Source organism: Tamandua tetradactyla, chromosome 4 (assembly GCF_023851605.1).
Source record: "Tamandua tetradactyla isolate mTamTet1 chromosome 4, mTamTet1.pri, whole genome shotgun sequence".
Lineage (NCBI taxonomy): Eukaryota > Metazoa > Chordata > Mammalia > Pilosa > Myrmecophagidae > Tamandua > Tamandua tetradactyla.
In genome coordinates, this window is record NC_135330.1 from 44,319,334 (window position 1) to 44,391,422 (window position 72,089).

General features: G+C 35.8%; 1 pseudogene; it reads left to right on the forward strand.

Moving 5' to 3' along the window:
• Positions 1 to 7,991: 7,991 nt before the first annotated feature.
• LOC143680227 (spermatogenesis-associated protein 2 pseudogene) lies at positions 7,992 to 40,132 on the forward strand (annotated as a pseudogene).
• Positions 40,133 to 72,089: the final 31,957 nt, after the last annotated feature.

Sequence of the window (72,089 nt, forward strand, 5' to 3'; positions counted from 1 at the left end):
AGTCTATCTTCATCTAATTAGGGATAGTTAGGATAGGAGCTTGACTTGGTAAGAAAGAGTTATATCTAACATTGATGATTTCATAGAAAGGAAACATTTATGTCTAACAATCACCAAACCAACAATATATTCTGCCTTTCCTTGTCTGATAACTGACCTTGATGTTTCCTCTAAGTAAACTGCATAAACTTCAAGAATGGGTATCACAGAAAATATAATAGAGAATTTCAGTCTCCAAAATGAGCTGCACAAATTCCAAAGCATCTGTGGATATCTCATAAAACTGTGAAACACATTAAACTCCTTGGTGAAAAGAGTAACAGTACTGTTACATAAAATTTGTAACTGTTCTACCTATCCGTTTATACTACTACATAAAAAAAGAATACTTCCCAAGACTAAGTGAATTTCATCTCAGAATTCAAGGATAGCTTAACACCATACAACCCATTGTGAATTTGTGTAGAATCAATTTAAAAACCACATCACTATCTCAATAAATGATGAAGAACATTTAAATATGTCCATTGCTGAAAAACCTTTTAAAGCCCATTTATAAAGATGCAAAAGTAAGCATAATATTTAATGGTTAAACATTACATGTGATTTTACAAAGCCAGAGTCTAGATAATTTTCCAGTTAGTCCCCTAATATTATATTATGCAATAAAATATATATACCATAAATTATTCTATAGGAAGATATGTATCGATATACTTGTCTTCTTGAAAACCTACAAGAATTAATTGAGAACTGGTGGCTAGATAAGCTATCAGCATACAAATTCTATTGTTTTCCCATGTAGACAAATAATTAAAACATAAAATAGGTTAAAAGTTTCTATTTAAATTAGGGGTAAAAATAAAAGTATTTCAGAAGAAGCCTATAAGAAATGCTCAAAGGTGAAAAAAAACACTAAAATTTAATGTATGAATTATAAAGAACATTCTTGAATAGGAAAATGAATGTATTAGTCAATTACCAATATAATAATTAATTTTTAAATCTGAGGCCACCACCAGCAGACCCTAGCAAGTTGCGGCTATTGAAGTGTCCTGTCAGGCCCCTACAAACCTCCATCGCTGTGGCCCCCACAACTGGATATTTGGTATCGCTGTGTTATCTACGTATACTCCTTCTCACCTTCACCCCTAGTCCTGATGGGAATTGCTGCAGTTAGGGCCACTAAGTGAGGCATGCAAATGTTCATGAATCTTCCCAATTAGTACATGAAGAATATTACACAGGCCAGATGCATGTTTGCTGGTCTTTGGACATGCAAGCTCCCAGGGTCAGCTGAGTGATATGCAACCCTTTAAGAGGCAATTACTGGCCTGTTATTTGCTGTTGGTGGATACTGAGCACATGATACATGGCCATGAAGTAGTTTTATAACAAGAGACCCTACTCATCAGGGTTCGGAGCAGAGGCCTTGAATTTCCTTGCCGGACATTCCCTCTCTGGTGAAGTGGGAATGGTACACACAGAAATAAGCAAGCCCTGGCTCTACTGGTATACCACAATTCTATGAAGAGGGCTCAGTAAGACCCCTTCACCTTCCAGGGGGCTGTTAGCCCAACTGGTCAATGGGGACAAAGATATTCAGACATCTCTGACCATTCATGGACCTGGTTCACTAAAGGCACTTCCTGGTTAATTTCCACCAGGATGGAATGGGGTACAGCTGCTAAACCAAGTGGGATAAAGGACAGTCATCACAATGAAGACAACTTCATACAATGTAGATTGCTATTCAGCCACCCCAGCAAAGAGCTGTGCTGTATTTTCACTGAATCATAGATTGTGGATTAGGATCTCTGGAAAACACTGGACTGGTAAAAAAAAAAATAATAAAATAAGAACCTCTCTGGAGACAAGATATTTATATAAAATTTGGCTTTTATAAAAAAATAAACAAAAAAAAACTTTTTTGTTATTCTTGTGGATCATCAGAGAAATTCCTATACTGAAAATAGGAACATAACAATATAACTGATGACCAGAATTTACTTGTCAGCTAAACTAGAGACTGATTTGTCCTCTACTGCAGAATGAGCAGATGCGCAACTGGTTGCCTCCTGGATCCACCAGTGGACATGGAAGCTCAAATGTGATCCCAAACTGAGTCCACATACAGAACTTCGGCTTCCATTCGAAGCTGCCCAAACATCATGGAAAAGTGGTCCCACCTGCCAAATGCTGCTCAATGCTAAAAATGCTGCGCGGGGACAGATTGCTGAGCCAATAGGTCAGAATGCTCTTAACAGATTCATCACATTGTGCCTTTTATTTCATCCAGACGGTTTTGCTGTATCCTAACTACAGTTGATACATTCTCCAGGTTTGATTTAGCCATCCCTATGCATTCTACCAACTTGCTCCACGCTATGTAGGCCCTGAAGACATTTGTTTCATGTTCAGGTTTCTTGAGAAGTTTACATCTGATAATCCCCCCAGATTTGCAACCCAAATCACATATCAATGGGCCCATTTTAGGGCATACAGTGGCTTCTCCATTATTCATATCACCCTCAAGTTTCAGGGATGGTTGAGTGTTTCAATGGACAATTAACAGGAAGACTTAAAGGACTGATAAGAGGGAATGAGCAATGAGAGGGAAAGGTAAGTGTTATAGTATGCATATGTTTTTTCTTTTTTCTTTTTATTTCTTTTACTGGAATGATGCAAATGCTCTAAAAAATCATCATGGTGATGAATGTACAACTATGTGATGATATTGTGAGCCATTGATGGTATACCATGTATAGAATATATAGGTGTGAAGATTTTTGTCAATAAAAATATGTATTAAAAGAAGAGGGAATGAGATAACCAAGCCTGGACTCCAGATCTCAAGTTAGCAGCCTCAGGTTTCAGTGCAACAATTCCCCAAACTATTAATCTCATTGTAAATAGTACACACTACTTTTATAATTATTGAAACCTCATTCTCCGTGGGGAACACTCTGAGAATATTCTATCCTCTTTGGCCATATCTCAAAGATTCAAATCAATGGGAGATCAGGATGGCTATAGACCAGCAAGGGGTCAGAGACAGTAATCTCTTTCTCCATTTACTCCCTGGGTACAGAGCATATTTTTTAATTGTGTATCACAACTTAATTACAAGTGGTTTTAGGAGGTACATAAAATAATCATGCTTCTTATAATCTCTGGCATCTTAGAATGATTATGTAACCTTAAATGTCTCTTTGCCATCTTGCATCTTTAAAGTAAAATACACATATATAAGTGATGTGAATTTCTGGCCTACTATGTAGTATAACTTAAGACTTTAAGAGTGATCATTTGAAAAAGTTTTATTTATTTTTTTTAAATTTTTATTGTGGTAGCAAATATATAACCCAAAACTTTACGACTTGTTTTATCTTGGTGATTTGAACCAATTTGATTTGAGTAAACAAACTCTGTGGAGTCAGAATCTAGAATATAGGTTACCAGAGGATGTTGGGAGGGGTAGGAATAGAAAATGTGAAGTAAAGGCTTAAAATGTACAGATTTCCTGTTTGGAAGGATGGACATGTTTTGGCAATGGTGTGGACGGTAGTATAACATTGTGCATGAAATCAACAGCATTGAAATATATATCTGAATATGATTAAAAAGGGAAATGTTAGATTATATATATGGTAACAGAATAAAAATAAATAAATCAATCATGTGTTCTAGTTGCTAGCTGTTGGAATGCAACACACCAGAGACGGATTGGTTTTTAATAAAACGGGATTTATATTGTTAGTTCTTCAGAGGAAAGGCAGCTAACTTTCCACTGAGGTTCTTTCTTATGTGGGAAGGCACAGGATGGTCTCTGCTGGCCTTTTCTCCAGGCCTCTGGGTTCCCACAGTTTTCCCTGGGGTGATTTCTTTCTGCATCTCCAAAGGCCTGGGCTGAGCTGCGAGTGCTGAGATGAGATATACTGAGCTGCTTGGGCTGTGCTACGTTGTGCTCTCTCATTTAAGCACCAGCCAATTAATTCAAATGTCATTCATTGCAGCAGACGCGCCTCCTAGCTGACTGCAGATGTAATTAGCAACAGATGAGGTTCATGTATCATTGCCTCATGTTCACAGCAACAAAACTAGGTGCCTTCACCTGGCCAAGTTGACAACTGAATCTAACAACCACATCATGGAAGAACACTACACAAACAGTGAAACCTAAGTTAAACCATGAACTTTAATAGCACAATAATAAAAATGTGTTATAACCAATTGTTCAAATATTCCACACTAACGCAGGGTATTGGTGATGGGGTTGTATGTGGGAATCCTGTATTTTATGCCTGATTATTCTTTAAAGTCACAAATTTTCTAATCATAGGGGGGGAATAATCACTAACTTTGATAAATCTTGAAATTTCTAGGTCAACATTTTATTTAAGGTGGACCTGCCACTTTACCTTGGGTAACCCAAGGGGTTGGATATTAATATGTTGAATCTGCATTTTTATTGAAACACAAGGGTGTCCAAGAAAAGAATTGGGGTTCACCACTCTGGGGATTGGATCAAGGACAAGATATTTTCTCATGGTACAGGACACGCTACCCACATCACAATCAATGGTGGAAAATACTCCTGAAGAATAAGAGGATGTAAACACCTTTGAACCTGAGAGTCTGCATATGGGGGCCGGGAGGTGGGGGTAGAAAACTAAACTCTCTTCTCCCTCTCCTACAGAGTAACTTGTCTGATTCCTGCCTCATGGGATATATTAGTAAGCCTTTCCTAAGCAGTTGTCAGGACCCTGAATTTGACAAGCTATTGAATATGTCACCAACCACCCAACCCAATATATAAACATCTAGTTGTCATACTGCTTTATATCACAGATGGACAGTTCTCTAAGGAAGGATCTTTCTGATACCTAAGATAACCCAAAGTTATTGATTTGGCACCAATTATTCCTGCAACTTAACCTTACTCCTGCCAGAGATGGTGCAATTGGTTCATCTGAGAAAGGAAACATGGAATCTCCCCTAACGGCTATTTTGACCTCAATAGAGATAATCTTTTTCTTCCTTAAACTTGCTTCTACTTTATACAGGCTTTTCAATTCCACATAAGGCCTCTGCAATAGAGCTGATTTATCCTCATAGTTGTCATTGATTCTTAATCTCTCAGCCACTGGCTGAACCCACTTTGGGTATTACTTATTTTGTAAATACAGGCCTCACCAGGCTTCCTTTCACCAATATAAAATGCACTACTGGGCATTAATAAAAGATTTCTAAGTATTTAAGGTGTTCTGTTGCTGAGAATGTCAGAAGGTTGGAAAAAGGTAGGAAGGGTAGAAACAAAGTAGGACCCCTAAATCAGTTGGAACTCAGGTAGTCTGGGGAGTCATTGGTTGATAACACTAACTCTGCACATGGTGTATTCAGTGGGTGGTTATTCCCTGCAATTCTAGAAGGTTGTGCATAGCCTGTACTTGATGTTCACGGAGGCTGATATTACCACAGCCCCAGAGACAGAACAGATTAGCTTCAATTCCTTGGCCAGAAAAGTGTTAGCTATCTACATAGCTCCCACCTTCCCGCTGGCCAAAGAGAGTTCTGTGTGCTTGCTGACCTCTTGTATTGCACATGGCCCAATGAAACTTGCAATGTAGAACAGGCCGTTATGGCTATAATCAGCAATAAAGTCTCCTCCTGGCTTTCTAAAATAGAACTTGCTGGGCTGTGTCATCTTCTCCTGTCCTGACAATAATTAGTACTCATGGCTGTATTCATTCCTCCAAATAGGCCAGATCATCCTGCTTGATATAACTTTGATTAGGGCCCTGGTTTCCTATGGCTTCATACTAATTAACTAGTTATTGCCAAATATCCCAAAGTGCATTTGAAATAGCCTGTGCTTTTAGCTTTGGGTCTAAGGATTAAAATTGGAGGTGAGGATTCTGTCTCTAGCCAAAATCCTCTGTGGGATCTTACAGGCCTGACCATAGACAACCACAAAGGCTTTATCTGACTGGCCTCCCAGGGGACAGCTGCCCCCCCAACCTTCCACTTGGTGCACAATCAGTACATTACAATCTCTGGAGGGAGATTCAGGAAGGATTCAGGCCCATACTCCTGGGACAGCTATGGCCATATGCATATCTCTATTCCTAGCCCAGTTACCTATGTTTTTCAACTTTATTGGGCATCCTTTGGCTGAAATACTTTCAGGTGTCTCTGAAAAGACTTCCTTTTTAGAGGGGCTTTAATAAAACCCCATTCTCCACTCGGACTCGGCTTTTCTGCTCCTAGTCTTGTTACATTTCCCTTGTGCCTGGCCCCTCCGTCCATAAAATGGCAAGAGCCTTTTGTTCAGTGTCCTTCAACAGTGAGATGATTTCCCTTGCCTACACTGCATATCACCTAGTCAGCCGGGAAAGAATGAATTAGAAGGGAGCCAGCACTTTCCTTTATATCTTCCTATTTATCCTTTTGCAGTAAGTGAAAAAAGACTTAATGGCTTTATTATAACTTTCAGCTTAGATTATTGATCTAATTGACCACCTCAACACCTGGCAGCTCTGACAATGTGCCCAAGGAAATCAATGTGCACAGATTACTAATTGAGAATGTTTTGAATAATACAACATTAGGGAAAATAAACTGTTAATCAATAGGAGAATGTCCAAAGGACATTCAGTAAAATGCTATGCTGCAGTTAAAAAAAAGAGGAAGAATATATGTGCTGACATGAAATGATTAACTAGTCTTGCTGTTGAGTGGATGAACCATACGGCAGTATTCTACATGAAGTCTGTTGCTATTATTTAAAATATAAACAAATCTCTTCTATGCATTCCTTCACATATATGTTTATATATCATTGCATAGAAAATATCTTGGATGAAGGTAGACAAATAACAGTAGAAATCTCTGAGAAGGGGATTGGCATTGAAGTTGGTGCATAAGGCAGTGTTGTAATTACATATTTATATTTGAATTTTACATGTGAAATGTATTTATATTTTATACAAATTAATATACTCTGGTAGGAATTGTATTAGGTTCTATTAAAAATATGACAAATGTCAAATATTGTAAATTTACAAAGCAAATCTGAAGACGGCAGTTAAAAGTAAGTTTAATTTTCAAAAATATTATAATTATCTTCTTCCTGCACACTACTTCATATTTCTATATGCTATACCATGAGATATTGACAAATGAGAAAAATTATCTGAAAAAGTAACTTTGATTTTTTGACTGGCTAGAATGAACTTCCTTTAAACAATTCTGTTATGCAGTTAATGTATATAGAATGTTGGTATTTCATGCTTTTATGGTAATTTCTGAAACTTACACTGTGTAAAGATGCTCTTAAAATATACATGCGTAAAATAGCAAACAATGCCCTAATATCTTAAAGTGAGTGCATTAACCAGATCACTTTTTTTCCAAACCTGAAGAGGTGATTTTGAATATAAGATAACTGAGAGAAGGATAATGTTGAAAATAGAAATTAATTAAAAAGTATAGTCTGTACTGATGCACTTACCAAAGCAAAACAAACAAGCAAACAAACAAACAGAAAAACAAACAAAAACAAAAATTCAACAAATGGTGCTGCACAAAAGGGATACTCACATGGAAAAAGAATAAAATGTGACCCCTGCCATATAGTATTTAAATTTAAATAAAATTTAAAATTTAACTATACCTTTTTTACCAAGAGAAAAAAAAAAGGTATAGTTTGTGGAATGATGCAGACATAATCATTTTAGTTTAAAACTGTGATGTGTCTTCATTCAGGCTCTTATTGGAAAAGGAGATAAAAATGAGTGAGTTAAGCTTTAAAAGGAGAAAGAATATTAAAGTTTTCAATTGCATCCCTTTGATTGCTTTCTGATGGTCAGATTGGAAAAATGTCACATACTCACCTTGACTTTTTTCAGACACAAGGTTATCAAGTTTACCTTGCATATACCCTGAAAACCAAAAACAAATCAAAGTAAGCTTAAGGTTAAGGTACAGCCATGCCTTTAAAGAGTTTTAAGGAGGACCAGGATGAAAACATAGATTGTGAACAGCACTTCAGGTAAGTGGTCTAATTGTGCTGTATTGCCCTAACGAAGTTTGAAAAGAAACAAATTAAAAACGATTTTAAAAATAAGGAATCATATCTGCCACAAATGAAAGAATACCACATTTCTAAGTCTACGTCAGTTGAAATGGTTTCATCAAACAGCTGTGCTTGCTCTTTAGAAAATAAATGATCCCAGATAAAAGCTGTCATAAAAAAGTCTTGACATTAAATATCTATCATTAAAAATGTTCTTGTCTAAACAAACTGCACAATTGAGCACATGTGAAAAGTGAAGATAATTTCCCAGATGCAAAATGACTTTTAGGAATACACTCTTCACTTTTACATTTGGAAACATGAAAAAAAACTTACACTGCTGATACCTTAAATATTTTAAGAAATATTTGATGCAGTTTTCACCTGCATAAAGATATACTTCATCTTTGAAATCATTGTAGATTACATGCAGCTGTGAGAAATAATAAATGTAGCTCCTCCTGTGTACAGTTTTCCAGTGTCTCTCAATAGTGATATCTTGTAAAGCTGTAGTTCAATATCACAATGGACATATGGCCATTGATAGCTCTTTCATAGCCACAACCATTTCTCTTCAGTCTTCATTCCCTCCTTCATCCCTTGCTATGATTAATGTTTTCTTCATTTCTTTGTCACTTCCGGAAATGTTATATAACTGAAACTATATCTTAAATTTCTGTGATTGACTTTCTTCACTCAGCATAATTCTCTGATGATTTATCCAGGTTGCTACTAGCATCAGTAGTTCATTCCTGTTTTTTCTTTCTTTTATTTTTTTTAAAATTGCAGAGTAATAATTCATGATATGGAGGCATCAGAGTATGTTAAAACTTGTTGAAGAACATTGGGTCTGTTTCAACTTTTTAGACTATTTTAAATAAAGGCGCTATAGATGTTGATTTCCAGATTTTTAGGTAAACATGTCTTCATTTGTCTAAGATAAATACCCGTGAATACAAGTGCTGGGTCACGTGTTAGTGGTACCATTAGGTTCTTTAAGACACTCCAAGTTTTTCAGAATGGCTGTGCCATTTTACACTCCCAATATTGAGGTATAATGATATACAAATAATAATAGTGATGACCCAGTTTCTCAATATCTGCACCAGCGTTTACTGTTGCCATATATATACATATACATACATATTTATGTATTAGCCAGTCTTAAATGTATAATGATATCTCATTGTGAATTTAAATTGCATTTCCCTAATAGCTAATGATATTGAAATTCTTTTCATTCATTATTTGACATCTCTGTATTCTTTGGTAAAACGTCTCTGTGATTTTTTGATCATTTTATAATTTCTTCTTTTTGTTTTATGGTTGAGCTTTGAGAGTTCTCCATATATTCTAGATACTAGTGCTTTGTCAAATGTGTGTTTTGCAATTTTATTCCTGAAAGTTTGTGCGTTGTCTTTTCATACTTTTATAAAGTCATTTACAGAAGAACAATTTTAATTTTGATGGGTCCAATTTTTCTTTTTTCCTTTTTAGTGTCAAGCTTAAGAACCTTTCCCTTGCACTATAATTTGAACATTTCACCTACTTACCTGCTTAAAAGTTTATATTATTATGCTTACATTTAAGTCCATAATTCATTTTTATATAATTTTAGTAAAGCTATGAGACACTTTTTTTGTCATAAGCATGTCCATATCCAATTCCTCCAGCACCATTTGTTGAAAGACTATCTTTTCTCAGTTGAACTACTTTTGCACCTTCATCAAGAAATAATTTGGGCATATTTGTATATACCTATTTTTTTCTTTATTCTGTTCTGTTGGTCTATGTTTGTATTCCTCCACCAATGCCGCATGATCTTGGCTATGGTAACTTATAATAAACCTTGCAATTGGATAGACTGATTGTTCCTACTTTATTCTTCTTTTTACAAAATTGTTTTAGCTAGTGTAGCTGTTTTGCCTTTCTATATAAGTTTTAGAATAATTGCATCTATGTAAATGCAAACCTCACTGAGATTTTCATAAAAATTTTGTTAAACCTTTATCTAGGGCCACAGTGGCTCAGCAGGCAGAGTTCTTGTCTGCCATGCTGGAGACCCAGGTTCATTTCCCAGTGCCTGCCAATGCAAAAAATAAAAATAAAAATAAAATTAAAAAAAATACATTAAAAAAAACCTTTATCTAAATTTGTTGAGAATTGACATCTTTACTGTGACACCTTACAATACATGAACACTCCTCTTCATTAATTTTTTTATTACTTTGACCAGCATTTTGTAGATTTCACGATAAAAGATCTGCATGTTTTATTTGTACTTAAATATTTCATATTTAATAGTTTAGGAACTATTATGCCAGGGCTCCGTGTCAAGTTCAGTATTTAAAAAAAACCCACAATAATATAAAGATGGAAAGTGACATGATTTATATCAATTAACACAGCCAAATCATTATATTTTATTTTTTTATCATTATATTTCATATTTAAGTGATTGTAAATGATACGGTATTATTAATTTGGTGTTTATGTGTCCATTTCTAGTATATAGAGGTAAAATTGATTCTTGTATCCTGTGGCCCTGCTGATACCACTTATTAGTTCCAGGAAGTTGTTTGGTAGGTTATTCGGAATTTTCTACATAGAAAATTATGTTATCTGCAAACAGGAACAGTTTTGATCCTTCCTTATGATATATATTACTTGGTTTTCTTATTATAGTGGCTACAATTTCCAGAACCATCTTATAACAGTGAAGAAACTGCAGTGGTTTGAAGATATTGCATACCTCAGAAAAACATGTCCTTAAAGTTGATCCATTCCTGTGATGTGAGCCCATTGTAAGTAAGACCTTTGATAAGGCTACTTCAGTTAAGTGAATCACCTCAATCGAGAATGTTCCTAAACTATTAACTAGAGTACTTTATAAACTGAATACAAAGACAGTTGTGTGTGTTATAGAGGAAGCCATGAAAGCAAGGGGCCCAAATCCACAAAACCCAGAAGAGATGGACAAACTAGCTTATGCCTTGCCATGTGGCAGAGGAGTCAAGGATTGCTGGCAGCCAGTCTTCAGGAAGAAAACATTGCCTTGATGATATCCTGATTTGGACACTTTTTTGGCCTCAGAACTGTAAGCTAATAAATTCTGATTGTTCAAGTCAAACCATTTCACAGTCTTTGATTTAAGCAGCCTAGAAAACTAAATAGGAGTAACTATTTGTCTTTCACTGTTAGGTATGGTATAACATTAATTAGAGGTTAATATATATATATAGTTCTTTCTTATTGAATTACGGACATTCACTTCTATGACTATTTTTCTGAAAGTTTTTCCATGAGGCGTACTGAATTTTATGAAATGATTTTGCTGTGTTAATTCATATGAATCATGTCACTTTCCATCTTTATATTATTGTGTTGTTTTTTTTTAATACTGAACTTGACCTGGAGCCCTGGCATAAGCTGCATTTGGTTATATCATATGATTTATATATACATATATTGCTGAATTCTATTTGAAAATATTTTAATAAAAAGTGTTGCCCTTCATGAGGAATAGTGGTCTATAATTTTATTTTTGCTGCTAGTTTTATGTGGTTTACATATAAGTATAGTGTTGACTTCAGAAAATGAATTAAGCAATGTTCCTTCATCTATCTTAAGGGAGAGATTGTATAGAATTGAGGTAATTTTTCTTTAAACATTTGGTAGCAGTTTTCCCCTGGGCCTTGGAGATTTCATTTTGGAGAATTCTTAATAGTGGATTAAATTTCATTTATAGTTATTGGGTTATTAAAATTATCTATTTCATTTTGGGTGTGACATTTTAGCTTGGGTTTTTCAAGGAATTGAAAAAAATTCTTATATAATTTTAAAATGTGTTTGTAAAGATTAATGTAAAGATTTGTGGGGTATTTCCTTATTTTCATGCTTGCAGGGTCAATAGTGATATCGCCCTTTAAATTCCTGAATTGGTAATTTGGTTTTCTCCCTTTTTTTCTTAATCAGTCTTGCTAGAAACTTTCCAGTTTTATGGCTATTTTTCAGAGCCAACTCATTTTTCGTTGATTGCATCTATTGTTTTTCTATTTTTAATTTCAATTATTACTGTTCTTTTCTTTAGTATTTCCTTTATCTGCTTGCTTTGGATTAGTTTTGCTTTTACTTTTTGTAGCCTGTTTCTAGGCTCTTATCTCATGTATGTATTTAATGCTATAAATGCTTTTCTCTCCACTACTTTCAGATGAGATACACAAATTTTGATATGTTGTTCATTCGTTTATTTTAAATTCACTATCTGCAATATATATAATATATTATACTACATATCATATATACTATTATATATGCACTTTTTATTTATCTTAAGACACTTTGTCAACCATGGATTGTTTGGTTTCTGATGTGAACATCGCTCTCACATGAATTGTTTTTCTCTTGTTAGTGAGTTGCCCATTTCTCTCTGTATTTTTGCTTTCTGTATTTTCTCTGTCTTTAGTTTTCAGAAATGTGATTAGGATACGTCTTGAAGTGGATTTCTTTAAGATTTTCTTGTTTATGAAACCATAACAAAATCCATGAATTTTGTAGGGTCATGTATTTTGCCATACTGGGAATTTTTCAGTGATTATTACTTTGAGAACTTTTTCCAACTCTGCCCTCATATTTTTTCCCCTACTGTTAATCAAATGGTTTTAATGTTGTCTCTTTTGTTTTGGTCTCACAAGTCCCTGAGGCTGTGTTCATGTTTTTCCACTGTTTTAATTGATTATTTTCTCTTTTTATATCTTCAATTTCACTGATTTTTTCCTCTTCCTTCTCCTCCATTCTGCTATTGGCCTCATCCATTGAGATGTTTATTCCAGTTTGTATTTTTCAATTCTAAAATTTCTATGTGGTTCTACTTCAGGACTTATAATGCTTTTCTTTTCTATTTTTTCAAGAAACTTTCTATTTTTTCATTTGTTTCAGGCATGTTTGTGTATGTTTATTGAAACATTTTTACATACAGCTCAAAACCTTTGTCAGATAATTCTGATACCTCTGTCATCTCAGTGATGGCATCTTTTACTTTTCAGTTTTTATTCAGGTTGAAATTCTCCTAGTTCTGGGTATAATGAGTGATTTTCACTTGAAACTGTACATTTTGGGCATTATATTATGAAGATTTTGGTCTTCCCCAAACTTTATATTGTATCTGGGTTTCTCTTATACTGTTCTGGGAAGAAAAGGAGTGTTGGTTACTTCTTTACTGCCTGGTGGTGGAGGTAGAAATCCAAGCTCCCCTGTTGGTCTCTATGGAAATTTAAGGGTGAGTGCCTCACTACTTCTTAGTAAGGTTGGGAGTTTTGAGTCTTCATTGGTCTACCACTTATACCTTCCTGGCTGGGAGAAGTAAAATTGCCTTGTTACTGTTCCCCTTGTGGCCTCCATGATATCATGGCAAAAGAAAAGGATAGCTTTGTATTTACTGAGCAAGAGTGATAAAGTCCTCATTCTCCACTAGGCCACCTTATGAGATAGGAGAATAGATACCTCATTAATGCTGGGTGGGGGTGGAAATCCGAGCTTTCCATTTAGTCTCCACCGACTCCATATATGCATGTGTGTGTGTGTGTGTGTGTGTGTGTGTGTGTTTGTGTATGTGTTAAGGGTATAGGGGTATGAGATTTGTAACTCTCCAATGGGATGATGTTTCAACTGCCTTCTCTGGGTACATAATTATAGAATAAACAAAGTGGAAATCTAGGTTTTACAGTCATCCATTAGTGCTGGCATTTAACCTTTGGCTGGAGTAAAGTGATTATTGCCTAAAAGTTTCTGTTTTGCTAGACCAAATCTTCCTGGTCCTTTGACAAGAGAGAGAAAATATTTTTAAGAATTTTTGCCAGCATCCATTGGTTACTCCATGGTCCAGTCTTATTAGCTCCAAATCTGGAATATACGAGGCAAAGTGAAAACTCAGCGACTCCTCCACTCTGTTCTTTCTTGGGCCCCAAGGTCCTTAATTCATCTTCCTTCTTTATAATTTTCATCCTCTTCCTGTGTATCTTTTACAAATAATTCCAGTATTTTGGTTTTAATTAGTGTAAAGTATGCTATCTTACCAGAATCAGAAGGCATTCATATGCTGTTAAATTAAAGATAATGTTGCAGAGTTACAAGATATTCAAGGTCCATTATTTGAATTGAAACACTCATTCTTATTATTCTTCTTTATTTAACAGAGTGCTAGTTTTAATATTTTTAATCTCCAAATATTCATGGAAGAGTAATTCATTCTACTTCAATGCTATAAAATGTCATGGAAATCACAAAGAAAGCAATGTAGAGAAGAATGTATTCTATGATTTGTTCTTATGTTGTTCAATATGTTAGAGTGCTAACCTAGAAAGTACACTTATGTTATATTTACATTAACAATAAAATTCAACTAGGGCAATTCATTCATTTTCTCAATTGAATATAGAAAACAAATCAATTACATGAAGTAAAAATATATGACAACTTAAACATGAAGCTATAGAATGAATTAACCCATTTTCTAAATCAAATATGAAACTTCTAGAATATTTAATAATTAGTGTTTCACTTACAGATTTGCATTATAATGCTTAAATATAAAATAGCAAGGAAAAATAGAGATGAAAATAGATAGGTTGGATGCTAGAGGTATACTCTGATCTCCGTCTTCAAGACAGAAGCACTCTCTAAACCCTGACAATGATGAAATCTGACAGCTAATCACTATATCTTCTCCCAAATATTGCTCTTGAATGAATAAAGCCACCACACCCAAGTCATGTCTTGCTCTCAGGAGCAGCAAATTCCTAATATATATTCAATATAAGAGTATAAAGAGGTGGTACTCATGCCCAAATTGGGTTATCTTAGATTGTTTTCCTGTGCACCCCATAATTTTGTATTGAATGTCAGACATCATGTGTAGAACAGTAAAGAATCATTTAAACAATATTGAAGTCCATAAAATCACCTTTTTGGGTCAGGCCATTAGCGTAGGTGATTAAAGTAATGTCGTCTGTAAGGAGTTGGGCTGGGTTCTTTTTGTTTTGTTTTGTTTTGCTTACTGTTGTTAACTTTAGTTCACTCAGGCTTAATATTACTTTCCTGGCAGACAGCTTCTTTTTTGTCTTTAGGAGTAGGTGGGAGGGCCAGAATTTTTATCTCAGTGTTTGTGCCACACATTCAACTTTAGCTGTCCATTAAGGCCTGTGCCATAGAACTGATCTCTCTCTGCATTTTCCTATCCTATCAATGGAAGACTACTCTTCTTTGTTACTGATTGTTAGACTCATGTTAGTGCAGCAGGGGAGTTGTCTTTGGTCAGAGTCCAGGTTTAGTGTTATTCAGGATCTGTGTGTCTGGCCTCAGATTTTCTTCTTTAACATTCATACCCCTTCTGCTCAAAGAAACCAAACTCCCTCATATCTGTGGCTGGCCCTGGGTTGGAGTTTTCTGCCCCTCCCTAAAATAAAAAAAAAATCTTTCTTAGTATCAGGATAGAATGGTGGACTCTGTATGTTTTCCTGTTCCCACTCCCCAGATTTATGGCACTTTTTATTTTATCCTTTCTCCAGTGGGAGTTGGTCTTTACTGTGACCTGTGCTTGACAAAGTTTGTTGTCCCTCTCCTAGCTGCTTTGATATGATAAGATAGGCTACAGGAATGCTTGCAGGACTTTGTGACTTTCCTCTACCAATACTCAATGATCCTCTCTGAGCCTGAATCATTGAAGAAGTGGTAATTTTTCATATCCTGCCCTTTCTAGTCTTTCTTGTTAGCCCCAACATCAGGGCAGAAAAAGAGAGCATCAAGTGGGAACTTTCTTTTGAAGCCATTTTCTCCCTTCTGGAAAATGATATCTATCCTATGCCTATTCCAACATTGTCTGTAGGATGTGAATGACATGTTTCTTAGGTTTTATGCGTCCAGAGAGAGGAATTTTGCCCTAGGATGGACGATAACTGATTTTAATTTGACTTTGGGTTTAGATTTGTTACCCAGATTCCTTAGGGCTTTGGGGATTTGGGGGTGGGGTGAATGTATTTTGCATGTGGGAAGAGTATGCCTTCTTGAGGTCCAGAGGTCAGATTGTTGGGGATTGAATAAAGCCCCTCATAAAGATATGATCAAATCTTAATCTGCATTCCAGTGGATGTGAACTCATTTGTAAATAGAACCTTTGAGGCTGTTATTATTAGCTAAGCTCTGACCTCATTTGTGAATACAGTCTTTGAAGAGCTTATTTAGATGAGGCAAATTGAGTCAGCATGGGCCTTAATGCATGTGACTTTAGTTCTTATAAAGCAAATGAAATTAGGATGCAGTCAGAGAAAGCCACAGGAGGAGACCAATGGGATAGATTGCAGAGAATCCGAGAACTGTGGCTAATCAACACCAGTTCTCTCCAAACTCTGCGAGAAAGCATGGCCTGCTGAGACCTTGATTTTGGATTTCTACCCTCTGAAACCATGCAACAAAAAATTCCTTTTGTTTAAAGTCAATGAAATATTGGTATTTGATATAACATACCTGGAAACCTAGGACAGTTTTGTCTTCCCTGTGTCCTAAGCACCCAGCTGTTTCATACTGATATGCTGGACTATGTTTTGCTTTTAACAATCTATTAAAATTTCTGGTCAACTGCTTCTATTGCGGCCTCCTTTTTTGCCTAATCTGCCACAGGTGAGCTGGCTTACGTGTCTTGTTTCTTTTTTGCAGAAGTAGGTCATCTTTCTAATTCAATTTACTTGATTGTTTTGTAAACTCGTCTTTGATGAGCTAAATAAATTATATGAATTTCTAGTTAATACAGTATTTTCTTGTTTGTCTTGGAGCAATTTTATTAAGAACTTTCTATAAACTTTAAAGAAAGGGAAATTTGCAGGTACTGTTTTAAGCAGCTGAAATTCTATTACTAAATAATTGACTTGAGTCGCTTATTAAACTGGAAATAATTATATCAAATGAATTTTCATTGATGCATCATTATTTTATGTCAGATCAATATTAAAACAACATGAGTCTACAATCTATATGCAACAATCATAATGATTTTAATTGGCAGTAGAGGATTGTGTTGCTAAATGTAAACAAAGACAATTTATTGAAATTGGGATTTTTTTTAAATTTAGGGAATGATAGGATATTCTTTAAAGTGGTTTCAAGCATGATTGTCTTGTGATTTAGCTGATTTTTCATTTTCCTAGTTCTCAAAAGGCATTTTTGAAATTTTAATACCTAAGTATGATTTTGGAGAAATACAGCTTTGCAGAGTTTAGAAATTTGAATACTCCTTAAGTCCACAAAGCTGAGAATATATTTGCCTCTGAACTTTTCTGACAAATGTAGGGGCATCAGAGTCTTTCAGAGCATTTTCTGAAAATGAAAATTGACTGATTTAATTTCTCTCAACTCTGATGAATTTAGACTTTCTGATTCTAAATTCAGAAAACATAATAAAGCTATTTTTCAATAACAAATTTTGTGGCAAATACAGAACACACATTTATTTACATATATGTTTATATAAATATTTATTTACATGCATATTTTAAATTATATGTACATAGGTATATGTCTCAAAATGTATAAAATGTACATCGTCTTGTGTATGATTTTCATTAAACAGTTCATACATATATGTACTTATGATTTGTAGACTTTGTGCTTTTATGTATTGTGTGTAATAATTATATACTAGGAAATCCATCACTATTTAAAATAAACATTTCAGAATTTTGCTTTTATTGGGAAATAAAAGTAGAATCCTGGTAGACTCAAAAAATGTAATTGAAATCAGATATAGATTTATATGTCCCCATCCTGGAAATCTACTGCATTTACATATCAAACAATTACTTCTTTATATTTCGCTTTATCTCCATAATAATTTTTAAAATGCTTTTTGCCCCACTCACTTACACTTAACAACATATCACCAAACTTTCTAATGATAATATTTTAAGTTCCATACTCTTCAGTTGGTAGGGAGCAGGGCATCTATCTACTTAGCCTAAAACAAGCACTTGTTTTGCAGCAAGCATTCAATAATTTTTTGTTGAATACATAAATTCATATAACTGCTATGATATATCTTAAACAGTTTAAGGAGCACAATTTTCTAAACTGTCCTAATACCTTTAAATTCATGAAACAACCCAGGAAAGACTTAAAAAGTAATATAATTAAATTATTTCCTTTTGGGGGGGCCAATCTAAGAACTCAAGCAGAGTTAAATAAGAAACCAATTGAAGATTTGTATAAGAAGACCCAAATCCTGATTGTTAATGTAATTTCATTTTTATGCTACTAGGTGTTACACAAAATAAGATGGGCAGAATTTGTTAAATATTCCAATGTGGATCTTACTGCTAGTTTTTCTGAAACAAGTGGTTTAAAATGAGATTTTTAAAATGGAATCACAAGGGAATTTTTAATTCTGGTATCTACCAGACTCACTGTGAGAAATAGAGCATACTATAATACAAAATTTCTCTGTGCACAGCTCTTAAATGTAGTTCCTAATCTGTGTTCTGAGGAACACTTGTTCCGCCATATGTCATTAGGAATTACTTAAAAATAATTCCACTGTTAATATTTGTGCGTGTGAGACACTGTTGGAGAGAACACCATTAAATTCATATATGCATTGTGAACCTACATGATGGGGAGGCCTAAGGTGAAGCCATTTGGACCTAGAATCTTTCTAAGAACTAGTGTTCTCAGAATCAAAATTAGTAAAATTACTATAGAAAGTATCTAAGAGAGTTATAGTAAGAAAACCGGTGAGGTCATGTGAAAGGAATACATGATACCAAAAGCAATAACTAAATAATCCAGAAATGCTTTAAACAGAAAGCAGTCTAAACATTCCAATCATTTGGAATTCTATTTCTCCTCATTTAGGCTCTTACACAATATTGCACAAAGGTCCAGTGGCAAGAGAAGGGAAGAAATACGTCCTGCCCTGCCATCCTCATACTGGAAAACTATGTAATTTATATATGTGTGAAAAAAATTATCTACAGTAAGTAAACTTACTTTCTTGGGTATTGAATGTTTGTTTGCCTTCAGACATTAGATATTAAGGCAAGTTAAATAAAAGGAAAAAGGTCATTTTCTTGAACATGAATGAAAATATATTTCAAGAGTTTGCTAGTCATTGGGATTTGTACAATCAGCCAGCTATTGTGCAGTAATATGGTCTTTTCAATCTAAGTGTTAATTAGCCCAATATATCTCAAGAATGCACTATTTTGTCATCATTGTCTCTTTTCAGTCAGTTTGAATACATCTTATATTGTAATAGTCTAATCATATATATGTGAGCTCAAGAACCTGACCCAAAATATTTCTTTTTCTGTGCTAAAAGTCAACATAATTAGAAATTAATACCTGTGAGTTAAGGAGATTATCATTTCTTAAACTAAAGATTTCACTGGGGGTGGGCAACCGTGGCTCACTGGCAGAGTTCTCATCTGCCATGAGGGAGACCTGGGTTCACTTCCCGGAACCTGCTCATGCCCCCCAAAAAAAGATCTCACCGGGAAAAAGTGATTTATCAGAATTAGATCTTCCAGTCATGTCAGGGAAACATGAGAGACAGCATGCACTTAAAGGAAGCAAGAGTCCAGAAATGGAGTTTTCTGTTTCTGTTATGGGACCAAATGTGGAATAGGGAAAGAGAACTGCATGGAAAAAAAATAAACATGTACATACCACAAATTGATGCTCACTCACTTCAAATATCCATTTAATGGTAAGGCAGGCTAGGGCTGGTGGAGCTACTCAGCTGCATACATATGTTAACCCTCAAGGAAAGTGAAAAATGAATCAGAAACCTGTGTGGGCGCAGCTGCCACCGCAGGACCAGTGGCTGTTGGCCTAGGTGTCTGGGCCACCGCCTTCCTGTTTACAGAAGGCAGGACAGCAGCCTAGGTAGAGAAGGCAGGGCTATCGGCTTTGGCTAAGAGCACTGAAACTTGCTGGAATTTGTCCTGCTGGATTGTGAACTTTTTTTAGACTGGTGAGCCTTTTATTTCTTCCACTCCAAATGGGAATATCAATTTTAAGCCTGTCTCACCATTGCATGTTTTTTTTTTAAATTTATTTTTATTGACAAATTTTCACACACATACAGACCATACATGGTGCACAATAGTTGTGTATTTATGGCCATGATTAATTTTAGAACATTTGCATCACTACAGAAAAAGAAAGGAAGAAAAAAGAAAAAAAACACATAATCCTGTATTCCTTACCCCTCCATCTCATTGACCACTAGTATTTCAATATACCCAATTTATTTTATCTTTTATCCTGCCCAATATTTGCATATTTTTATCCTTATTTTTTCACCCATCTGTTCATACCCTGGAAAAAAGGGGTATCAGATGCGAGGTATTCGCAATCACACAGTCACATTGTAAAAGCTATATCATTATGCAATTTTCTTCAAGAATCAAGGCTACTGGAACACAGCTCAACAGTTTCAGGAACTTCCCTCCAGTCACTCCAATACACTATAAACTAAAAAGGGATATCTATGTAAAGCATATGAATAACCTCCAGGATAATCTCTCTCTGTTTGAAATCTCTCAGGAACTGAAACTTTATTTTGTCTCATTCCTCTCTTCCCACTTTTGGTCAAGAAGACTTTCTCAATCCCATGAGGATGGGTTCTGGAAAATCCCAGGAATTCTGTCCCATGTTGACAGAGAGACTTACACCCCTGCAAGTCACGTCCCATATAGTGAGGAGAGCAGTGAGTTCACCTGTCAAGTTGGCTTAGAGAGAGAGAGTCCACTTCTGAGCAACAAAAAATGGTTTCTGGGGGTGACTCTCATGCATAATTATAAGTAGACTTAGCTTATTCTTTACAGGAATAAGTTTCACAGGGGAGAACCCCAAAATCAAGGGCTTAGGATATTGATTTGGTTGTCTCCATTGCTTGCACAATTATCAGGAATTTTCCAAATGGGGGAACTTAATATTTTCTCCTTTCTCCCCAGTCTCTCAAGGGGGGCTCAGCAAATAATTTTTTATTCATTGCCCAAATTACCTGAGATATATCAGGGTATCACACTAATCTGTACAAACCAACAAGATCTCCTGCCCTATTCAAAACTCCCTGTACTTATGGAGTTCAAATAAACTGACCATATATGTTAAATTACCTAATACACTACCCAAAATATAAATTTTGCACCAAATGAACATCTCTTCCTTTGGTCTAACACAGAAGTTGAAGTTTTAAAATATGGGTGATATCATCCTTTATCCTGTATTCTGATCTATCCCAGTCCTAGTCAGATCAGCTTCATTCATACATCTAGTCAGAATCTGATCCCTTTTTCCATTTTTTAAACATTTCCTGTATGAGATAGTGTTGACTTTCATAGCTTCAGAGGTCTAACTCTGAGTCTCAATTGTCACATAAATAGCCAGAGTTTCTGGAAATGACAAGGGTATATACAAACAGCTCATGATACTAGAATTTAGAAATAGCAGCTACAACTTCTGAATATATATGACTGTTGTGAGAGCTTACAATCTAGGACCCTTTACAAAACAAGGCCTTTACTGATAATCCATGTAAATATCTTGATATGGTTACTTTGGAAGCTGACTTCCTTTCCTCTAAAACTTTGTATTTGTAGGACAGATGTGGCACAGGATGTGGGGTATGGGGTGGGGCACAATAGAATGGTGAGGGGTTGCTGCACAAGCATCGGTATGGGTTGAGGATACTATTCTGGTGCCAGTAAGCATGGGGAGCAGGTTGGGTAGCTGTGGCGGTGCAGTGTGGGGGCTGTAGAGGTGGGGAGCAGCTCAGGCAGGCATTGGAGCACAGAGCATGATGCCGCTTGGGGGACGCGGAGGTAGGGCATAGCGGTAAGTGGATGGGGGGCCTGTATTGATACACGGGAGCTGTTGTGTGGGCAGGATGTGGGTGGGCACATGCAACATGGAGGTCATAGGTATCAGGGTATAGTGCATGGGGCACAGAGGTCAGGGCACAGAGAAAGCAGGCTGACGATGTGTCTCTGTGCAGGGGAAAGGACCAGGGGAGCCAGGGTGCAAATGTGTGAGTGTGTAGATATGGGGCACGGGTTATGGGAGTTGTGGGACATGTGTCAGGGGTGGGTGATATAAGGTGGGTGGTGCCCTGGTATGGGTGCACAAGCGTAAGTAGTCTGGGACAAGGCTGTATGTGTGTGCCTGGCAGGGCCTATGCATCATATATGTGCCATGAGCGTCTGCCAGGTATAGGAACAGGGCAGTTGTACCAGGGGGTAGAGCAATGTTGTGCACATGTGTGGAGCAGGGGGTGGGGTGCAGAGGTCAAGAGGTCAGTGCACATATGCATGTGCAACTGGCAGGAAGGATGTGTACAAGCCTGCACAGGTCTTGAGGGCAGTGCCCTGCTGTGTGTGGCTCTGGGGGACATAGCCCTAGTGTGCACATGCACAGAGTTCAGGGGCACAGGGCAGTGTTGTTCTTGCACATCCACTAACTTGATGTGCCGGTTAGAGAGCCGGGGTATGTGTTAGGGGTGCACGCCAATCTGGAGGCCTGGATGCTGATGTATGGCATGTGCAAAGCTGATGGGGGCTGAGGCCAGGTTGTAGGGCTGAAGGAGCTGATGGCCAGTGTGGCCTAGGGGTGAGAGAGAGCATCTGCAGCCCAGATGTGCAGGCGACCACCTACATGGGGCAGAGAAGGATAAGTGGGAGTCAAGGGCCTGGGCACGAGTGCGTGGGTTTTGAGAGGGATGGGGCAAGACTGTGCGCTTCTGTGTGGGAGGTGGGTCAGGCTGGGGCAGGTGTGTGCATGTGCACAGGAAAGGGTGTGGGGCAGGAATGCACACGGGAGGTGGGGTTCAGGACAGGGGTGCTTGGAGTACATTTGAAGGGCAAGTGATGGGGTTCAGGTGCATGGCATGGGGGAATTTGGGGGTCACAGGGCATGGGTGGACAGGGCATGGGTGGCATGCATGAAGGTAGCTCATTCAAGGAACATGGCTTAGATTGCTTCCTTGTCCCAGTGTCCTTTGTCCTTGTGTTCCTGGGAGCTCCAGGCTTCCATTTCAAAAGGAGCACATTAGGCTTTTTTCACTAGCTGGATGGTTTTTGGTTTTCTGTGCCTCAATTCTTCAGCTTTTGCAACCAGGGCCTCCATATGTGATGTGAAAGACCCTCCCAGATCACTTACACACCAGAATACCTGTCCCAGCCACCTTCCCATCACTTCTCTAGCTGTTGCTTGGAACAGGGGTGAACTCAACCTATCATATTCTGCCATCTCCCCAGAACTCCATTACTGTTTTTTTTAAAAAAAGATGGTATCTTTATTTGTTTTCTGATGGTTAATGTTTTCCTTCTGGGGTGAACACTGATATGGCAATAATAAAATAAATATAGCCACAGTTATGGTGTAAATGAAATTTTTATTAAAAATTAATTAATTGTCAAAATACAAGGGCTGATTGTGAGAAGACGTCAGAGTCGGGAGCTCCGAGACTCAGTCCTCTCACCAGAACAACTATTATACAAGCAGGAACTTTTAGAAACAGCTATTTTTAAAAAAACAGAGGCCAGAAAGAACACGGAAGCATCCACGGAAGACTTGGGGCAGGGCGGGGGCTGATATATTAAGGAAAATAACAGTAAATTACTCTCTCCACATAGAAGCTACCAGCGAATATCCATCAGTCTCATAGCAAGCTGCTGATGTGTCCATACCCTAGACAGCTTGCTGGTGACAGAAAGGGGTCTGCAAATTTCCTCCCTAACAGGAGAAGTGGGTGTGGCTGATCACTACTTACGGCTTTTGATTAGTAACTTCAGATTACTGGAAGCACAGTTCTGAGGGTGGCCATGCTTTCGAGACAAACCAAAGACAGTGGAGGCCATTTTTCCAAATTGCACCAGACAAAGGCTTTGAGGAAACTTAAAGATGCTACACTTCCTCAGGGTTATGGGAAGAATTACATGACGGGCTGCATTTGCTGGATAGGCCAAGAAAACTCAGCTTTGGGGAGCTGTGGATAAAAGTTCTTAGTACTGTTTCTGATCACCTCCCCAGGACATTTTGGAACTGTCTGCAACCCCTGTGTGGATCCATGGCCCTGTTTTGGCTGACAAAGGCTAATTTTGGGAAGTCCTGTCTGGGGTGACACTTCTCCCAGAATTGACCTTCCGTGCAAAAGCAGCTTGAGACAAACAATAAAATAAAAAACAAAGGCTGGAATGAAGCTAAAAATCAGTAACAGGCAGAACATAGGAAAATCCATAAATATATTGAAGTTGAACAACACACTCTCAAACAATCAGTAAATTAAAGAAGAAATTGCTAGGGGAATCGTAAATAACTTGAGGTGAAAGAAAATGAAAACAGAGTTTTTCAAAACTCATGGAATGCAGCAAAGGCAGTCCTGAGGGTGAAATTTACAGCCCTAAATGCTTACATTGAAAAAGAGGAAAGAATGAAAATCAAAGACTTAATTGTCTACCTATCGGAATTAGAAAAATCACTGCAAACAAATCCCAAGCAAGCATGAGGAAATAAATAAAAAATAATTAGAGCAGAAAGTAATAAAAGTAAGGAAAAAAAAGATCATTAACAAAACCAAAAGTTGGGTCTTTTGAAAAGATCAATAAAATTGAAAATCCCATAGCTATATTGACAAAAAAAAAAAAAAAAGAGAGAAGACTCACAATCAGAAAAACGGAGGGGTGGACATTACTCCTGGCCCCACAGAAATAAAAAGGAGCATGAGATGATACTTTCAACAATTTTACGCAAACAAATTAGTCAGCTTAGATGAAATAGAAACACATGAATAACCCATAGTAACTCTAGAAAACATATAAGATCTTAACAGATGACATCACAATTAAACAGAGTGAACCAGTCATCAAAACCTCCCAATAAAGAAAAGCCCATACCAGATGGTTTCACAAATGAATCCTGCCAACCACACCAAGAAGATTAATGAAATCCTGCTCAAACTCTTCCACAAAACTGAAGATAAGAGAACACTACCTAACTCCTTGTATAAGGCTAACATCACCCTTATACCAAAGTAATGTAAAGATACTATAAAATAATAAAATTATAGACTCATTTTTCTTATGAATAGATGCAAAATTCCTCAACAAAATACTAACAAATAAAATCAAATAGTACTAAAATAATTATACACCATGATCAAATGGAACCTATCCTAGGAATGCAGGGGTGCTTTAACAAAATATCAATTTATGTAAAACACTACATTAACAGAACAGAGGAAAAGAGCCACTTGATCATCTCATTAACACAGAAAATGGGTTTGACAAAATCTAGCATCCTTTCTGATTAAAGACACTTTGAAAGATAGGAATAGAAGGAAACTGCTTCAACATGATAAAGGACATATATGAAAAACTCACATCTAACATCATACTCAATGTTGAAAAATTGAAAATTTTCCTCTAAGTTCTGGAACAAGACAAGGATGCCCACTGTCAGCACTATTACTCAATGCAATACTGGGATTTCTACCCAGAGCAGTTAGGCAAGAGAAATAAATAAAAGACATCCAGTTTGGAGACAAAGTTAACCCTTTCATTATTTGAGATTATATGGTCATATATATATATATATATATCTACAACAAAGCTACTAGAGCTAATAAATGAATTCACCAAGTGCTGGAGTACAAGATCAGCACACCAAAATCAGTGATGTTTCTATAAACTAGTAAAGAACAATATGAGTAAGAAGTCAAGGGAAAATTCCATTTAAAATAGCAACTAATGTATAGTAATATACATGTGTAGTAATAAATTTAACCAAGGATGAAAGTACTTGCACATAGAAAAGTACAAAACATTGTTAAAAGAAATCAGAGAAGACCTAAATAAAAGGAAGAACATTCCATGATCATGGACTGGAAAACTAAATATCATTAAGATATCAATTCTACCGAAAATGATTAATAGAATTAATGCAATCTCAATCAAAATTCCAAAAGTCTACTGTGCAGAAATGGAAAAATCCAATTATCGAATTTATATGGAAGTGTAAGGAGCACTGAATAGCCAAAAGTGTCTTGAAAAAGAAGAACAAGTTTGGAGGACTCACTCTTGCTGATTTTAAAGCATTTAACAAATCTACTGTAGTCAAAATGACATGGTACTAAAACAAGGATAGATATATGAATCAACGGAATCAAATTGAGAGTTCAAAAATAGAGACTCATATCTATGGCCAATAGATATTTGACAAGACTGCCAAGTGTTGAGAAAGAAGAGTCTCTTCAACATATGGTGCTGGGAGACTTGGATATCAATATGCAAAATAATGAAAGAGGACCAAAATGTCACACTCTATACAAAAATTAACTCAAAATAGATCAAAGACCTAAATATAAGAACCAGAAATATAACATTCCTAGAAGAAAATGAAGGGATTCATCTTCAGGATCTGGTATTATGCAATGATTTCTTAGATTTTACACTCAAGGCACAAGCAATGAAAGGAGAAAAAAATATGGACTAATGGGTCCTCTTCAAAATTAAACATTTTTGTACCTCAAAGAAATTTGTCATGGAAATGAAACGACAACCTACATAATGGAAGAAAATATTTGGAAGCCAAATATCTAATATGGATGTAATATCCCCAATGTAAAATGCTACAGCCTTTGAGAAAGACAGTTTGGCAGCACCTCAGAAAGCAAAGTACAGAATTATCATATGACCTGGAAATTGCTCTACTAGTTATATATCCAAAAGAATTTAAAGTAGTAACTTGAACAGATATTTTAGCACACTAATATTCATAGTGTCATTATCCAAATTGCCAAAACATGGAAGCAACACAAGTGCTCATCAACCAATGAATGGATAAACAAAATGTGGTATATACATGTAATGGAGCATCATTCAGCCGTAAAAGGAAATGAAGTCCTGTTACAGGTGACAACATAGACATCATGTTGAGTGAAAAAAGCCAGACTCCTTCATGGACAGAAATGAATAGTGTAAGCAATCTCATTGAATCAAAACCTAGAATATAGTTTAACAGGAGATGTGTGGTGATAGGGAATGGGAGGTTAAGAATTAAAATGTACAGCATTCCTAGTAGGAATGACAAAATTTCCATTTGGGTAATGGAAGGCGGTGATAGTAATGCAACATTCTGAATGTAATTACAAACATTGAAAACTATATCTGTATATAATTAAAAAAGGAAAATATATATCTGGATATAATTTAAAAATGAAATGTTATATTTATATATTGTCAAACAATAGAAACTTAAAAATCCATCTAGGGAACTAAATTACACAAACAGTGATCCCTAAGTTAAACCATGGACTATAGTTAGTAGTATGATTATAAAAATGTGTTGTCATCAATTGTGACAAATGTTCCATATCAATACAGGGTGGTAATGATAAGGTGGTATACAGGAATCCTGTATTTTATGCATGATTGTTTTTTAAATCACAGCTTCTCTAATAAAGAAAAAATATATAGACACATATAAAATGCTAAGAATTAAGAATAGGAACAGTTATTTTCACAGTGGGAGACTATTTTTCCCTTTACTAAGGTATTTGTATGTATAGCTGTTTCTTTGAGATTTAAACAAACTTTAGATTTTTCTTGTTACTTGAGGTCCTTTATAATTTGATTAGGTTCACTCTATACTTGTGCATATGCTTTATTATTTATGACCTTGCCCTTGGTTTCAAAAAATAACATTCCTCAACTCTCCTTTAAGTTGCAATGAGAGCAAAGCAATTATTTCGCATTGTCCATTTGGTAACCAGAATCTTTTGGGGGAAAAAACACAACAGCATCTCTGCATTTTAGTTTGATCAGTTGACTCCACAAACAGCACATAAGCTATCTTATATATGTTTTTTCTTAAATCCTGACCTCTTGACACAACATGGAATCTTAGATCTTACCTATTTTTTCACATATATATATATATAAAATATACATATATTATATATTTATAACATATATGTTATTTCCTATCAGGAAATAATATTTATATCATCAAGTTCTTGGTAGCATGATTCTGCTTAAAGGTTTTCTCTGCTTTACAAAAATGAAGGAATTACTTTTTAAAATCAGCCTTGCATTTTTCTCTAAGATTGTGAATGCTTATTGTGTTTGTGCAATTTCTTTTAAAAGTGTCAATCCCACTTTCCTTTGACATATTTCATCTATTTTCATTGCATATAATTTTATGAACTTTCCAGAATGTTTGAAAAATCAATTAGAATACCATATCAGTTTAAAACAAGGTGAAAACTATAACATGCCCTTGTATTACCCTAAAGAAAACATCCTTAACAATGTATTCATCAAACTGAAAAGATACTTTAAAAAATCTCTATGTAATACATGAGGTAAAATAATTGCATAAACTTAGGAGATACAAAAGAAAACTGAGCTATCTGTGCACACTATTAGATTGAATAAATATAGAAAGGTATTTAAGATATAGAAAGAATAAATGCTGAAGTGTACTGTCAATGTTGAGAGCGCAAATCTTCAAAAAGGAAATCGAAACAAAGAGCTGGAAATTATAGCTAAATATATGAACTCAAAGAGCATCAACCTTATGAAGTTATTTAGAAAATTAAGGGCAAATTAGTAATTTTCAAAGTAGTCTGGAGAGAGTAAGGAGTCACTCTTCCATGGTCTTAAATGTTAAACATTTTTTAATAGCTAGAGTGAGCCAGATTGCCATCTGGAAGCATTTCTTCATTCAAAAGGTTATTAAAATGACATATATAGCTACGTTCTGCAGTTATTAAAGAAAATGAGCTTAATTACAAATAAGACTATTTGGAAGGTGTTATTTTATTTTTGGATATAGCATTATGTTTTAGGTACTGTGGTAGTTAGATTCAGGTGTCAACTTGGCTAGGTGAAGGTGCCTAGTTCTATCACTGTGGACATGAGCCAATGGCATGTGAAGCTCATCTGTCGCTGATTACACCTGCAGTCGGCTAGGAGGCATGCCTGCTGCAATGAAAGATGTTACATTTAAGTGGCTGGTGCTTAAATGAGAGAGGTCAATGTAGCAGAGCCCAAGCAGCTCAGCATACCTCATCTCAGCACTCACACGTCAGCCCAGGCCTTTGGAGAAAGGAATCACCCCCAGAAAGTAGTGGAACCCAAATGCCTGGAGAGAAGTCCAGCAGAGATCACCCTGTGCCTTCCCACGTAAGAAATAACCTCAGTTGAAAAGTTAGCTGCCTTTCCTCTGAAGAACTATATGTTAACTAAATAAATCCCCTTTTATTGAAAGCCAATACATCCCTGGTGGGTGACATTCCAGCAGCTAGCAAATTAGAACAGGTACTAAGTGTGAGACTTTTTATTATTATTGTTTTGGTAAACATTATGCAAGCCTACTAGGCAATACGAAATGAAAGGTCAGTGATACAGCATTTTCTAGTAACAAGATTTATTAAGGCAAAATAAAAAAGAGTTCCACCTAATTTTTATTCCACCTAACTTTTCCAATATATATCAGGATTTTTTTTTCACTGAAATTAATTTTTCTCATGTTTTAAATGACAATTGTCTTTTGTCGGAGGAAAATTAGTTGTGATTGATATATTTCACGTTTCCTCATTTATATGAACCCTTTCCAAATTCCTCTTCCTAATTTTTATTTATATCTTTATTATTATACCACTCTTAAAAGGGGCCTCCAAAAATATGTAAACCTCAGGCCACAGGAAACCTGGATGCGATACAGATCTTATTACATGTTTAGTTCCTTTTTCACCTAATAAAGAATAATTATCAAAATTATTTAGTTGTTTACATTTTCTACTAATTATGAAATTTTTCCATAAATTCATATTTATGACATATATGACATAAATTGACATAACTCAGTAGATAAGATGGTGAAAGAAATAAGTCATTAATTGATGGATGACATGCAATAGAGATACCTTTTTAATGAGGGAAAGAATAAGTATAAATGGCCATAATTAGCTCTAGTAATGAAATTAATAAATTTCAAGTCAGCTAAATCACAAGCACTAATACATTTTGCCAAATGTATAAACTTCCAAAATAGAGGGAATTATAATATTTTTCCACACTGAGCAATTTTGATAAATCATGTGTCTTGAATGGAAAAAATATATATCTTTCTGACTTCTGCAAAATTTCAGTGAGTACAGATATTATGGGAAATTGCATCAATTATAGTGTTCATATTTAAATGCTCAACCTGCAGGGAATTTCTAATAGGTTTCATATTTCTAAAGAATAGATTGGCCATTGGCAATAATTGTTACCTGAATTTATAGCCAATATTAAATACTCCCTTATACATGAAAGTAAAATCCTTAAGAAGCAATATTTTAATGAAATTTGCACTGTTCATGAGTCGAAAACAATCAATCCAGTTTTCCAAGTAGAATATAAGAATTCTTTCCAAGAATTGCTTAATGTGACACATTCATATAATTAATGTTTAGAAATGAAATTTCACAGCATACACTTGAGGCTATGCAGGTTTGTTGTCTCTGGATATAATATACCACATTTTCTGCTTGTTACTTCAGATCTTTGATCTTGAAGTGCAGAATACTACCTTCAAGCAGTAAATAGTTGTGCACAGATTGCATAGATAAAAAGTCCCTGTATTTAACCATTTTCTTTTACTTTCTTCTTACTTTTATTTTATGTTCTAAAGCATTGGTTATACTTAATGCTTCTTCTTCCCTCCTGAAGGTCTGCTGGTCCTTTCTTCATGACTTTTCTCTCATCTGGTTCCTTTTTTCCATTGCCACAGCTACTTGCCTAATTCAAGGGCTTGTCAATTGACACTTGGGTAGCACAAACTGGCACTTAACTTGTAGCCCTATCTCAAGTCTCTTGTAGCTAGGATTCATTAGATACATTCATATCCCTTAATGTATCAATTTCCTCTTTTCATCAGAACAAACTAAACAAACTTGCACAGTTCATTATTTCCTCAAGAAGAGACACTTTCAAGCCCTTAAAACTCAGACTTCTGCAATCTGAATTTGACTTGATTTGTCAAAAAATATCCTCCAATGCAGCCGTCATTAAATCATTAACCACTAAGTAGGTCTGACATGTTTTATTAATTTTAAGATTTAAATGTTCAATTATTCATTCACTCAGGATACTCTTCTGATTTTGGAATCCTGGAAGGTTTGGCATATACCCACCTTCTCCCTAATCTCTACATTTATTATCCTAGCACTGAGGGAGTCTTTAAATCTTCTAGAACATTCTTAAAAATAGATATGATTGTCCATTTTATTTCTTAAAATATATGTCTGATTCAAACAATTATAAAATCCTTAACATTAAAATGATGAAATAAATATTCCTTAAAATTAATATTGGTTTATAATCATTTGTAATGTAGGTAAAGTGGCATTTTGGCTTGTGGAGAGGGTAAATGATGAGCCTAAGTTTTCAAGCACCTCTCATTCAGGGTCAGGGGAAACCAGGATTAGTAGCAAATTCATAAATGGGCAACAGTCAGAAGACTTGAATCAGTGCATCTCAATCACATCCTTAGCAAGATCCAAAGATAAAGAAGAAAAACCCAAATCAGTACACAAATTTAAAAGACATACAAAGTAAAATCACAGGCAATATCAAAAGTCAGTAAGAAGATGGAACTTGATGGAACCAGGTCAATTTATGAGTGAAGCTCAGAGGAGACTGGGGCTCTTGTGATATTAAATGTTTTTATTGCTCTCATCTATGTATTTCTCTGAAGGATCAATAAGAATTTAAGGTACAGGATCCTCATGGATACATTTCTCTGGAAGTAAATAACAGATGAAGAATATATAAATGTGAGCTTTACCATAAAAATAGTTATTGGTATATATATATATATACCAATATATATATATATACACACACACTTCATATTTTAGCAAATTAAATTTGAAAAAATGTAATCTATAGAAAATTTCCCTATCAAACATCTGTCCTCTTTTGGCAGGACAAAAAGCTAAAAAAAACTCACTCAAGCCTGTGTTAAAGACAAAATTAATTCCAGATTAAAACATAAAATTCCCTCAATCACCTTGAGAAAGTACAGTAATTTGTGAAGAACCACCTATATGCCAGCTCATGCTCTAGATAATTTCTCATATATCTCATTATGCAATACACACAAAATACCATGTATAGAGAACATTAATTCATTCCTTAAGACTCATTTCACACAAAATTAGTCACACACAATAAAGATATTCCAGTGATTGCTTTAGATAACTTGAGTTACTTTTTGCTATGATAGAGGTCCCTTTCCCCAGAGTTATTTTACACAATTGGTAAAAATTTAAAAATAAAATTAACATTTAAAGTCTCTGAAACTTGTCCTAATGGCATACAGCAAATGAAAAAAACTTATATTCAATAACATATACTAAATTATGGTAAAAATAGTGAGCGGCTGAGGGCCTTGAGTTATGACACTCTCCATATCCAACATGAGATGTACAATGGAACAGGAAAGTATGAACCACATATAGGAAAAGAAATCAGGCAATAGAAACAGTCAATGACAGGACACAGAAATTGGCCACCACAATGTATCTATTATGAATATATTCATGACAAACCACATGTGAAGAAATGGTAATCAACAAAATGTTCAACTGATGAATGGGTAAATAAAATTGGTAAATCCATACAAAGGAAAATTGTTGGCCAATAAACATAAATGAATAAATTAATGTTGTAACATGGATGCTGAATTTTGAAAACATGCTAAGCTAAAGAAGCCAATCACAAAAGACTATATGTTTTATGATTCCTTTCATTTGAAATACCCAGACAAGTCAAATTTATAGAGACAGTAAGTAGTGGTTTCCTAGGCATGTGTTCTAGTTTGCTAGCTGCCAGAATGTGATATGCCAAAAACAGACCAGCTTTTATGAAGGGGAATTTAATAAGTTACAAGTTTACAGTTCTAAGCTGTGAAAATGTCCAAATTAAAGCAAGTCTACAAAAATGTTCAAATTAAGACGCCAAGGAGGGGCTACCTTCACTCAAGAAAAGTCGATAAAGTTTCAGAGTTTCTCTCTCAACTGGAAAGGCACCTGGTGAACATGGTGAACATGGCGGCCTCTGCTAGCTTTCTCTCTGAGCTTCTTGTTTCCTGAAGCTCCTCCAGGAGCATTTTATTTCTTCATCTCCAAAAGTCTCTGGCTGTGTGGTCTCATGGCTCTGCTGCTCTCAGGTATTATCCAAAATACTTCTTCTTTGAAAGAATCCAAATAAACTAATCAAGGCCCACCAGTAATGGATGGAGCTACATCTCTTCTCACCAAAGTTTAATAGCCACAATAGAGTGTGTCACATCCCTGTGGAGATAATCTAATAAAGTTTCCAAGCTGTAGTACTGAATATTGATTAAAGGAAATAGCTGCTTCCACAAGGTAGAACAATGTTAAAACATGACTTTTCTAGGGTACATAATCCTTTCAAACTGGCACAGCGTGGTAGTTTGGTGAGAAATCGGGAGTGACTGCTGGTGGATACAGGATTTCTTTTGAAATGATGAAAATATCATAGTATTGATTGCATAATGGTTTTACAACTTTGTGTACATACTTAAAACCTTTGAATTGCATAATTTAAATATGTGAATTATATGGTATATGTAGGAGCTCAGGGCCTGGGTATTTCCCTAAGATTCTGCTTAACTGAAACATATAGCAGCCTTTGTGACTTTGGACAGTTAGTCAAAGTTTAGTCAGTCTACCCAGGGAGGAGAAAATGTGCAGATGGTGAATGGACACCCTGCATGTTCCTGAGAACCTTGAAATGCTATTGGTACCCACCAAATAAGTCTCTCATTTTACCCATATTTTCATACTCAATAGAATGTCATTGTTTAGACCCCTATAACTAGCCTATTGATTTTTGCCTAGTCATGGATCACTACTTCCACACACCAGACCACAGCCTTTGGAGCTGTTTAATTTCTCCTATACATAAGTTTCCTTAATAAAGCTCATGCCACAGTCTATGCCTGGTTTATCTTTAGTCTTTCAGCTGGGGAAGCCAGACAATTGGTGAGCCAGCCAGGAGATCAAGGAAAATCCTGTTATTGATAGCATGAATTCTGGGAAAGGAGACTGCCAGAGGGAAAGTCCCAGGATCTGAAAGTCCATGTACAGATGGGTATCTGACCTCCTGGATAAGTGGTGACCACCAAGGGTGTATGGGGTTGCCAAATACTGTTAGTATTCTAACCAGGACTGTTAATCATCCTCCAGTAGGCCACAGGACAGTTAGGAATTCATTTCATAGCATGAATTCTGGAAAAAGAGACTCCCTGGGGGGAAATCTCAGGATCTGCAAGTCCATGTACAGATGGGTAGTTGCCCTCCTGAATAAATGGTGACTACCAAGGGAGTATGGGGTTACCCAATACTGTTACTATCCTGACCAGGACTGTTAGTCATCCTGCAGCAAGCCACAAGACAGATAGGGTTTCATATGTAAAAGGAAAGCCATCAGGCAGCCATGGCCATTTCATGGTCCCCATTAAAGACCATGCATTCAGTTATAGAGGAGACCTTGACAGTGAAAGCTGCAGTTTGATATCTAAAAAAGGAAATTGTTAGAAGGAGACATGTGAATAGCCCAAGCAGACTTAAACAATGCATTAAATGAAAGGCTACTCCATGTAGATAGAAGTTTAGAAATATTGGCAAGCTGCTATACTAAGGTGAGAGGGTACAAGCTTTCTAAAGAGCAAGTTAGACATATCCTGATTTCCCCTGATTGGGACCCCAAAATGTGGGACCTCATTGCCTTCTCTTAGGATGATGATGAGCCCCAGTTTGACTGTGATATTGACAATGAGGAAAGTAGGCTTGTTCATCCTCTGGTCCAACAAGAAATTAAGTCAGAATGGATTCAATACCTAGAACCCAGGTGAAGGGAAAAGGTACTGCCACTGCTGCTACCACAGCAGACCCTCCTGCTCAAAAAGTACTAATCACAATGAGGGATTATACTGCCTCTGAATAGTAGGAAATTGAAAATCAGTACAGACAAAAACCTAAATGGTCTTACCAAATTAGCAGCTGTGCCTATGGGACTCTAACAGGGATGGAATATTACTTTCAAGGCCTGAAATAAGCAGACTGACATCTGTGATGGTTAAGTTCTGGTGTCAACTTGGCCAAGTGATTTTGCACAGTTGTCTGGTCAGGGGGAGATGCCATAAGCAAAAGGTCACTATTTCCCATCTCTGCCCATAACACTGATTCTGTTCCCGGTAACAATGAAACAGATGCTCTGGCAAAAATTGGGAGCTTGAAGCCAACATTACATGAACTGATGAATAATTAAATAGGTGAACATGATACTGAGGACCCTAGACTCTATGGAAAATGGTGCAGCAATTCCAGCTGCCCATGATAAGGCAAAAGCTAAAAGATGTGGATGTCTGCCCCTCCTGTTTGCTATGAAGCCCAAAGATGCTCCCTCATCAAAACAGACATATCAGCCATGAACGGGTTCTGGTCACCGGGTAGCAGGTGGACCCCTTACCTTATCTGAGTGTGTGAAATATGTCTTTACAACCATAGACATGGCCACTGGACCATTACTAGTCTTCCAGTGGGAAAGGCTAGCCAAAGAGCTATGATATGTGGCCTAGAAAACTTTGGAGTTTGCATGCATGTGGATAGTGATAGAAGGAACAACTGACCCAAGCCTGGGCTACCAAATATGAACTCTTATGGACATTTTACTTACCTTATAACCCCATAGTGGCAGTGTTAATTGAGAGAATGAATGGGCTTTTAAAAGGACAATTAAAAGATGATAAACAGTCTTTGCAGCAATGGATCTGTTGATTATATTCAGCTCTCACCAGCCTCAACTCAAAACTCTGAGCCACTAAATTAGTGACTATGGGCCCATGCAGGCATTATGGATACAATTAAAAAGACCAGCAATGCTACAACCATATAAAGCACTGTGGGAAATATATTTCTACAGTGGACCTCTGCAGTAACTATGTGCACAGCAGGTCTCAGAGCTGGGTATGCACTGATTTATCGTCATCAATCACCACCCGCCTTCCAGGGACCATTGCCCGGCCAATCGAACAATGTGGGATATGATGCTAATGTGACAAAACATCAGCTAATAACAAGTTTGGAATTACTTCTCTTTACCCCATCACCAAAAATTCTGCCTTCTAAGACTGTAACATAGCCATACATATATTCTTTAGCTCAGGAACAAGTGAATAAGTCCCATCCTTTACTTGGATATTCCGTGTTTGATGGGTTAGGATGGTTTACTGCTGAAACTGTAACTGTAGATAAAGTGGCTCCAGTCCGTACGGAGCATATTAAAGGATATAAAGATATGGGGTGGCTGCTCACTGAACTCTGGAATTTAACCATATGCTTGCAGAACGGCAGCTGCTTCCAGTGGCAAAAATATAACCAGTAAAAATGGGGCCCAACCTTTTCTGAAGGGGTGGCTCTGGACTTGTGGGCAAAACAGTTCACCCAATTTGTCCTATAATTGGATTGAATGATGCACATGGGAACAGCCTTATGTTGCCAGCTACAATTTATGACTATCTACCATACAAACCCAGCAACTGGGAAATGGTGCAAACCAGATATAGAATAAAGCAGACTGCCTTGTGATATTATCCTTTAGCTGTATATCTTTTAGTAACTGAAAAACATGTGGCTGCTTTAGCCAATCACATCACTAATGTGCTTAATGAATCAAAATTAGCTATATAATTACTAAATGAAGAAACTTTACAATGTAGAAAGGTGGTCTTACAGAATAGAATGGCTTTAAATAAACTCACTGCTGCTCAAGGTGGCACTTGTGCTTTAATAAATATATAGTGTTGTGTGTATATATACCTGATAATTCAAAAAATGTCACACACATTTTAAATTATATGCAAAATTTTGAGCCTTTCTCTTATAATCCTCTGTCAAAATGGTTTAATTCTCTGTCCTGGCGATGGTACCACTTATTAATAGGACCACTCTCTTTATGTGCTGGTCTGTTCATAATCTGTTGCCTGTCGGATCACTGCTGTGGACTGTGGATGCAATGTCTGTCCTCTGGTCAATGGAGACAACTACATTGGGGTGGACAGTGGGAACCCAGGGCCCAGGTATTTCCCTAAGATTCTGTGAAGCTCAAACACGCAGTAATCTGTGCGACTTTGGGCAGTTTGTCAAAGTTGAGCCAGCCTCCCTAGGGAGGAGAGAATGTGCACATGGTTGACGGACACCCTGCATATTCCTGGGAACCTTGAAATTTTACTGTCATCTACCAAGAAACCCTCTTTCCTACTCAATGGAATGTCTTTGTTCAGGTCCCTCTAACTGGCCCTTCTGATTTTTACCTCACTGTGCTATTTCCACACTACAGACCACCACCTTCGGGGTTGTTTTCTTTCTCCTATACGCAAGTTTTCTCAATAAAGTTCATGCCTCAGTCTGTGCCTGGCATTTTCTTTGGTCTTTAAGCTGGGAAAACCCCACTGGGCTAAGACAGCATGTGAATTATATCTTAATAATATCTTTTAAATGTAGTCCTATACCCCATTATGGTAAACAAGATGTGAAGGTTCATCTTTTCCCCATTTGTGGCAAAACAAAATAGTTTGTTGCTCCTGAAAGACAGATACAGGAGGAATTGCACCCTCTCCATCACCGAAGCATAGATCTGAACATGATAAATAGTACTGCTCTTAGCTCTCAAGCTACAGGCCTGGGAATAAAGTCAATACCAAGGCAAAAAGTATAGATTTACAAAGCACTAAATACTAAAATATGTTGCTGCATCTTCTCAAGTAATTGGCTTATGTATTATTACATAACCTGTGAGTGCTGGTATGGCTTTTCCCCAACTTAATATAATAAAACACAGCAGTATCCTGGTTCACCATCAAACTTCTTTGCATCCCCATGCAGAGCTAAGCTTAGGGAAATTATATCCATCTATTTGCTTGCATTTTAATGTCCTTTATCCTTTGCATTGGCTGTGTTAATAAAGAAAAGTGAAAGCAACTTAAGATGAACCCAATTTGTTCCCATCCTAATCTTTGAACATGACACAGATTATGTGTTTTGACTTTCCCCGGGTTTGTTGGGAAGAACCAGGGCCTTTGATGCCATCAATTTGTTATAGGATCCTATTCTATCATGAGATTACAAACAACCATGATTTTGTTCTCGGAAATATTATGACTATTCTCTTTAAGAACTGTAACAGAGCAGGCCAGAGCAGTGAGAGCCCAGCCAGGCCTGGCTTCAGCAGGGGAGACAGCTTCCTCCAGTTACCTCAGGCCCAGACAGCCCCTGCACAGTGGCAGGGAGCACCCTGCTGGCCATGCTTGGCCACATGTCATTGCTTTTAGCAATGTCCTGGCCTGTAATCCAGAATCCATGGAGGAGTGATGTAGTCCCCCCCTCTTGAGATTGGATCGGAATGCCCAATTCAATTGATACGAAATGCAAGGATGACTCATTTCACAGTAGACGCAGTTCCATGAAGGCCAGGTACTACCAGTCAGCAGCATCCTGACAGTGATAAATACCTGTGAGTGGTAGCCTTGACCCTGCTCCATCTGGATAAAGTAGACCCATTTTATCAATTCTGGCTGATCTAGTTTTAAGAGTTAGTGGAGAGGCTGCTGGGCTCACTGAGCTCCTTCAGCCTTTGGCCTATGCATTGTGTCTTCAGCTTGGTGGAAATGGTGGGCTCAACCTTTTCCTCTACCAGTGGAAGAAGGAATTCAAAAGCCTCAGGAACTACATGGGCCCTTCTGCATATCATGTCAAGTCAACGGTACTGGAAAAGGTTATATAGGCATCATCATGGATACTCTTAGTTTGGAGATGGCACAAGCTTAGAGAACTAATTAAGACTTTCCAGGTAAACCTGGCCCCCTTCCAGCTCATTCTGGTCAAGGTGGAGTGAGAGCAGATGTGCATATTCACTCTCAAGTGAAGAACAAGGGCTACTCAAAGCTGAATGTTGTAAAGGGGCACAGGAGCAGCACAGAGGATGTGCATGGCTGCTCAGACATCCAGGGACGACTGGCAGGGACAGAGAGCACTTAAGGGCCTCAACTGCCCAGGTGGCCCTCCAGAAGTCAGCCAGCGAGCAGGAGACCAAAGACTACTAGCAGTTTCATGTGACCAAGCCCTCGAGGTCATTGGATGCCTATGACAACTACTGGGAGAGCAGAAGACAGCTACTGGAGAAGAGTCCTTTGGTCCCAAAATTGGGGGATGACCTCAAAGATGAGGTCATCCACCCCCCTCACTTCTGACTATTTCCAGCTCCCCCCATGGCAGTTCAAATGATCTCCCACCTACCTCCCCCAATAATGGCCTCAACATGTTATACAGTACTTACTTCCCCAATCAGGATGAGAGTTCTGGAGACAGAACGCCCTACAGCCAGACGTATGCCTGCTCAAAAACGACGTCCACCCCCTCTTACCACAAGACTCATCCCCAGCCAAAGTCCATGCTACCCAAATGCCAAAACAGCGAGCTGTCATGCAGCTCCTCCCTCTGCCAGAGGTGCAACTGCCTGCTAGACTGTTCCCAGGCCTCTCAGCCTGGATCCTTTCCTGCAAGGCCTCTGCTCAGGACAGACTGGCGCCGGGGGCATCTCTATGGAAGAAATTCTTGACCCAGACTCAGGCCCTTGACCAGCTCTGCACCTCCTCCTGAAATCTAAGCCCTCCATCACTGCTGCCTCCCACTGCGGCTTCTGTAAATCTCCCAGGCATCACCAACACTGGCAAAAGTTTTCTGCGACACCTATCTCAGCACCTATCATTGTGACCCCTGCTGCAAAATAGAGTGAGTTGCACAAGTTCAAACCCAACAACCCGCTGAACTACGAGTCCAGTTCTCCCATCTTGTGTGTAGATACACCTGATCTTGCATTTTCCTGCTACAAGGGCTGCACCACTGACCATTCTGGTTTTGTGGTGAACAAGTAGTAACACATTGATCTTGGAGGCAGAGGCCTGCTCTTAATCATTTAGGTGGCCAGGGGATTGTGAGTCCTGTCGCTCCCCACAGGAGTTCACTTAGTGTCTTTACCACCACATTCCAGTGAATGGTTGCTTTGTCCTTTGACAAGGGAGAGGGAAACACTTCCATTCAGATTCATTTTTGCTAGTCTCTCCGCTCCCTATTCACTTTTTTACTTTTTTTCTTCTTCTTTTTTAAGAGGGTTTCTATCTCTAGAACTCTTGTCAGCCACTATTGAAGCCAACTTGGACTGGGAAGCACCTTTCAGGTCCCTTCCACATGCCCACCTACACTGGCGAGCTTGGAGAGGGTTGGCTTGTGAAATGAGCCCTCCTGCCATGTTCAGGCCTTCCAGGGACTCATCCCAACCCCAAGCGAGCCCACCCAGTTTTCCCTGCTCCCTGGCTTCCCTGTTTCTTTGGGTTTCAAAGGTTGAACCGAGGTCAGTATCGATTGAGTCACCTGTTGCCAACCACAGTTCATTTTGGCCCAAGGTAACTTGTGAATTTTTCTCCAAAACACTGAACTACGGATTTTCCACAGCAGGACTGACTTTGTTTTCCTTTTGGTTGTTTGCACATGCCACTCTTACTCTATAGTAGATGTAGGAAATAGGTTTTTTTTTTGTATGCTCTATGGTAGGGTCACATTGCATTCTTTTTCCATGTGAGTATCCTGTCATTGCAGCACCATTTGTTGAATTTTTTGTTTGTTTCTGTTGGTTACTTTTGTTTGTTTGTTTTTCTGGGAAGTAACATGGGCCGGGAATCAAACCTGTGCCTCCCTCATGGCAGGTGAGAATTCTTCTGCTGAACTACCCTTGCACCCCTCTAAAGAGACATTTTTTGAGACTTATCTTGAAATAAATATGTATCTTGCAAAAGAAACTAAGAAATATGATGTTAGAGCCAGATTCTGAATAAAAGAAAAAAATAATTTGCTAATATGTTTTGGGGGGTAATTTTGCCCCTGAGATTTATTAATATAGTTTCATTATGAAGTAATGATGTGACAAAAATATGAGCATATATTTTATGACAAACCACTCTGTTATTGGCTCCTAGTAGAGTCACACACACTAACCGTGCTGAATGATTTTTATAATTCCCTCTACCTGCTTTTTTGCACCCCTAATTTCCCTCTGAATACATCTTTTCCTTTGAGTATCAAGCTTCTCAAATCTTCTATTATTTGTTTACAATATTTCTAACTAACATATGTAATAAAAATCTCTACTTTGATAAAAATATAAATATTTTAAGATGTAAGTTAGGAAATATTATATATCATTAGTTTATTCCCATTTTATTAATTATATTTGCATACATATAAGAAAGTAAGGATGTGAAAAACATCAGTGGAAAGAATTAAGTACAGCTATGTATTTAATGCAGGAATACTATGACAATTTTTAGTTCTAATGTGAAATATTAAATAAATATATACCACTTGTGCACAGGAACTAAATTTAAATAATCAAGTGAATTACTTTCTTCCCTTTTTCCTAGTGAAATTGTTTGTTCTAAAATATTTTAAGATAACCAAAAAGATTATGAAAAGTCCCATTATTACTTTAAAAACTTAACATGAAAAGGAATAAAGACATCTATAGCTTATATTTGAAGCATTGACATATCTGATGCTTTAATCATATCAATTATACTTTCTCTATTTGTAATTTTACAAGGAAAATATAATTAAAGAATTTTTCTTTTTCAATATACCCAAAATGTTTTGAATATATAGACTAAAACAGTTTTAAAACAAGACTGTTTCAAAGTCTTCAATATAGAGTTAATAATTCATTCAATTTTTAAGCATTTCTTCTATGATTATTTATTTTTATAATACATTTTTTAGACCTAAGATTTAGTCACTATGGGAATTTGGACAAGACATGTCACTGCTTCTCAGTCACCTCATCTGAATAATATTTCAGGCCAACATCACAGTTTATGAGCTTGGGCTCTGGAATCTGACTATTATTACCCATATAGCTCACAAGTGACTTTAGTAACTTCAGTGTGTGTGTGTGTGTGTGTGTGTGTGTGTGTGTGTGTGTGTGCATTCCTCAGTAGTTTGAGCAATTTGCAAACATGTGCATTAAACAATTTGGAAGAGCCAATCTTCTACAGAATAAGTCACGTAAAACCCATTTTTTTGGTATGATTATTTGTTTGTTTATATTAAGTTCCTTGAAATGCTTTTATGACCTCAGGAGGCACTTTTGCTCTTTCCATGGTTAAATTTTAGAAACATCGTGTGTCAGATTACATGCTCAAAAAATCCACACACAGTGTTGCTGAAATGGAAATAAAAATCTAGAGAAACGTAAACAGTAAAATTGTGAAAAGATATTGGATAACATTCACTATTTACATTTTTAAGAGACTATCCATTTCTGTAGTTTTTATTTACCCATATGTGTTATTAGTTGAATTATGCACCCCAATTTAGAAATGTTCTTAATCTTAACCCATATCCCTGTGGGCGTAAACCCATTGTAGATAAGATTTCTTGAAGATCTTAGTTTGAGTTAAGATGTGGCACAACTGAACGATGCTTGGTCTTAATTCAGATAGCAGCGGCCTTATAAAGAGAAAACCACAGGAAGGAGCAAGAAGCAGGAAGTTAGCAGTCACCTGAAAGAGCAGGGAGAGGATACTGACAAGGGGCACCAGGAAGGGATTCACGCAGGGAATCCCAAGGCTTGTTGCAAACCAGCACCAAAATCTCCCATGCTCTCAGGGAAGAAGAAGGTCTTCTTGCCTTAGAAATGCTGAAACAATAAATTCCCATTGTTTAAGCCAAACCATTGTGCAGTATTTGTCATAGCAGCTTGACAAACTAAGATAATATACTTACTTGTCTTTCTGTGTTTAGTATCAACAAAATTTTTTGTAAACCTAGTGTCAAGTGATATGAGGTTTCAATGAATCTCACTTAAATATGTCAGTAAATTGGAAGAGCAAAACTATTCGAAATTGGAACAGCTATAACCGAAAAGTTAGGAATGAAATGATTATGATTATTAAATATTTATATGGATATTTCTTTTTACTTTGTAAGTGTATTAGGATAGTCAGAAGGAAATTCATGAAATTGTCAAACTGTGATCTAAGTGCATTAATCTTTGATCATTGTATAACCTTTATCTTGTGCCCCTGTGATTATAAGAACCTTGTGACTCACTCTCATTTGTACCATTTTATCTGGTCACACAGATCATTTGATCTGGAGGTTTGTGATCACTAAAGACAACTCCTAACGTTTATTAATGAAGGTGTTCAGATCAGCCCAGAACTAACCTACCCTGAGTTCAAAGTAATCTTAATAACCAAAACTGGATCAAATCAAAATGGGCCCACCTCTTATATCTCATTACAATGCTAAAAATCACACGCATCATCTACCATTTTCTTACATTCAGTGACGAAGCGTGTAACCAATCTGTGTATGCTCAATAATTAGATCAGATCTAGTTGCATCATCTTGAGCCATTGTGCTCATTATTCTAAAACCTGACCATCTTTTAATACTATGAAACTGAATTACTATAGTTCGGGAAGATAGATTTTTGGTCTTATAGGCCATCTGATCTCCTTTTTCATGCCTAGCAATAAACTCTTTCTCTTTTTGAAACCCTGATGTCTCAGGAATTGGTCATTAAGCCCATCAGGCAGAAAATCTTTATCTTTGTACAGTAACAGAGTCATCGTGCTAAATTCATTCAAAGGATAAAAAATAAGAATAATTATGTTAACTTTAGCCTTTATTTTGCGTCCCTCATTGTACTTACCAGTTTGGAATGGATCCAATACATTTTTCAAATAGCTAGACAGTGGATAAGTAGATTGACTGTGTCAATAAACTGATGAGTAGAAAAGAGAAAGAAAATTTTCAGAAATTTTCATATCATAATAATATTGCTCTAATATTACAAAATTTAAGAAAAGTATTGCCAAAATTAGAATTCCCTAACATTTTAAATGAGTTATCATTTTTTAAGATTGTGCTTGGTTGAAAGATTTCAGAGCACTTTCTGATTTTTAACTCAACTTTTAAATTTGTCCAAGTGAAACAAATGTTTTTTAAATTGACCCCAAATAAGCTTATCTGAGAATACAGCATTGCTTGATGCCTTAAGGCGAATTTGAATAGTAGTTTTTCCATGCTGATAAGCTGAATCATCATACGCAAAGCAGATGTACTTTTCAATAATCTTAAACTTAAATTCTTTCCAGCCTTTTATATTTTTTCGAAGCTTTGAGTCTTGTGCTTTCAAAAGCATTCAATTCCATATCAATAAAAATATTTAAATTGCTAAGTTGGTTTTAACTAAGCATTCTAAACTACTATGAGCTAAATTGGAATGCAAATTACTATACTTTTGAAAAATAGTTATATCATTAATCTGTAATCAGCCATTGACATATTCATTTGTTTAAGAGACCAGCTGTTGGTAGGGCAATTTTCATAAAATTAAAAAAAAGATAAATGTTATAACCATATGTAGTATTTAATTTGATGCAGAGGGGAATCAGTAATAAAATTAGAGTATAGTACTTCATAAAGAGATGACATTCACATAACCTTAATACTTTACATAAATAAACTTGAAATTTAAAATGTTTTATTCTTAGGGTTAATTTCTTTTCACCTTCTAACATATATCCAGAAATCTTTATTTATGTCATGTCAAAAGTTATTATTAGAAAATCATATCTACAAAAATAAAAAATAAGCTAATAAACGTTATGCTTCTATTATGACTATCTGTAACTAGGACAACTTAGAGTAATAATTTATAAATAATTTCCCCATAATGCATCATTCCTTAGTGAAAATTTATATAACAACTGTAAATCAAACTGTTTATTGTTCCAAAATATTAAATTTAACAATTTGGTAAAATGAGTCTCTGATTATATAATTTAATGTATTTAGTTCTATGGTAAAATGTTTAAATAAACAAAAAAAAGTCATTTAGAAATAAGGGTTATTTTGACCATCAAAAGAGACACCTGTTGGGTAATAGATTACGTAGTATCTACTCTTATGGATAATAAAATGCAAATAGCACAAAATCATAGCTACTTGATAGTTTTCATATCTTGCTTGAAGAAAGTGTTAATAGAAGACTTCTAAAAGTGTCATCCAATTGTATACATGTTATTTGAAAAGTATGAATACCTGCGTTTATACAAGTTATACAAGTGCATAGTATTATAAAAATCAGAGTAGAATTTCTTAATTCAAATAGGTTGGAAAAAATGTGACCATAAAATTAAGAATGAAATTAGAATGCTGGAATGTACTTTGTTCTCTTAGAGAAACAGGCCTAGAAATGTTGAGTAGTTGATTAAAAATCGGCTTTTTATAGAACGAAAACCCTATCCTAACAAGTTACATGTTGAATAACAAGGAGAACGCCCTGAATTTAAATTTTTAAATGGCTTTTTAAAAAGTGTCCTCTTTGAAAATATTTAATTGAAGCACTTGAAACTATATGTTTATAAAGAAACACAAGCAAAGTTTTAAGGTGAGATTGACTCCACCACGTTGTTTCTGCCCATATGCCATATGAAGTCACAATGCACCTTTGCTAAGAAGGCCATTCAGTGAGCCTGGGGATAACTGAAACAGGAAAATATTAATACTAGCATTGTAGGTCATCCTGTTCACCTGTTTTCCCAGTTTTTTTTTTTTTTTCCTTTTCTCTGTAGTGTGAAACAAGGAAAACACAGAGAAAAAAGTCATTCTCAGATATGGGATCCAATCATGAATATATTTTTATAAAATTTCCAAGTCTTAGTTCAAGTATTAGCTTCTATATTCTTAACAATACTGTAGTGGTTAAACAAACGAATAAACAAGCAAAGACAAGGAAATATAGCTTTGTGGTGCTAGTTGCTCTATGGTGCATCTTGGGAACACAGGCTCAGGTGCAAGAGAAACTTTCGGCAAATGGTTACTATATTACTTACACAGCACAAAGGGATCAGGCGGATGGCAGCTCCTGACACCCCACTTCCCTTTGGAGAGGGGAGACCTTATGCTGTTTGAGGATTGAATATTTATGCAATCCCAGGGATTTGCAAAAACAATATATCAACCCCCTTTGTGCAGAGTTCCCACCCTGATAATGAGGCTGCTTTTTCCTAGTTTCAGATTTAAGGTATACTCAGGCCTTACTTTCGACTTAACATCTCTTTAGGGCTGCAGAAAGGAAACACACTGAAACATCTGCACACAGGAGAAAAGGGGGAGGGTTAGTAGGTGAGGGTTGGGGAATGACCACTAGGCCTGTGTGATGACATTTCCCAAAAGATGCCTATTAATTTACACTCCTCCCATGAAGATAAAAGGGTTTATGTGTCCTCTCCTTGATTTTCAGCAGAATTGTGAGTACTTAGACCAATAAAATAATGGCAGGAATTTCATTATATTTCTGTTTTTTTTGTCAGAAAAGGTCATGCAGCTTTACCTGATTCTCCTGAAATGGTCACTCAATGGATTCCGTTTTTGTTCATTTCTTCCTCTTGGAACCTTGCTTCCATACTGTTCAAAATGAAGCCAACTGGAGAAGCTACTGGTAGCTGCTTATGCCATTGGAAGGGACTCATTTGTTGTAAATTAAATGATTTTTAAATGACAAAAGATCATTATTTCCATTTTATCCGGAGGATAAAATTAACTGGATAAATACAGTTGGGAACTTCATGTTCTTTTCATCCCAACTGTCCTCTACATCTGACTAAAATGTAAAACCTCTGAAACAATGTTATTGAACAAAGTGGATTCTTTTTCCAATGTTCTCAAATGGCCAATTCCTGAGACTCTGGGGTTTGAAAGAGAGAAAGAATTTAATACTAAGCACGAGACAGGAGATCAGACGGCCTATAAGCACAAAAAAATATGTCTCCCTGAATGGCAGAAATTCCTATAGTTTATAGCATTAAAAGGTGGTCAGGTTTTAGGATAATGAGACCAATGGCCCTGATGATGTACTTAGATGTGATTTAATTATTGAGCATGTGCCAATTGATTACATGCTTAGTCACAGAGCATATGTAAGAAATGGTGACCTCAATATGCTAATGGGGGCACTCTTTAATATTATAATGAGGTATGGGTGTCTTATCAATTAAAATCTTAGCTACTGCCACATCAGGCAGGCCCATTTTGGTTAGATCCAGTTTTAATTATCAAGATAATTTTAGACTTGGGGTGGGTTAGTTCTGAACTGGCCCAAGACCCTTCTCTAGTGATCACAAGATGCTAAAGTCTAAAAGCAATAAGTGGGTACCAGTGAAAGTTAGTCATAGGTCTTTACCAATCACAAGGGCACCAAGATAAAGATTATACAGTCATTATCAGAGATGAAGGCAGCTGGATTGCAGTTTAATTATTTAAGTTTTTTCCTCTGTCTACTACAATATACCAGAAAGCAAAAAAGGAATATCTATATAATGATTTAGCAACCATAGTCATCCCTTAAAGCGTAATTTCTCAATTACAACAGGAAGGCTCTGTTTCACCTCACACCTATATACCTGGTAATAAGAACAGCAACTGACAAATATTAGAGATTAAGTACAAATGTATTGAATTAATTAATGGGGAAAGATGCACAATAAGAAATCTTTTCCCTTCTTGCACAGATACCCATATTAAATTTTCTTTAAAAAAAATCGAAAGCACTCTCCCATTTTAAAATAACATTTTGGCAGGGGGGATATCACTATGTTCTATGAAAACAGAATGCACAAATTCTGAAAATCAAAGTAAAGAAGTTTATTGAGCTAAAACAGCATGCATGGGAGCAGAACTAAAAGAAAGTTACTACTCAGAGGGCATGGGTACCAGGAAGCAGTTTTTATGCCAGTTTGGAATAAAGGGAATATGTGGGGGAGATGTAGAAGGACCAGGAAGATGCATATTTTTAGGTCATAGTTTGCTGATTAACAACTTTAAAGCTTGTGGATAGCTGGTGAAGATTAGCAGAATTGCTGGCATCAGTTTGACTTGTTTAACATAGCAAGGGGTATGCTATGTTTATCAGTACTGCAAGGGATATTTAGCATGTCTGCCTGCTTTAATTGCTCTCTTATTTCTGTGTAGTTTCCTGAGTGAAAAGGGAATTCAGGGAGAGCAAGAAGATTAGTATAGCTATTCCAATTTCACAACTAATTGCTGTAAAATATTAAGGATATGGAGGGACTGAAAACATGGACAGATATTTTGCAGAAATCTTTCTAATATATTTAAAATAGATTTGAAGATATGGTTTATTAGATTTGCTTAAATTTGGTATGTTTGACTTCTTACTTTCTCTTAGAACCATTGGTAACGTTTTCACTTTCAATAAAATTGGCTGAGCTCACTTTGACTTTGATAATCAAAGTTATATAAAATGTAGGTATCAATAATTATCAACAACTAAAAGTATACACATGCATTCAATTTCAAGAAAGATCTTGTATCAACTTGTGGAGTGTAAAGAGAGCAATAAATAACAGTCAAATTTTGAAGCCAATTTTGCTTTTCACTTGGGAATCAAAACATAAACACTCTTATAGATTGAAACACTGCTACACTGCTAACTATATATGATACTTAAGAACAAATCCAAATGAATATGCTAACTTTAAGTTACAATATAATATTTGTGCCAGTTTGAAATGATGTGTGTAATAGCCATGTTTTAATCCTAATCCCATCTTGTAATAGCTGTCGTTTCTTCTAATCCCTATTCAGCATTGTATATGTGAAACAGTAAATTAGATCATCTCTCTGGAGCTTTCTCTGATCTCCAGATCACATCTGAATTAATCAAGAGTGGCTTTTAAGCTGGATTAGGTGAAAAATGAAAATCAGAGGTATATAATTTTTATTATATACCCCTTTGGGTGGGTCTTGATTGGTTTACTGGAGTTCTATAAAGGAGGAAGCATTTTGGAGAATGAGCGACTCAGAGAGAGCAGAGGAGAATGCCATAGCCACAAGAAGCAGAGAGCCCACCAGACAGCGACCTTGGAGATGAAGACGCAAAACACCTCCCGGGGAGCTTCATGAAACAGGAAGCCAGGAGAGAAAGCTAGCAGATGACACCTTGCTCGCATGTGCCCTTCCAGCTGAGAGAGAAACCCTGACTGTGTTCGCCATGTGCCTTCTCACTTGAGAAAGAGAGACCCTGAACTTCGTTGGCCTTCTTGAACCAAAGCATCTTTCCCTGAATACATTTGATTGGACATTTCTATAGACTTGTAACTGGGACATTTTCTTGGCCTTAGAACTGTAAACTGGCAACTTATTAAATTCCCCGTTTTAAAAGCCATTCCGTTTCTGGTATATTGCATTCTGGCAGCTAGCAAACTAGAACAGTATTCTTTTAAAAAAGGTTATTGCATTAAAAATCTATATTATTTAAAATGATGTTTTTATCAAAATATATTTGAAATAAGATGTATTGTTCAGTTATACATTTTATTCAAAATAATTTCATATTAACAAAAGAAAATAAAAGTTATATGCCTCTGATTTTCTTTTTCATTTTCATAGGAAACAGGGCCTATTTCTTTAATGATATTTGTCTACTTATGTGGGAACATCAAAGTGTTTTTTACTATAGAGGTGGCGTAGTCCTAAAAATAACTAAACATGTTATTTACACATCAAATACAACACCAGCTTGGAATATTTGGGTAACTTTTATTTTGAAAATACAGCTGAGCATAATGGATTCAATCTAAAATGAACAAATGACTGTTGTACTGGAACAAAGAATGAGTTTGGGCCAAGATTTTGTATTAAGTCTTAACATTTTGCTTTATATATATGTCACTTTTTTACGGAAAAATGTTTAGCATTGCAAGTTTCCTGAGAAGCTAGCTAGGTCAATTAAAGAAAAAATAAATATCTAAACTATAATGCTCAGAAGCAATTCTGGGAAAATTTATTTTGATTTAAGTTTAAATTATAAAATCATAACCCTCTCTATGAAATGTCAGCTGCTTTCCCTATTATACTTTTCTTTATCAAAGGTGTTCACTATTTAAATGTTTAACTAATTTCTAAATATCCTTTAGCTGCAGAGTTTATGGCTATCATATCGGTGCAAAGGCACATCATTGGGCAACACCACAACTCTGCAGCGTATTCAGTGTATTTACATGTATCAGTCAATATGTATCGCATGTATAAGAGGTATGTGTAATTTACTAACTTAAAGATTCCCTTGATCCATACTGACCAAAATTACATTGAAAAAATGATTCAACACCTTCGCAAAAAATATTTGCTTAATTTTTTAAAACCTTAAAAGATAAAAGAATATTTCTTATCTTCCTTTTTTATTTGGTTTCATATTTGTCAATTAATATTTTCATTACACACTCAAAGTTGTTTATGCTCCACCTTCACATCTATCATTCACTCACCTAATAACCTTAAAGTGCCCTCTGTGACTGAGCACTGTTCTGTATGCTGGTGAGTCTGCAGCAAAGAAGAGGCTAGAGATTTTCTCTTACCTCAAAACCGTGAGCCTGATATTTGATACCTGATATGTGATAGCAGGAACACAGCAAGAAATTAAGAAAAATGCTCTCTAGTCTGTTGCTATTTTAACACTGACAAGAGTAATCCATCATTTTATGTTTCTCATGACTTCTGGATATGAGTGGCAATACAATACTGAGCACTGATGATTATGGTAGAGTAATGATTTTTACTTTGACGACAGTGATGAAAAATCATTAAAATGACTTACATGGCTAATTGTTAGATATCAACGTGTTTTGACTCTTCCGCAGTTCAGTAGTAGCTATTGGCATCGACAGTCAATGAATAGCGTTTTAAACTCAGCCAAATAGATTATTTTAAGGGTCATATTTCTTCTTGATTTAATTATCTGAATTATTTAGTTATTCATAAAAAAGCAGAAATTGGTATCACTGTCCATAACAAAAATACTGACACTCAAACTGTAGAAATACAATGCAAAATTTAAAATTCTTCCCTAAACAAAAAAAAATTACTTCCAGTTAAAATAGTAAGAAAAATCCTCGTCATATGAACTAGATACTTAAATATTACCCGTGTGTTAAATTAAAAGTTTTCATTTTAAAATTTATTTTAATAAGCCATTAATACAAAATCAATTATACTTTTCTTAGCTAATGAAAAGATTCATTTATGTCTACACTACTTTTTTTTCAAATTTATTTCTGTATAAACACATTACTCCCAAATTAATTCACTTCAACATCTTGAGAAAAAAGCAAAAATAGAAACCACATCAAGGACAAAACTTTATGTAATTAAGGAAGAAACAAAAGGTAAATTATAGGTATATAGCTAGAAGGAAATAATTTTATCATCCTTTATATTGGAATTCAACTAACATGTATAGATCAGATACTAAGTTTACATATTATTTCCTGTTTTTACTTAATTCATATCATTACTAATCTGACATCAGTAAATTGCAGCTCAGCATGGTCATATGATTTGTTCTAGGTAATAGACTAGTAAAAGCTGAAGCTACTTTTCTCCCATTTGTGTTGACAGTATTTTTACAGTATGCATCTGGTCAGGGCATAAAACTCAAAATGATAGATAATCCATGCCAATGGAAATAGTTGTTGTATGTATTTCTCTCATTTTCTTGCAGTTTTTTCCCGCTGTCATGAGGCCTTTTTGAACAGACAGGAAATAGCAGGCATACAGTTCAATGGGATATATGTTGTCATAAGAAAATGGTATATCTTAATATTTATTGTTGATGTTGTTTCAACCATTTTCTGCTGCAATTTTAATATAAACATTGGGCTAAGCTTAAAGTATATGTTTCCTTTAGATAGTTATGACTGTATCATATATGTAAATTCATTTTGAAAATTCATTTATTATCAGGGAATGGTATCCTAAAATGCCAAGGATGCCTTTTTAGGTTAAGGTAACTGATGGTAATTATCTTTTTTTCTTGTACCTTTTGCACTGATGATTGAAGTAGCTCAAGATAGAAATACATTGTTCCTGTTTTCAAGTAACTTAACATGTAGAGGGAAAGAGGGAATTAGATAGGCAATTATAAATAACCATAAATAATTCAACAATGTTTGGGATGCTATAGGAATGCATATGTTAGGAATGACTATATTTAAGAAAATATGGAATTATGAAAAAATATTGAGTATGAGGTAGATATGAATGGCCATTTGGAAAGAATGGTAATCTAAGAAAATAACATGTGTACAGTTACACATGTGTACAGTCCTGGAAGAAAAGAAAAAAATCTCATGTTTGGATATCCAAGAGAGTGCGTTTGATTGGAGCACAGATTATGGAAGAAAGAGTCAAAGGTTGGTGGTGGGGGGGACATGGGGATGTTGTGAAAGTGAAGAGTTTTCATCGAGGGTTTAGGGGAGAGAAAATAGATATAAAGGTAAGTTTGAATGGCAGGTTGTGAAAGGCCTTATAATGTCATGCTGAGTTTTTTTTTTTCAATGAGCAATAGCATGGCTTTGAAGGGGAAGTATCATAATCCTATTTGTATTTTCAAAAAAAATTGATGCTAGATACAAGGTGGAAAATACCTTGGTTAAAGGTAAAGTTGGGACCAGTAGAACAATTAATAGGCTTGTACAATAATTTGATGAATTTGAATGATATTAAGAAAATAACATTCTGCATACTTGGTAATTAAATTGAAGTTGAGAATATGGTGATCCAGGTCAAGTATTGTAGTTTATTTTTCAGCTAGCAATGTGTATAATGGGGCCAGCCTGGACATGGAGACAATAGGAAGAAGAGAAGATTATTTGGATAGGACAAAAAGTAGTTCTGTTCTGGTCATGTTATGTTGATTTAACTCTAATACATCCATAAATTGTTATGGATGCTCAGGAAAGAGATCTAAGCTCATTATTCATGTTATAAACAGTAAGCAAAGTCCTAGGCCAAGTCTTACTATATACAAGTATTCAAAACAGATTTAAACAAAAACTTTTAAAACAAATGCAAATCCTCCTAAGGAAAACTAGCACTTCTCTTTAGCACATGCACCCTTATGAAGGGAGAATGAAGATTATAAACTAGAGATGGTGATAAAAAGTTTGTCTTTGTAACAAGATGCTCTTTCTTCTCTAATCACAAAGAAATCATGACTAAAACTTATAAGACCACTTTCAAAACACAAAATTCTTAAATTCTGGGTGCTATATTATAGAAAAGAGAGAAAATAATAAACCAAGAGAGAAAGAGAGACAGAGAGAGAGGTTTGCTTAGTCCACTTAAATCCTGTTGGTCATGATCTGAAATGTGTTTAACACAGGAAGCATACATATTTAATAGAGTAACCAAGAAGTTCAAAGCTAATTATCAAGAAATACAAAGAAAGAAAAACCATAACTCCATGTACATAAACTATTCAAAACCAATCCTGAGAGTTTGAGCTGACATTATGGAAAGGGGGCATATTTGAAATTTTTCTCTCTGATTTCTCAGACAATGTCGTTCCTTCATCTGACTACCATGATTTTAAATCAAAATGTGGATGTCAATTGAGGCATGGTAACATGTAAAGTAAGGTTATTCAAAAAAGTAGAATTTGAAAATGGATTAACAATGAATTGATGGATACTACATTGCTGATTTGGGTATATGGCAATTAAATATTAAATGCTAACTGGCTCTTTTATTTTGTTATTCTTATGATAAGTTGGGATTTCAAACTGGTTTTAATGTCAAGCTATCAATGTGCATCATAGTTGCTACTATGCTAGAACAAACACTCTTGTGCTTCTTGTTGCTATGTTAAGTTACAACTCTATTTCTCAATGTTCTTATTCTCCCTGTGTTGATGCTGTAAAAAAATTTACATTTATATAACACTCCAACTAACAACTGTGGATTATACATTCTTGTCAAGTGAACAAGATAGATCTTATAAAACATAAAATGATTATCAATAAAATTATAAATATACGAAATTCCACACAGTTGGTTTTCTTACTTCTGCAAAATGGTTTACAAAATCAATATCAAGGACAGACTTCCAAATCACTCAAAACATTCCTAAATAACTCATCTGTCAAAGAAGAAATCAAATGCAAAATTAAAAAATACTCTGAACAAAGTGATAATAAAAACTATGTATTAAAATTTGGGGAAGGTGCTGCTACAGTAGCAATTAAAGGAAGATTTTAGACTTAAGTATTATATTAGAAAGCATATAGATTTAAATCAATGATCTAGCTCTCCCCCATAAGAAGCAAAACATTTTAAAGGAAATTAAATCTAAAATAAAGAGAAAGGAAAATTAGAGAGGCTAAAATAGAGAAAATATTAAAAGCTATAACTAGATTCTTTGGAAAAATTAATAGTACATCAAAACAATTGGAAAAAGTTTTCGAGAATAATGAAGTCCAAATTAACAACATTTTTTACTTTACTATTTTGTTCCCTATTTTGGATCCTTATATATCAGTCTTTTTGTGGGGAAAGTATGGGCTTATCATTTTTATTAAATTTGCAAAACTTTTTGCAATTACTCTATCAGATATATTTATTGTCTTTTCCTTGCTGTTTTCGATTTGTTGCTAGTTTGGCCTTGTTCGTACAATGTAATTCTTCTGAAATATATAGTAAATGCCCATTTATTCAACAAGGTCTCTATATTTGACTTTTGGCAGCTTCAATAATTTCTGGCCCTTTGTGAGCTATAGTAAAACTTCAGCTTACACTCCTATATCTTCCTTGTGCTTCTCCTAGAAGTTAATCTTTGTCTTTCATTTTGAATTTCTCCTACATATCCGCAGAGCTGTATTCAGCCGAAGAGTCAAGTGGACACTATATAGAGCTCTTTCTTTTAACTACTTTTACTTTCTGGTACTTTACCTCCCCCATCCTAGTGTTCAACCTGATCCTCTTCACTCCAAACTCCAGATCTTCCTCTTTACTTCATGAAAACTGCCAAACTCTGTTTTCCCCATCACTGGAACTTCAGATCAATATTTTCTTTCTCTCAGCTATCATAGTTTTATTCTATTTTTCGAAATCTACAGACAGTTGTTTCATATATTTTGTTCATATTTCTAATTATGAATAGTGGGAGAATTCATCCAGATATTTTACTCCTTCATGACTGGAAGCAAAATTTTCAATGTATTTTCATTAAGAAAGTTAGTAACTAAAAAGAAAATTAAATGTGAAGACATCAGTTTTTATTCACAAAATCATGCAAAAAGGGGAAATGAATTAAAAGAGAGAACATGATGATTTTTGTTCTTTTTGTCTCTTAGAACAAGTAAATCCATATACGATAATAAAGCCAGTCCATATGAGTGGGTAAATATGAATAATTTCTTTTGAATTCGAAAGCAATAGGGATTTGCAATTCTTATAACTTTTTGGTAGGTTGTAAGGGAATTTTCCCCTCAATTTTGTTGTATCTAAGTGTGAGAGACTGGTGCATATACTATAGTTACTCTCCTCTTTTCCATCAGTCAATCATCTCTACAAATCTGTTCTGAACTCTTGTCTTTCTACACCCATAGTACATAGAACCACACGTAAAAGTATTTAAAAGTGTTTGGGAAATAAAAGAGGGTGAAGCCTCTGGTCAGCTCAAAAATTTATTTTCCTCCCAGTTATTCCATATATTTTATATAGTACTCACTGATACAATGCTGAACTGAAAAAAAAAGATGATGAGTGGAAAGTAAAATGTATTTCAGAAATTGTCCAACTAACCAGTTGATTTACTATCCTTTTAACTCTGTTGATCTCTGTTTTGTATTACTAACTGGATACCATCATTTCACACTATTAATATGCAGAATAAAAGAAAATAGCTTCTGGGTTTTCAGTAACTTGATGCCATTACTCATTATACAAAAAATTAAGCACTTTTTCAAGAAGGATGTTCGCGTAAAATAGGAGACAAGTGGACATATAACTCAACATAAGAAAAGGCTACATTCTTAATCAAATTAGAAACCAAGCAAAAGTACATTTTTTAACTACTGACAATATAGTTAAACAAAATATACTATCTTGTCTGTTTCTCTTTTTATTTATAGTCTTCCATTTGAAAAGTAAAGAAAATAATAAATACAGTAGACATTTTTTACCATTTTGATGGCCATCATGACCTTCTTGAAGGTTAGCTGATATTTGTAGTTCAACATTGATGGGAAATGCTGAGTATATTTTCAAAAATTATTTTGAAATATCTATTTCTTATTATTTTTTACCCAATAAATAAAGTTAGCTATTACAGAAAATTTAGTGTCTATATATCATTGATCACCATAATTTTTAATTGTCACTTTATTCTTTTCCTTTCAATTTACCTTCATTTGATAATATTTACCTACACTTATTTCATTTACTAAGTAAGCAAAAGTTATCATTCAAGGGTTTTTAAAATCTTATAATACATGGCCAAAACAGCACTGGAAAAAATAATCAAATTGCTGTTCTTAACCTTAAGTAAAAGTATCTGTAAAAATGCAATTTGCTTTATTGTTTCTTTAAAGTTTGTAATTTAAGATATAATAAAACATGAATACCAATTTGAAAGCATTTTTGGCTCCTGGTAACATTGAAAATGAATTATATTTCATTTTTCTTCTTCATCGTCTCAAGAAAATCTGACACTAAGTTAAAGGCTTGAAACCCAATGCCTTTTGAAACTATATATGATATGACCTATTTTCCCCTTCCCTATAACAATAAATTATCATTAAAAGAGCTGCTGTAGGCATGGCACCATTCTTTGCTGCATCTTAGAACTGAAAAGAATTCATTCTCTGCCACCTTTGACATCAGAAGGTAGACAGTTTTCACCTCGTGAGAACTAAGTGTAAGCTGTATTTTCCCTAGAGGATACCTAAGTTTGCATTTTGAAAGCACTGCATGATTAACAAATTAATAAAGCATTTGTATAAATCAGCAAGTATCTATTTTAAAAAGCAGAAACATCCCAGTAAATTGAATAATGGAAACTTTGGAGGAAAAGTTGAAACATAATAGTGGTTGTGTAATAAATGCAGTTTCAGTTTGCTTTTACTGAATGCTAATAAAATTGTACTGTATAATACATTTATATATTTCTTTAGTCAATGTACTACAAGCAGATTATTAACTTAAGCAACCTTTTTACAATTGCTTGATACTAATAATTTTTCTTGCATTCATATCTATTTTGCTTTGCTTTCAAATCATGTGAGATATAGATGTTGAGCAAGAGATGTTTAATTACTCTAACACTTATGAATGAGTTTTAATTTTTGATATTTCTTTAATATCTTCAATTAAGTTTTCACAGATTTTTTTTTTTTTGTATTCTGTATGGCAGGGGTCACACTTCATTTGTTATCCATGTGAGCGTCCCCTTATTGCAGCACCATTTATCGAATTTTTGTTTGTTTTTTGTTTATTTGTTTGCTTCTTTGTTTGTTTGTTTGGGATGTGCATGGGCCGGGAATCAAACCCGTGTCTTCCACATGGCCAGTGGAAATTCAACCACTGAACTACACTTGCACCCCATAGGTTTTTAATTGATATACAAGTGTAACAGGCAATTGGCATGCAGCATCTCTTGAAATACTTATTGGATCTTCTAAATCTAAAGAAGCCACACGCTAGAAGATTTTAACCCAAATAAAATGAATTTTTTAGAAAATACTACAAAGAATGTTTTAAAATCTTCATAAATTTTAAGGTAATTTACTTATAATCATTCTAAAATATTTACCTTTTTATTCCAAATTTTTAAATCTCTCAATTTAATTTTTGCCAAACAGAGCTAGCTTCTCCTTCTAACTTATTAAAAAAATCTCATTTGATATATTCATTTTATGCAATTTTATTGAGATATATTCACACACCTTATAATCACCCAAAGAATACAATGGTTCACAATATCATCTTATAGTTGTGCAATCATCATCAAAATCAATTTCTGACATTTCATTACTCCAATAACAATAAAAATAAAAATAAAAATAAAAAGGACACACAAAGTATCTCATACCCCTCCTTCCCCTTATTATTTATTTATTTTTTGTCTTTATTTTCTTACCCATCTGCAGATACACTGGATAAAGGGAGTGTCAGTCACAAGATTTGACAATCACATGGCTGCACCATAAAAGATTTATAGTTATACAATCGTCTTCAAGAATCAAGACTACTGGATTACAGTTCAACAGATTCAAGTACTTTCCTCTAGCTACATCAGTATACCAAAAACTGAAAAAGGATATCTACATAATATAAGAATAACCTCCAGAATAAACTCTCAACTCTATTTGACATCTCACAGCCACTGAAACTTTATTTTGTTTAATCTTTCCCCTCTTGGTCAATAGGACTAAAATAAATTCCATTTTCTCAATTCCACAATGCCAGGGCCAGCCTCATCCTTGGAGTCCTTTCCCATGTGGCCAGGGAGATTTAAATGTAGGAGGGAAGGCATTGACTTCACCTGTGCAGTTGACTTCAAGAGAGATGCCATATCTGAGCCACTAAAGAGTTTCTCTGGGGGGTGACTCTTAAGCATATTTATACATAGGCTTAACTTCTCCTTTGCAGAAATAACCCACTAACTTTTAAACTCCTTTCATTCATAATCAAGATAGGAAAAGAAGGGATATTTTAATCAAGTTTTAAGGAATATTTTATCTTCTCCTAATCTTAAAGCAAGAAACAGATAGTACCCTCATATAGGTTAACTGAGGAAATTTTAATAAAAGATGTATTTATGAGAAGATAGACTTAAAGGGGCACCAGCTCTCACTTATCTATCTTTTTCTGATCTCCTGATGGCACTTCCCATTCTAAAATACTAGAGGGTAAAAGAACAATTGTTGCAATCACTAAAGACCATCCTTTTGACTCATAGAGCAAAGGAGTAAAAGACAGACCATGCATCGAGAGGAGCAAAACGGACGATATCCAGAACTCATATTGTAACTAGATTAATCTCTTCCTGGGACTAACTTTCAAGATCTTTATACTCTTTATCTACTTTGTCTATAAAATGCAACACTTTGCTAAAGTCCCTTTCCCAGTCATGAATGCATTGATAATACAGCTTAGTATTATTTGCAGCATAGCTGTTTTGGGATTTTAAAAAGTCAGAACAAATGACAAGGTGCAAAAATGAAGGTAGAGCATTAATTTTAAGCAGTGCTCCATGCTATGTTTCTTTTCCTTCATATCTGATAGATATTAAAACCAACATTGTGTATTATCTTATATGTAAAATAGTCTTATAAAACATCCCACATAATTTTATGAATCTTAATCTATTAGAATGGTCATAATACAGAAACATAATTTCTTCTGTCTTTTTCTTAGACTCATACAATCTTAAATTATGTTTTCCCTTCTATCACTGAAATTAAACTTATATCATATAATATTTCAAAGATCTTGAATGAAACATAGAATGTGATTTTGATTGTTTAAAAAACCAATGAAATAATTTCCCTCTCCTCTCATCTCTATTCTTCAGGGATTCATCCTGTCATTTATATTTAAAATCACCAAATGACTTTTTACTGTCAGTTGAAAATATGTCAAAGAAATGACATGGACAAGAAGAAATCTTTAGCATATTTAAATAAATACCTGCAAATGACTTAGCATGGGAGAAGGGAAGGAGGGTGGGTGGATGTGGGTGGAGTTTAGTTTTTATGTGAATGCTGAGTTTAAGATGCCTTAAATAGGATGCACAACTGGCCCATATTACCCTATTTTCATTTTATTTTTCTTTGGATTGTACTCTAGAGATGTTGCTCATTATTAATCTTTCCTTTCTTTTCCCTGTCTTTGCATGCTATAATATCATTCCAATCAGTGTAGCCAGAAAAGTTCTCAATGCTCAAGTAACCAGAACTAGGACTTCTATACTCTATAGCTGAAGTGTCCTGTGGAAGACACTCTTTCCTCAGTTCCATTCAAAGAAAACTTTTTAAGAAGTTATTGGGGGAAGAATTAGTCCATGAGCTGCCTTTTCAACAAGGTAAGTCAAATTGGCATTTGGAATGTCTTCTTAAAGAATTTGTTTTTTGTTCTTAATTTTTGTTTGTATTTCAAACATTTTCTTTGAAATAATTTCAAACTCATAGGGCAGTTGCAAAAAATAATACAAATCCCACACAGAGAACTCCAACATACCCCCATACAGAAACCCAGATCCACCAACTTTTGATGTTTTGCCACATTTGGTGTATCATTTCATGCATTATGTATCTATCTTTGTATCTATGTATCTTTCTATCCATCGATGCATCTATCTATCTCACTATTTATCTATTTTCTAAACAACTGAGAGTAGGTTGTACATGTTATGCACTTTAAACCAATAATGATGCACATTCTCCTATGAACTATGGAATCTGCTGACTGCCAAGACCCTAGAAGAGTTCCAGGATCCAAAGGTCCATACCTTCTTCCCTCAGCCACAGCCTTGAAAAATTTCAGGGTGTCAATTAACCTGCTCTTCTGATTACTAAGTTTGTTTGTTAACTCTAGCCAGTGTCTCATCTGTTCTGTAGTCTCTGATTTCTTCAAAGAGCATATTGCCTTAATTGAAAGCAGGTGATCCTTCCAAGAAAAATAAATAAATAAATAATAGTGCTCTTCTCTAGCCCAATCATACCTAGCTGCCTTCAGTTCTGAATCCCCTAAATGTTTGCCAACTTTACTCACTCTACAATATTTTACTCTGAGTATTGCCCTAACACTATTGCTTGGTGTTTCTTTCATTTGGATGTGTTTGATCTTCAAAATTCCTGAATGCAATAATTTCATAAAGTATAGATGCATTATTTTCTTAGAAGAATATTCCAGGCCTAGAATTTATCTCTTTTGGCTCTTCCTTTCTCCAATCCATACATACTCATTTCCTTCCTGGAACATTCTATTCTCAGATATTTTTCACCACAACCCAGGCAAAGCCAGCCTCTAAGCCTACAATAACCAAACCATCTTGAAACTCACCCAATAATGTTTGAGTACTGCTAAATCCTCATCTTTCAGGTCTTCTCCTATTACATCTGTCCAAGTCTTACATACGTATCATTGCACCCACCATAGTTTCATGAAATGATTCTTCATCTGCTCTTACTGTAGACTAACTGCAGCTTTGAGAAAACACACGCTAATTAACAGTTTCCTGATTCACACCTTCCTCAGGAGGAGATATTTTAGACATCAGAAGAATTTCTTTATTTTTATATAATTTATCTTTGAGTCCAATCACATCCCCTGACATGGGTAACCTGCAAAATCTAACTTCTTTCAGAGACTTAAAGCACAACAAATGTTTTTCATTCTCTTAAATCTTAAGTCTATCTCTGGTGATACAGCTTTTTTTTAAATCAATGGTTATATCTTTGTCTCAGCCACATTGCTAATGAAGGCTGTGATAGCTCAGCTAACACATTATGAAATTCTCATGCACCCGATATCTGTGTACTAAGTCCATTCCCTGTATCCTTTAAGGGCAAGGTGTAGCAAGATCCACGGTTCCTTTAAAGACTTCGACTGATTGGATTATTTCATTGTGGGAGACATGCCTTAGGTGATGACAGATATAATCAGCCACAGTGCAATCAACTGACTGATGAGGTAATACAACAGCCTTCCAGTTTTCCCATCACGTATGAAATATATTTGCGTCAATGGTCAGGCCAGTGCACACCTGACCAGATAACTGGCCATAATCATTTGATACCAGAACCTAACCATCACAGTCTACCCCTTGTCAACTTGGCAGCTATAAACATCACATTGAAACAAGCCTAATTTCCAAATAGAACACAATAACAGACATATGTTTTGCCTAACAATACTTAACTGTCCTGTGTACAAACAGAAACTCACTTCTTCAGAATAAGGTGCAAGTCTTTAGGCAACCTTCACTCTTAAACTTCATATCCTATGACTTAAATACTAAAACATGGACAGTACAATTTATGTCATATAAGAGGAAAGCAAGATATTTGCTTATGCACAAATGTAAACATACTCATAACAAAACAGGGAGGAAAAATTCATGCAATCACAGTCCTCCTTTCTGCAACTGGGCACGTGGTCATAGTTCATATTTATCACACTACCTTCTTCCACTAACCATTCCATAGTGCCTTTACCCTCAACAAGCATTATAGCAAGTCATGATCTTTGCCAGATGGGGTGACCTAGGCCTATATTCCAGAAGTTTCTGGGCCATTGGTAGCCCTGCCTGGATTAGGTTGTTGCAGTTCTCCATTGACTTTAATCACAGAACATGGTAGCACTAAGAGACACCCTGGAATATCTCCTGTACTCCACAAAAACTCTTCTTTACCCCCACTTTACCCCCACTGCCCGTGAAAACCAGGATCAATGCTTAATAATTAGATCACCTCTAATTACATGACTTGGGTCACTGTGCTCATTATCCTAAACCCTGCCCATCTTTCCTCTAATAAAATATCTGAATGACTGCAATTTGAGGAGACAGATTTTTGACTAATAGGCCATCTGTTCTCCTACTATGTGCCTAGTAATAAACTCTTCCTCTCTTTGAAACCTGGTGTCTCAGGAATTGGTTATAGAGCATGTCAGCAAAAGAATCCATGACCAGTCTTCTTTAATATGGAGTCTGAGTTGCTATTCTTTTATCAGGACATGAAAAAATTGGTTGGTATCACTACAGACTCTGGGACCCTTCGCCTACTGACCTGAATATTTGTGGCATGGAACAGATGCATCATGGACAGGTGTCCATAGCAGTTATTACCAGTTTACATGATATCAAATGCCCCTCCTCTTCCTGCATATCAAAAGTTTATCCCACACTCAGGTGTGACTATTTGAACACTTAATAAGTAGCCACATCCTGTGGTGTAGCTTTCTGCCCTTACTTTCCCTGTTAGAGGTTTAAATAAATTGGTATTTTAACATGTCACCTAAAATGAGATCAAATCCTAGGCTGTTTTGGTGGGCTATATCAAACAGGAGGCTTTGAACTGCCCCTGACATTATGGTGATAAACATACACAATATCACCTGGAATGATGGAATGTGGGGCTTTGTCTTGTAATCCAAGATCTCCTAAAAGAGGGAGACATGATATCTACCATTTCCCCCCGAAATAGACCTATTTTGCAAGTTCTGAAAGGATCTATCAATGAAGGGCAATTAGTTATCAATTACAGAAACTTTCATATGCAAGTTCCACCTATCAAAGTCCTTATCCTATCATCAAATAAATAAATAAAATGTACTATGGGCAATTTCTTAACTGTGATAGGCTTGGCTAACATGTTTTACTCAGTGCCAACATTAAAAAGACCTCACTTAAATTGCTTTCACTTTTGATGGGGTCCAATAGACATTCACTGAATTATCAGTGGTTTACTTTAACAGTCTAGTTATTGTTCACAACCTCTGTTGCTATTAATAATAATATTAAATTGTCATTAAAGATTGCTAAATATTGGCATCCTATTAAGGGTCAACTCTAAAGAGGACATCCAAGAAGAAGTAGCCACAGACACACAACATTTAGAGAAACGAGGTTGAGTAATACCACCCTATAAAATGCAAGGGTCATCAGCCTCTGACAAATAATTCACTATCATTTGATCCTCTAAGGGCAGACAGATTTCCACCACCATCAAACAACAACTTTTACAAACTTAACCCACTTCTGACAGTTAGATATGCATAAAGTCCATTAGAATTATTCATGTTCTAGAGGCAACACATTGCATATTTCATGCTTATTACAGTCCAAATACAGAATCATATATAAAAGTACTGCCCCAATAATGTGTCACAGAGTTGGCACAACAGGACCCTTGACCCACGAAGAACTAATTTTAGAGTTAAGGCCTTGACCACATCTGATTATACCTCTTGGAGTCTTTGGACTAAGCATGGCAAACACTGGCTCCTATGGGTTTTTAAACTAAGAAGTTCCCTTTGTCTACTGCTTGACAGATCTCATTAGAACATAAGATCCTCGCTTCTTATAGGGCATTTCTAAAAACAGAAGCACTTACAGGGCTGCAAATGGTTAGCCTGTACATACATAGATGAGAAATAATTCCCAGCAGAGGCTTGGCTAAGCCACCAACAACTCAGCGGTAAAACAGAAATCATACCTGTAGGAGGAGTCTAAGTTTGACAATAAGGGCCTTTCCTAATTACAGGATGATGTGGTTTCTCTATGCTAAGCCTTTCTTGGGCCAAGTATGCTCATTGTATGATATGCAGAGAAGTCAATGCTATGACTCCAGGACTTTGAGAAGAGAAAGAATTTTATTGTGAGGTCAATCAGCAAGAAGACAAGAGTCAAGCCTCAGATCTGTTTGCCCAAGGTGAAAAGTTTTGAGACATTTATGCAGTTTTGGGTAGGTCATTCTAAGGGAGTGGTTTAGGATAAAATGAGGGTTGAGGGGTAGGCTTAAGCAAAGCATGCACAGTTCTAAATCATGCTACTTCATGCATTGCATGTTGACAAATGGTGGCTTAACATGATCAGGAGTGTGATTTTTACTATTATAATTAGGCAAATGTGACTTTTGGTCAAGAATTATTCTGACTGTGTATGCCTTTTTGGCTGAAACTAGTTAGAACCAGGTGTTACTACAAGAAAGGAAAATAGGAACTATCTGCAGCATAGCAAGTTTCTAATAAATAATTTTTTGCAAGCTAATGATGGGGGTACTACTTTAGAGCAAATGTGGGTTAGTAGGTGGCAGCTTAAAGCCCTTTGCCAATGGATCTTGAGTCATTAGTGATGACATCAATTTTATTGTCACCTCCTCCAGCTGAGTAGGGAGTCACTTGGGACTGTCTGACATGGAAAAGGAGTAGGTGTATCTCACCAATGGCGATGTCATTGTTGTACACAATGCAACTCACTGAAGAGACATTGTGCATCACCTGACCTCAAGCACCTCCCTTACCTGAGATGGCAGTTTGGGGACTCAGTTGGCTTGAGAGAGTGAGAAGCAATCCAGTTAGCCCTCCAGGATTCTCTGAGCATGCAGGTTCCTTATCTCTTAATCTTTAATAATACATGGGCAGGGTCCAAATTGCTGGCAGTGTGATTAGGGCAATGAAAACTGGATAATTGTCTCATACATTGGAGACCCTTGTGGGACCCTCTCTCGCTCCAATATATCTTGCACCATCAGTGCAACTTATAAATGAACTGAAAATATAAACTTTCTGGATGGAATGGCCCCAAATTACCCAAGGAGAAGCATCCCAGAGGTTCAATAAATGTACCCTGGTCATTCCAACACATTAACATGGATTTGTGAGTCCAACAGTCACAGGGTTAATTGCAGATAAATCCTAATCCTCACTGCACAGGAGTATACTGCTAACTATGGTCCTCTGGTCTTCACCTTTTCCTGGGGAATAGCCACCTGGGAAGACCACCCTTCAGTGGGCAGGCCACTGTAGAAGACATGGACCCAGCCCAAGAGCTCCATGATGGAGGAATTTCCTCAGAAGGCATTGTCCCAGCCTTAAGAGTTTATAACTGGAGATGAGGCTGCCCTTCAGCATAGGGCCAACAGCAACAGAAATTATTCCCCAAGACTTGCATTTACTAGATTCTTCTCATTTATGCTCCACTAACCCAGGTCCTACCCTGACCCAGGGATCCAGCATCAGTCAGAGATATCTTCACTAATATCCCCTCACCCCTCTGAGTATTGCTTCCCTGAGATTGCTGCTTGCTTTCTAGGAAACTCCCTGCAGTTAAAACCATACTGCCAAAATGTGAGTAAAAAAAACACACAATGACCACATCGCCCTGAGGTGCACTTAAACATTATGGGAGGTCAAACAATGCTTAGAAAACCACACCACAAATTATTATGATCACACAATGTTTCTCTCACATTTTGCCAGAGAATTTGCCCTTTCTATATATTCTCCTACAAACCTACAGTGATGTTGGCCATCACCTCTAGCCAACAAGCAAACACTCTTTACTTTTAACAACTCCAGAACACAAATAGCCAACATAATACAATCCTAGGACCCCGATGCTGAGGCATCATAGGATTTGTTGTAGTGAATTAAAATGAAATAGGCATTATCATGATGCCTCGTAGACCCTGTTGTTAGGCCTGTTGGTGACCACATGTGACCCTGCTTATCAAGGAAAATCAGCTTCTTTCTTCACTGCATCCCACCCAGGTTTGTGGACCCTGTGAAAATCAAACATGGACTTCCTGATTCATTCTCACTTGACCAATCATTAGCGCTCCACCATGTAACATTATCAAGCTATAGTCCTCAGGTCAAGTATAACGTTTATTCCCCACTCTGGTTGGTTATGCCCACATTCTTAACATTATTCCCCATATGCGCCTGTAAGATGTGCTGTTCTGCTCCATTCTAGGATGTAATAACCTTTTCTTATATACGTCTCTGGTATCCCTCATCTTTGCTACACCTGACTGCCCACATATTGATTCTTTAATTTGAAATTTTTATTTAAAAAGTTATGGGTTTATAGAACGATCCTACATAAAATTCTAAAATGTAGGAGGGTTCTATAAACCCATAACTTTTTAAATAAAATTTTATACATACATATAAATATTTTTTTAATTTTTATTTTATGTATATTTTATGTATATTTATATACATATAAATAAAAATTTATATACATAAAATGTAGCATCTCCATACACCACCCCTCCACCAACACTTGCTCTACAGTGGAAAATGTGGTACAATTGATAAAACTTTTTTGTAATGCTACTATTTTTTTAACAATAATTGCATTTGTTACAATTTATGGAAGATTATTCAAATAGTACTATAACTGTTGTCCATGGCTTATGTAGGGATACTTTTCCCCATATTCTTAACCTTTTATGAATTTTTTTGTGTATCTCTTTATTTTATGACTCATCTGCCCATACATTCGATAAACGAAATGTCAGTCAAATGATTTTTACAATCATACCGTAACATGATAAAAGTCATATAATTATAAAATCATTATCAAAGATGAAGAAAACTATATTATGGTTCAACAATTTCAAGTATTTCCTTCTGGCTATTCTGATACACTACAAACTAAAAAGAAATACTTATATAATGAGTCAGTACTTATATTCATTTGTTAAATCCTAATTTCTCAGTAACACCTCCTCCCTCTCATTTGATCATGCTCTCAATCTTAAAGGATATCTTCATGCTGGAAAGGGTGTTGACCTTATGGGGTGGAGGAACAAAATGGCTGATGTGCTCAGAGAGACATGTCTCTGTGTTTCATGGCGTATCTGGCATAGGAACAAACTGGAGGCCTTAAGTTTCTAGGAAAAAATAAAATGTTTTCCTAAGTAAAACATTCATAGAATCTTTGGTAGAGCCCAGGGTATTTTTAAAAGGATTTTTAGGAACACTGTTGTTTGGGGTTTGGCATACTGTGGCAATTTGCAGTATATGGCTGAAGTTTGGATAAGAATAATCTCCAGAATATTCTCTCAAATCTATTTATTTGAAACTTTACTTTGGTTCATTTATTTTCCCCCTTTATTGTCAAGAAGGCATTCTTCATCACACAATGCCAATGCCACGTTCATCCCTGGGACTCCTGTCCTATGTTGCCAGGGACACTTACACCCCTGAGATCATGTCCCACACAGGGGAGAGGGTAGTGAGTTTATTTTCAGAGTTGGATTAGAAAGAGAAGCCACATCTGAGCAATAAAAGAGGTTCTATGGGGATCACTTTTAAGCATAATTATAGCTTTGCCATTGCAGAAGTTAGTTTCCTATGAGCTAGCCTTAAGAAAAAGGGCTTGGTTTAATGAATTGAGAGGCCCTAATGCTTGAGAGAATATTAGGAATTCCCCAGGTGGGGAAGTTTAATCGTTCCACATTTTTTCTGTCCTGTCAGGTTACTAGTCAAGCTATATTAGATAATGTGCTAACAGAAAATTTTAATTTTGCACCAACTAAACATCTCTTCTTTGGTCTCACACAGAAGTTGGAGTTTTAAAATACAGTTAAAATATCATCCTTTACCCTATATTCTGATTTCCCTTAATTCTAACCAGGTCTGCTTCATTCATAATTCTGTTGAAGTTTGATCTGTTCTTAAGCTTCTTGAACAATTGCTGTATGGAGTGTGCTGACTTTGAAAGCTGCACAACTCTAATTCTTAGTCTCAAGTGTCATATAGATACCCAGTATTCCAGGGAACTACTAGGTTATACATAAAGAGAAGAGCACCTCAGAATTTAAAAATAGTAGTTAAAACTCAGTAATAGATATGACTGTTGTAAGAGCTTACAATCTAGGAACCTTTAAAATGAGCCTTATTGAACACTCTTGTACTCCATAATCATTGATTGTCCAATCCTTGCCCATTTTCTAACTCCTGATAACGTATATCGGATTTTGCTCAATTTAATTAGTTTTTATTAGTGAGATCATAAATATTTGTCCTTTTGTTTCTGGCTTATTTCACTCAACATAATGCCCAGAAGTTTCATTCACCTAGTTTCAGGCCTTACATCCTTCTTTTCTGCAGCTGCACAATATTCCATCATATGAATACACCACACTTCACCTTTCTTTTTTGGGAGTTTTTTGATAACTGATTCAATCTATTTACTTGTGATTGATTTCTTGTGCTCTTCTATTTCTTCTCATGTCAATGTTGGTTGTTCATGCTTTTCTAGGAAATTGTCCATTTCCTAGTTTGTTAGCATATAGTTGCTCAAAATATCCTCTCGTTACTTCCTTTATTTCTTTAGTGCTAGTAGTTATGTCTCCTTCTCATTACTGATTGTATTTATTTGTATTGTCTCTCTTTTTTAGTTTGTTAGCTTAAGTAAGTGTCCATTAATTTCATTGTTTTTCTAAAATAACCAACTTCTGGTCTTGTTGATACTTTCTACTGATTTCATGTTTTCAATTTCATTATTTTTGCTCTAATATTTGTTATTTCTCTCCTGTTTGCTTTGGGGTTAGTTTGCTGTTCTTTTTCTACTTCCTACAAGTAAGTGTTAATTCTTCGATTTTTTTTCTCTTTCTTCCTTTTTTAATATAAGCATTTAGGATAATAAACTTCCCTCTCAGTACTGTTTTTCCTGTATCAGTTAAGTTTTGATATATTGTGCTCTCATTTTCATTTGCCTTGAGATATTTATTGATTATTCTTGTAATTTCTTCTTTGACCCATTGGATAAGAGTGTGTTATTTAGCCTCCATACTTTTGTGCTAACAGCCCTCCACATGTTATTGATTTAGAATCCCATTCCATTATGATCTGAGAAAACGTTTTGCATAATTTCAATATTTAAATGTATTGAGACTGACTTCATGACCCAACATGTGGTTTCCCAACATGTGGTCTATCCTGGATAACCATCCATGAGCACTTGAGAAAAAATATATAACCTGCTTTTATGAGATGTGATGTTCTGTAAATGGTAAGTTTAGTTCACTAATCATATTATTCAAGATCTCTGTTTCTTTATTGTTCCTCTATCTAAATGTTCTATCCATTGATGAGAGTGGTGTATTGAAGTCTCCAATTCTTGTTAATGTGTCTATTTCTGCCTTCAGTGTTGTCAGTGTATGCAGCATGTATTGCGGGACACTCTGGCTTGGTGCATAAATATATATGATTGTCATTTCTTCTTGATTTATTGTCCCTTTCATCAACACATAGGGTTCTTCTTTATCTTTGTAAATTGCTTCATAGTTTAGTCTAATTTGTCTGATACTAGTATAGCTACCCTTGATCTTTCCTGGCTGCTGTTTATATGAAATATCTTTATCCAACATTTCACTTTCAACCTGTCTTTGTTCTTGGGTCTTAGGTGATTCTTTTGTAGACAACATATAGATGGATCCTGATTTTTACTCTACTTTGCCAGTCTATGTCTTTTGATTAGGTCACTTAATCCATTAACATTTAATGTTATTACTGTAAAGGCAATACTTTCTTCAATCATTTTTTACTTTGGATTTTATGTATAATATTTTATTTTTTCTTCTCCTTTTTACCCTTTTAGTTACCCTTACAATTAATCTCCATTTCTACAATCTTCTAACCTCTCTCTCTCCTCTCTTTTGTTATCTGCCTACAGCACTCCCATTAGTATTTTTGTACAGCAGGTCTTTCACAAACTCTCTCATTGTCTGTTTATCTATCAATAATTTAAAAATCCCCATTTTTGAAAAGCATTTTTGCTCAATATAGAATTTTGGTTTGCAGTTTTTCTCTTTCAATATTTTAAATATATCATAAACTGCTTCTTTACCTCCATGCTTTCTGCAAAGAAATCTGCATTTAATCTTATTGAGCTCCCCTTATGTGTGATGGATTACTTTTCTTCAGCTGCTTTCAGAATTCTCTCTTTGTCTTTGACATTTGACGCTCTCTTTAGTAAGTCCTTTGAATAGGCCTATTTAGATCTATTCTGTTTGGGGTATACTATGCTTATGGTGCCTGTAATTTTATGTTTTCATAAGAGCTAGTAAATTTTCAGTGCTTGATTCCTCAATATTTCTGTCTGCCCTTTTTCATAGCTTTACTTCTGGAACACTTATAACACATAATCATGTGCTTCATATTACTATTTAATTCCCTGAGACTCTACTCCTGTTTTTCCATCCATATACCTTCTTGTTCTTTTGTATAAAAGACTTCAGATTCCTATTCTCTAGATTCCTTTCTTCAGCCTTGTCACATTTGTTGTTGTATTGCTCCATTGTGTTTTTCATCTTTCTGTATTTCCTTTCATTCCCACAAGTTCTGCTATTTGTTTTTTCAAGCTTTTGAGTTCTTATTTATGTTCTTCCAGTGATTTCTTTATATCCTTCATCTCTTTGTCATATTTTTCTTCAAGTCATTAAGTTGATTTAAAAGACTTCTTTGAACAACTTTAATTAGTTGTTTCAATGCCTGTCTTATTTTGCGTTTTAGTTTGTTCATTTGTGTGGGTCATATCTTCATGCATCCTAATAAAAATCATGATTTTATGCTGACGTCTAGTATGTGATTTTCTTGATTAGTTTATTTTGTAGTATGTTTCTTTCTTTTGTCTAGGATTTTCCTGTTGGTTGACTTTGCTTTTGCTCTCTAACTGTTCTTTAACATTGGATTCAACTTATTCTAGAATTCTAGCTTAGCTTCTGCTTAACTGATCAATATTTTTCAGCTCTTATTTTTCTGAATCTTGCCCTGCCTATATGGAAGTTTTTGAGAATGTCCTTTTTTGTGTTTGTGGTGTTTTTTCACCCCCCCCCCCCCCCCCCAGAAAGCTCTGTCCTCTCTTCCATCTTAGGGAATGTCGCTCCACTGTTTTTGTTGTTGTTGTTGCTTGCTTTGTTTTGTTTTGTTTTCTGTGTATGTATGTGTGCATGTGCCTCTATATGTTTTCACACTCATTTCATTATGTCTAGCAAGTTTTACTTGGAGGTCTGGGTCTGGGAGGAGGGGATCCCCAGATAGAATAGACCCCAGTCAGATTTTCTCAGAAAAGACAGGCCCAGGGCTCACAAAGGGGATGTAACCAGCATCAAGGTGCCCTCACTGGTGAAGAGACCCAGTAGGAAGCCAGTTTTCCCCAAGAAGCCTGTTAATGCTGTGCTTTTCCTATCCCACCTAGCTTCCAACAGGTCTAAGGTAGTACTGTACTTTTAATTCTCAGCAGACCCTGTCCATACCAGGTCATGGTTGAGACACAGGCTGAAGCTGAAAGCATGTTTAAACTGTTTCTGATTTCTAGCAACTGGAGTCTGAATTCTTTGAATAAAATCATTGTCTGTGCTGGGCCTTGTCTTCATTCTTTTTTATTTTGGGGGTGGATAGGATCCACTCTTCAGCCCCCTTTTCCCTAGAGGCTGCAAAGTTTACAGG